Genomic DNA, 58,415 nt, shown 5'->3' on the forward strand with positions numbered 1-58,415 from the left:
GAATATCCTCCTTGGTGAAGTGTCTATTCATGTCTTCTGCCCATTTTTTAATTGGATTGTTTGTCTTTTTGTTATTGAGGTGTTGGAGTGTAGAACCATTTTTTAATGTACAATTCAGTGACATTAATTACATTCACCGTGTTGTGCAACCATCACAACTATCTATTTCCAAAAGCTTTTTATTATCCCAAATAGAAACTTGGTACCCTTTAAGCAATAACTCGCCATTCCCTATTTCCCCCACTCCCTGGTGACCACTAATAACATTTTTGTCACTGCATTTGCGTTCTAGAAAGTTTTATGTATGTGGGATCATACAATGTTTCTCTTTGTGTCTTCACTGAGCATAATGTTTTCAAGGTGTTGTAGCATGTATCATAATTTATCTTTATGGCTGAAGAATATTCCATTGTATGTACATACCACATGGTGTTTTATCTATTCATCTGTTGATGGACACTTGAGTTATTTCCACCTTTTGGCTATTGTGAATAATGCTCCTGTGAACACTGATGCACACATACATGTTTGAGTTCCAGCTTTCAGGTCTCTTGGTGTTCTGGTTACCTAGTGCCACTCTGACAAGAATATACCACAAATGGGATGGCCTTAACAAACAGGACTTTACTCTTACAATTTAGAGGCTTTAAGTGGGAGCTCTGGTAGCATAGTGGCTAAAAGCACTTGACTACTAACCAGAAGGCTGGCGGTTCAAACCCACCAGCCACTCCTCAGAAGGAAGGTTGGGCTATCCTACTTCCGTAGTGATACTGCCTCGGAAACCCAAGGAGGGGTCGCTATGAGTTGGGGCCGACTCGACGGCAAACAACAACAACAACAAGAAGTCTGAGTTCAAAGTGCCAGGTTCTAGGGGTTGGGTGAGATCCCCTCAACCTTGGCTTCAGCTCTGCCTCTTGCTCCAGGCCCACTGAAGCCAGAGGTCTTTCTACACTCAGGCAGCTGCTGGCTGCTGAGGGTGACAAGCCCAAGGTTGACAAATATTGACAAATAAAAAGGCACAGTCCCGATGTTACCAAACCACATGACAGGCCATCAATTCAAGTCCATTGAAAATCCCAAGGTCAGCAGGGCATGGCAGGCTGTTGAACAACGACACAGCTACATGCAGGGTTCAAGCATGCCATAAGCTAAAGACCATTCCCAAAGCTGTTTTTTATATCCAAGAAGCAGACCACATACCCAAAGGCAGCTACTCAGCTGCTCACAGGTTCCATCATGGAGTTGATTACCAGTCTCATCATGGGGAATAATACTACATCCAGCTACCCAGCTGTTCAACCAGGCCCTGCCAGGTTGACACACAAACTTAACCACCATACTTGGGTATACACCTAAGAGTGGAATTTCTGGGTAATGTGGTAATTCTGTGTTTCACTGTTTGAGAAACAGCTGAATTATTTTCCGCAATGGCTGCCATTTTACATTCCCACCAGCAATGCATGAGGCTTCCAATTTCTCCATGTCCTTGCCAATACATGCTGGTTTCCAATTTTCTGAATATAGCCATCCTAATGGCTGTGAGAAGGAGCTCTAGTGGTACAGTGCTTGAGGCATTTGACTGCTAACCAGAAGGCTGGCAGTTCAAATCCACTAGCCATTCCGCAGAAGAAAGATGGGGAAATCTATTTCTGTAAAGATTTATTGCCTCAGAAACCCAGTGGGGGTTGCTATGAGAGAATCAACTCAATGGCAGTGAGTGGGTAGGAAGGAACTCTGGTGGTTAAGGCATTTGACTGCTAACCAAAAGGCTGGTTCAAACCCACCAGCTGCTCCACAGAAGAAAGATGGGGCAGTCTGCTTCTGTAAATATTTATAGCCTTGGAAACCCAGTGGGGATCACTGTGTATGAGTCGAAATTGACTTGATGACAGTGTTTTTTTTTTTTTTTGTTAGCAAGTGTGAAAGGAGTCCTGGTGGTACAGTGGTTAAGGGCTCAGCTGCTAACCAAAAGGTTGATTTGAACCTACCATCTCCTCCACAGAAGAAAGATGTGACAGTCTGCTTCCATAAAGCTTTACAGCCTTGGAACCCTATGGGGCTGTTCTTCTCTGTCCTATAGGGTCACAGTGGCAATGAGTTTATTTATTTATTTTTGTTTAGTGGGTGTGAAAGATCCCTGGTGGTACAACAGGTAGGTGCTCTGCTGTTAACAGAAAGACTGGAATTTCATAATCTATTCCCAGAAAGATTACAGCCAAAAACCCAATGGGGCAGTTCTGCCACATTACACGAGGTCATTGAGTCAAAATTAACTCAGCAGTACCTGTCAATGACTAATGACACTGAGCATCAATTTATGTGCTTATTGGCCACTTGTATATCTTCTTTGGAGAAATGTCCATTCACGTCCTTTGCTCATTTTTTAATTGGGTTGTCTTTTTTGTTGAGTTGTATATTTTTAAATTTTTATTTTGTAATGTTTAAGATACATACAGATACACGTATTTAACAATTTTTAGGATGCAAACTTTATAAGAGCAGAAATGTTTTCTGCTCTCTAATGTATCTCCAGTGTCTAGAGCAGCACATTGTACATAGTAGGCATTCAGTATTTCCTATTTTTTTTTTTAATTTTTAATTTTATTTTATTTTGATTTGGGTGAAGATTTACAGAGCAAATTCACTTTCCATACAGCAGTTCACATATACTTTGTCTCATGTCATTGACCAAAATTTACAATGCAGCAGCTCCCCTCCCACTTCCTCCCCATAGTTACCTCTTCCGTGTCCATCCCTCCATACTCTCCTGCCACCTGAGCTGTCTCCCTGTGCATAAGCAGCCCTTCCTTCTCCCATGATTGTTCTCTCCAGGGCGTGTGTCTACTTGAGGTAAATGTTTAACTCACATGCCTGTACTTTGTTTGGCTGGAAACCACAGGTGTGGGTTCAATTCCAGACCTGAAGGGCAGCTAGGGGCCATAGTCTCAGTGGTTCCACCAGGCTCTATTGGACCAGCAAACCTGGTCCCCACCTTCTTTTTTTTTTTTTTCCCCCCTCCAAATGATTTTGAGTTTTGTTCCACATTGTTCTCCCTCTCTATCCAGAATCTCCTACATCCCTTCCAAGTGGATGACAGTGGTAGCTGGGCACCATCTAGTTCTTCTGGTCTCATAGTTGTATAGGCTGCAGATTGGATGGTGTACCAGTCGATAGGACTGATTGTTTCCATTAACTTTGGTTTTCTTCTTTCTTCTTGACGACGAGAGACCCATTGTTGCATCTAGATGGCAGCTTGCTAGCTTTTAAGATACCAGTTGCTACTCACCAAAGTAGGAGGTGGAACAATGTTTTGTATAGTATGTTATGCCAATTGAGCTTGATGTCCCCTGCGACTATGGTCCCGAGCCCACAGGTCCAACTACTCAGTCCCTCTGGGTAGCTGGCTGTGACCAAGCAGTGTCAATATTTCCTATTTCTTATATGAATTAATAAATACATGGACACCCACCACATTTAAGAAAAAACTCACTAATGCAGTTGAAGGCACCTGCACACACTACATATTGCAAAATTTCCCTTTCCCAAACAGGTGGTGAGCATCTGGAATGTGGTGTTTAGTGTTCCTGAGTATTTCTATCTCTACTAGGCATGTGTATCCTCAAGCAACACGTTTTCCAAGCTTTTAAACATGTCATTAGTATCATACTGCATATGTCCTTCAACTTCTTTTTCCACTTAGCCCTGGTTGTAAATTTCATCCATATTGATAAACATACTTTTATCAAGTTATTTTCACTTCTGTATGGTATTTGATAGCATAAAAATACACAATTCACTTTCCCAGTGGCTTGCTGTTACAAACAATAACTGTGAACATTCTTGCGTATGATTCCTTGTGTATACATCTTTGTCTAGTACATATACTTAGGAATAGAATTGCTGGTTCCTAGGACTGCTGCATTTTTCAAACTAAAACAAGTTTTAATAGATACCAATAGCTTTTGATTTACATGCTTTTACTATGTTTCCACTTTTTCATGCTCATTTTATTTATTAATTATAGAGATCTTTATAACTTTGATCCTCAGTCCATTATTGTCCAATAAAACCTTTCTGTGACCATATGGAACAGTTGGAACCCAAATACCCTGCTAATGGGTGTATAAATAGGGACAAGTACTCTGGAAATAACTTGGCAATATTTAGTTCAAAAATTAGAATTAACTTGCAGAGTTATAGCAGAAACCCTACCAAGATTTCAATTGGGATTTAAAGATTAATTATATCTCTTTTTTAGACTTATTCCTACTACTGTAGTTCATATTTTCTATGCTGTGTAATTCTTTTTCCTTTTTGTAAGATTTGTTTTTGTGTTAAATGGTACTTTTTTAAAATTGCATTTCTAGCCATTTGTTGGTAGGGACTATTTATTACTGGTATTTCTCCCAATAGCTCTTTTTTTTAATAAACTTTGTTACATTCATATGGTTAATATTTAAGACACATAACGACACAGTGAAAAGTACTCCTACCGTCCCTAATCCTAGCCATTCAGTTTTCTTTTCCAAAGGCAACCAATGTAATCAATTCCTTATATATCCTCCCAGAACTCTTATATAGATACAAGTATATTGTGTGCATACATTTATACACATACAGGTATGTATCACTTAGCATCCATAATACATTCTGAGAAATAGGAATGTTATGTGATTTGGATGTTGTACAAACATTTCCACAGGGTGCAGGGCTCCCAGGGCTCACTAGGACTACTGTGCAGTCATGCCCTGGAGCCCAGGAAGCTCTTGCTGCAAATGCCTCGGTGTGTTCCCCCAAGTCCCACCTGGCTATTGCTGCTTTCTCTAAGCCAGCAACAGGGAAAGCTAGCTTGCCTGTGAGAACCTGCCTGGTGTGGGGATAATGTGGGACAAGTGGACAACGGCATCAGAGCCAGGCCTGGGGAACCGGGGGCTTATACTTTTACTTCAGTGCCCTTTAGGCAAAATGTGGGGACTAGACCTGCCGAGTCACAGGAGCTGAGGGGGACTGGCATTGGGAACTTGGGCATGGGCCTCCATCTCTTCAGTCAAGGAGGCTTTTGGGCCAGGTGCAGCAGCCAGGCAGAAGTGGGGCTCTAAACTCAAGACATTTAGGGGCTCTGGCTCATGCATGTACATGCAGGTAGACATTGCCCAAATGGACATTAGATGACAAATATCTGCACAGAGTATGTTGCTACTATATCAGTGGCTGGGCTAGTTAACAGAGAATAACCATCAGAGGGAGGGCCACTGTGGGAAGGGCAGTGGTGGTTCAGTGATAGAGTTCTCACTTTCCATGTGGGAGACCTACGTTCGATTCTAGTCCAATGCACCCCATGTGCAGCCACAATGTGTCTGTTAGTGGAGGTGTTCATGTTGCAATGATGTTGAACAGGTTTCAGCAGAGCTTCTAGACTAAGACTAGGAAGAAATGCCTGGTGATCTTATTCTGAAAATCAGCCAATGAAAATCCTACAAATCACAATGATCTGAGCCATAACAGATGATGTGGATGGTTCAGGACTGGGCAGCACTTCATTCCACTGTGCGTGTTGTCACCACGAGTCGAGGGCTAACTTGACAGCTAGCAATAATGACTGTAAGCTTCCCACACACTCTGAAGAAAGCAATTTAATGGCAATTTCAAAATAGATACCACCGCCATTCCCACTCAGTATACTTTGCTACAATTCCGTGTGCTTAGAAAAAGAAGAAAATCAGTCTTTAAAAAGCAGCAGGCCACAGTCCTTCCTCGTCGAAGCCTTCACTCCTTCAGTGCATACAGCACGTCATCCCGGCTGACGTTGAGGCGCACACGGAGAAGCAGGTCGTTCCTGCTGGGCTCCACAAGGAGGAGGCGACAGGAGCCCAGGCGAGAGCACACGGCCATGGTCTCGGACATGGTGGGGTAGGGCAGTCCCTCCATTCTGCACAGAAGCAGGTGCTGACTGTATATCTGCACAAGAGAAACAGAGCCAAGGTAAGATGCCTGAAGGGTTCAGAGGAGAGACGAGACTGGTTCTGAGTCTGATCATTTCTTTCCTTCTTTTGGGAAAATGAGACCTTTGGTGCCTATGAAATGCTCCAGAAGTCATCAGTGGGTACCCCGATGGTGCACAAATGCAGGGCAGAATGCAATATTGGCCTTGGAACTAAACATAGGTCTGAATCCTGGTTCCACCAGTTACCTAGGTGTGCAACTTTGGGCAGTGACTTCGCTTTCTAAGCTTCAGTTTTATTTATAAAATGTACTTCCATATCTCTCATGAATTAATGAATATAAAATATACAGCAATTGTTACTGTTACATGAATAGTCCTGGTCTCCAGAGGCTGAGAGTGCCACAACTGAGACTATCATAATTCCACTCAAGTTTTACTACAAGGGCATTTTCCCTAGCAGATACAGTGAGCAGGGGCCAAAGCATGACCCTTTGAAAAGCAAAAAGGCCCAGAGAGAATAAGTAAGAGGAGGCACGAGGACAGCCAGCAAACCATCACAAAGCACCTCCCGCTCCTCCCCAGGTCAGGTGAGTCTGTGACACTTCCTGGTCACCCTGTACTTGTTGTGACTGGGAGCTTATTAGGAGCAGAGACATTCACTGCTTCAGCGCAGGGCCCCCGGCATCCGTCAATTAGTGACACGCTATAGATAGATGTTCAGGAAATGTTTACAAGTTAGATTGAGTCACTCTCTGCAGAAGAGCTGTCTTGGGTTCTAAGAAGAGGAACAACGGTGGTCAAACATGACCAGCAACTAAATTTTTAATAAACAATGTACCACCAACCCATTAAAAAATGAAAATGTCTTCCTGACCTCTCTAGGTTAATTAAATAAAGATGTCTAAACCATAGAACAGGGATATACACTCTCAAGCACACAACTCAAACACATCTTAGCAATTCATCTTCGAAGGCAGCTCGTTACCTACCGAAAAGTCTTACAATGCACCCATAAGGTGTGCAATCTAATGATTCCTTTTATGTGACCTCAAATAATATTCAGGTTTTGATCTTTGTGATTTGTTTCTAAACATGGTATCATTCTGGAAACCTTGTCCTCACTACACATTAAGTTATATGAGTTTATAAGGGCAGTAACTTTGGTTTTATTCATCTTTGAATCTCACATTCCTAGGACAGCATCTGGCACAGAGCAGGCCTTCAATCTTCAAACCAGCTCCTTAAAGTCTCTATCACGTAAAAATAGGTGCTGGCCCAATATTCTTTAGCACAATCACAATGACACAAATTAGACAAACTGAGATACACTGATTGAAATTTCCATATATTTTAAAGGAACAAGATCAAAACCCAGAAGGAGATAGATCACCTGTTGTAACGTTGCTTCCTCCAGACCTGACCGATGGAATTCTGCAAGGATGGCTCTCAGGAAACCCTGCTCCAGGACAGAGGAATTTCTTAAAGGAAATGAGGAGATGTGAGTTCTCCCTAGTGACTGTACCACCAGCCCACAGGAAAAGTCAAATAGTGTCTCTGTGTCTTTAGAAAAGATAAAGAACTGAGAAGTATGTTCCCCTGTATTATTCAGCAAGGTTAGCTTTTCTGCCTAAAGTCTCGAACTATTATGGAAAATGTTCCTTGGGAAGCAGGGAACACAGTAAAGTACATTTCATGCGCTGGGTGTATCATCATGCACTTTTACCTTTTTCTTGTTCCCACAGCACTTGCACTCCAGTAATACCACCAATACTCATAGGACAGCCACACTACAGTATAGCTCAAATGGTGGTTATCTTCTGAAGGTTACCTTTCTGTCTTCCTGACTAGACTATGCCCCTTCAGAAAAAGATGCCTTCAGTTAATTCAGATTGAATGACTAAAAGCTCACAAAGGAAAACATATTTCCATGGCCTTCTCAGACTCGGACCTCTCTGGAAAGGTCCAGGTTAAAGAAGCAGAAACATCTTACTTGATGGCAGTGATGTATGACGATGAAAACATCTCATCCACAGCTTCCATTAAGTGGCCCACAGTGACCGGGCCTGGAGAGCCAGGCTTCTGCTGGGAAAATTCGCAGATCTCAGTGGCACGCCTGCAAATGTCCAGGCAGCGTCGTGCATCTCCAGAGAGGGCTGCTACCTGCAAGGGGGACATGTTTTATCACTTGAGGTCCTCTTGCCATCTCAGCCCAGGAGACCTATGCAATACTGGTCTTGGAATCAGAGCATGAAGTCTGAATCCTGGTTCTACCATTTACCCAGATGTTCAACTCTGGGCAAGTGACTTCACTGTCTGAACCTGTTTTATCTATAAACATCAAGTCTGTATTTGGCTAAAAAGGAAAGGTGGTGCTGGAAAGTTAAGTCCTTAGTCCTGGCTGGGAGCCATGTGCACACATAGGCATTATTCTTCTCTGCCTATGGGACTCTACTCTCTGAGTCCAAACCTCTGTCTTGGTTTTACAGGTAACTCCACAATGGAAAGGGCAAACATTCTCAGCTTTAATTTTAAGGAAAATAAAGTCCAGAAGAGACCCATAGCCCAATATCATTACTGACTGATTCATCTGAAAATAAGAGGGTTCTTGATCCTTCCAGGAAGACAGCAATGTGACTATATAAGCAGTCAAGACCAAGAGGCCAAGGAGAGCCTATCTGCAGATAAAGCCAAAGCCTGAGCCCCTCTCACAGCACGTGGTGAATTTGGGACTGTCGGGTCCATGGCTAAGACAGTCAGAAATGGGAATAGGGAAAAGAAAGAAAGTCATAAAGTCCGAGGCCCCAGAGAAACCAGGTCAACGCACAACAGCTTAGCTGCTGCCATTTTCCTTTCCGTGTGCACAGAGGTTGCGGAGATCCTGGGCTCCCTCCACCGGGACTCTTTCGCTCCTTCCCAAGCTGACTTAGAATGCTACTTGTATTTTAAGTTTCACTGAGGGAATTCTTCTCTTCTTAATTATTGTTGTTGAGAGTACACAGCAATTTAAAAATTTCTTCATGTACAATCCAGTGACATAACGTTCTTCAAGTTGTACAACCATTCTCACCCACCTTTCCTCCATTGTTCCCCCCTCATTAACATAAACTCACTGCCCCTGAGGTTCCTATCTAATCTTTCAAGTTGCTATTGCCCACTTCATCCCATACAGATAGATCTTGAGCACAGCGGTAGACATTCTTTACTAGTTCAGCTAAATTGTTGTTTGATTTTACAAGGCAGTAGTTTTAGGGGTTCATCTAGCTTCCAAGGCATCCAACCTCTGTAGTTCCAGAAAGTTTAGAGTCCATGGGAGTTTGAAATTTTTTTCTACATTTCCCCCTTTTGATCATGATTGTTCTGTAGAATCTTTGATCAAAATGTTTAGTAATGCTGGCTGGGAACTATCCAGTTTTTCTGGTTTCATGGCAAAGGAGGCATCAATGAGGGAATTCTTAAGACTCATTGCAGCCTGCAAAGACCTATCAGTTTCTGTATTCCCAGTACTTGCCAGCAGTCTCCACCATTCACCTGAGGCCCAGGTGTAAATCTTGCCTGGATACATCCCCAAAATGATGATTTCATTCTCATGTTCATGATATAGTAAGTTTTAAAAAGGAAACTGAGAGCAGTATGAAGAAGTGATGACAATGACGCCTGGATTGATCAAAACCTGCACACTGCTCCATGCTTGTGTCTAGCTCCTGCATCCTGCTGTCATCACCTCCAAGAAGGCTTAAGGGGATGTTAAGGGAGATAAATAAAGCCAAGGTGAAGGATAAGCCACAGCAAGGTTTATTTGCTAAACCTGCTCCTCCAAAGCCAGGGCCTAAGCAAAAAAAAAAAAAAAAGAAAAAAAAAAAAAAAAAAAAAAAAAAAGGTCCCTACAAAGAAGTGCTCGGAAGGAAGATGGGGCAATCTACTTCTGTAGTGATACTGCCTGGGAAACCCAAGGAGGGATCGCTATGTGAGTCGGGTCCGACTCCACGGCACATAACAACAACAACAACAACAAAGAAGTGAGAGAAGGTACTCAAAGGGGAAAGTTGACGTAGGCAAGGATGGAAAGAACCCTGCAGAAAAACGAAGATGCCAAAATAAACCAGGCACAGAAAGCTGAAGGTGCTGGAGATGCCAAGTGAAGTGTGTGCATTTTTTATAACTGTGGTACTTCTGGTTACTATACAGTTTGAAATAATATTTTTCATTAAGTTTTATAAAAACGCAGAATCTTACTTTTTTTTTTTAAAAAAAAAGCTGTATTGTTAGCCCACAGACCACTTCAGCGTTGTTTTTTTAAGGAAGGGGCAAATGTCACCAACAGAATGTCTGAGAAACCAGATTAAGGTGGAAGAAAATATCTTTCCCTTTTAGTTTTGAGAGACTTCCTCTTGGTTCCCAGAAGGGACTCCCTGACACTACGCACATCAGCCACGCTGGCACAAACGCTTTGAGGTGTGAAAAAGCTAAAATTTGTTTTCACACCTAAACTCAGAGCCCTATTGGGATCTAAACCACCCCCCAAAATTGGCTGCTAGTATGTCAAGCAATCTGGACTTTCCAGTAATACCCTCTCAGTGGCATCCCTCAAAACAGCAGTGGTTCCGTTTTTTATAATGTGGATCTTTAGATTGATAATTCTGCCATTTTCCAACAGTCAGAGCCGACACTTGTAGAAAGTTGTCTAACAACAATGCTAAAGGTGACAATGTCTATCCTCATTCTAAACTTTCCCTGTTCAGAGCATCCCATGAAGACTTTATTGGGCTTTACAGCAGCTTTCTGATTTTGATAGTCCATTGAAGAAGGGAATTTGAGAGTTTTATACTGTTAATGATTATTTGTCCATGTCCTGATGAAATATCATGATTACTTAAGAAAAGTATCTTTAATAAAGGTTGGTTTTATCTTTAATAAAGTCTAGTTTGGAAAAAAAAATGAAAATCAAACTGAATACACACATACCCCTCCTTACTCATCTACATGGTTAAGTTCCGAAGACCAGGTCATGTAAAAATCAGAGTTATGTGAAAATTACATGTCATCCTTACCTGCTGCCTTCTGCAGCCTCCTTGCAGACATGGCTTCAATAATGCCCAGATGAAGGTGGCATAAGAGGATCCTTCAGGCCACAGTCTGCCATTGGGCAGTGGCTTCCAACTCTCCCTGGTTCACAGTGCTCTTCTGCTCCTCCTCTGCCCCCAGGCTGCGCTTCCCTCACCCTAACATTACTGTCTCCTATGCCCTTGACTCTGGGTCCTGTGCCCGAGGGTGGCTTTCTCTTTCCTGGGGTCCCTTCCCCTCTAGGTAGTATGTTTCCTGGACAACCTGAACCACCTGTTCCTCTTGTATCCCAAGAATTCACTTACTGTACACTTAGGAGCCCCTCTCCATGTGGCCTCTAGGCGCAAGGGCCAGGCCCTCCCTACCAGCTCCAGTCTCTCCTAGCATTTAGGGGCCACTCCCAGGAACACCAACCTTAAAGGACATAGGTTTCCAATATTCCAGATCTACAGCTGAGGTGCCAGCTACCCTCCCAATACTGCTCCATTGTCCCGGAACTTTCAGTGTCCTCCCTGTGTTCCTAAAGCCAGCCCCTAACATGGGCACCTGCTCTAGTACCCAGTATGAGTTCCTCTCTCCCCTACGTCCCCTTGCACCCAGAGGTAGGGCTCCCACTGTGAGACTGCCTCTTTCCTTCTCCTGTGCTGCTGGTAGGGCCCCAGACCCTCCTTCTGCACACCCAGCCCCACCTCGCCCTCCTCTTGCACAGCTGGATTCATTCTGCTCTACTTCTCCACTCCAAGCTTCAGCCCACGGAGCTGCTACAGGTCCCAGCTAAGAACCCTAACCGGCTGTGGGTGTTGCTCCAGCAGCACAGAGCTGAGCCTGTCATATAACTCTCGCATGCCTCCACCCACTCAGGTGGAGCTGTTCTGTGTACCCACTCACCCCTCCCCTGATGTTGCCTGTCACACTTGCCACTGGGCATCGATATCAGCCCACCTGACAGTAGTCACTACTGTTGTAAATGCAAATGAAATACAGGACAAGGCAATCATGAGGCAGAGGTACACACAAAACACTTCCCGGAGATAACTACCGTTCATGTCTTGGTATCCTGTGTGTGTGTGTGTATATATGTGTATTTATTTACGTATTTATTTTTCACATTAACAGTGCTCATCTGGCATTCATGAATGTTAAGGTGCAAGGTGAGAGTAGTGCTGGCTATGATAATTAAGGTTATGTGTTAGCTTGGCTGGGCCATGAATCTCAGTTATTCAGTTATATAATGATGTGGTCTTTGGAACTTAACCATGTCAATAAGTGAGAAGAGGGTGTATATAGAATGATAAAAAAAAAAAAAAAAAGACTATTCAGAGAAAAAGAACTCTGAGACACTGCTAATAGCAACACAGCAGAAGTGAAAAACTGGTGAATAGACTGGTTAGGTGGTCATTTTGAGGATCTCTCTTAGGAACTGTTTCCTAGAAAGCAGTCTGGAGACAGGTACCATTTCTGTCTGGCTCACCTCCAACCACCAAATCTAATACAACATCAACTCTGAGCAGGTGTTACATGTGTGCTGCTGTTATAGGTATTCAGAGATCAGATCATATGGAGTAAAAAGAAACCAGAAATAAGTTTAGTTCTTTCAGTGCTGAAATACTTGTGAATTTGTGGTTTTTTTCTTTTTTTTAGCTTTAAACAATCGTTTAATCCATTTTGTTCCTCCATTGGTTTGTAGTAGAATCTCATTCTACTAATGACCTTAAAGGACATAGGTTTCCAATATTCCAGATCTACAACAGAATGTGAACCTTGCTAGGCATGTTATAGACAAGATCTCAATTAACTCTCACAAGGACATTATAAGGTAGCTATTATTAGTGCCCCCCCCCCTTTTTTCAGAGAAGAAAACTGAGGCTCAGGGAACATTTAAACGATTCTCTTATAACCTCCCACCTGCTTAGTGCTAGAGCCAGAATTCATATCAGGTCGGTCTACCTGACTCTAACTATGCTGCCTTCTTCATAATATAAAACTGTTTGCTCCCTGAATTATTTGTTAATTTGTATATAAGCCCACCATTCTCATGGCCTTCTTATTAGTTAGTGGAAAGGTTAAGAAATTTTTCAGTTATGTTTCTATTATTTTTTGGAATTTGTTTTTATAGGACTTCCTAAACTCCAGCCTCAAAGCACCCAGCATAGGGCCTCACACCTAGCAAATGCTCAAGACTTATAGCTAGCTGCCTTGTAGGTGCAGCTATGAGCTCCCTGAAGACGACTTACCTTCCTGGCTACCAACTGGATGGCATCATCCTCAAAGGCCTTTACATGTTTGAGTCGGGACCTTAGGATCTGCTGTAGTTGGCTGTGAGTATAGGGCTGAAAAGACATCCTGGTAAGACCCTGCAGAGTTAAGATGAAAGAGAAACAAGGTCACTGAATTTCCACACCAATTGCCCCTGGGGAAAGCAAACCTGCAGGTCCCAAACCCAATTTCCAAGTGCCATGTAACAATTCACACATTTCATCCCAGGACTGCTTTCTGCTCCTTTTGCTGCTGACAGTGGCCAGTGGCATCCTGTAGGGCAGTACTTCTCCAGCTGTTTCTTCATTTAGTTTAAAAATCTTCTATTGCAGCAGAATTGTTAAAAGCAGATGAGCCAGAGATGTTCTACTCAGTGGGTGGGAAGATCTTAGGATCTACTATGATACACATGGCCATAGCCCCTGGCTTCAAACATTCTGCTTACAAATACATCTTTGATGTTGTACTTCCTGGACCGTGAGGGCAGAGACCACATATGCCTGTTCATTGCGATAGTCCAATCATCTAACACTACCTGCACATAAATATTTTTAAAAAAGTTAAACCTCCATGGCTCAGTGTAATACAAAAGTGCATAGGGACAAGAACACCAAGGTGTGACGTTTGCAGAAAATCATGCAATGACGCCACATTAAATTCCAACATAGAAAGGATAACATTTGGAAAATTATTTTAATTACTTTGTCCCATTCACTTTATCTTCCTATGTATTCATTTTTGCAGAACTCATTATGGAACTGTAAGAAAACCTTGAGAGCTGTCCTAGCACCTACCAGTCGGCTTGCCACCCGGTTCATCATGATCCGCTCTGGCAGGTCCATTGTGTTAGCAATGGTCAGAACCACGAGCTGGGCCTCCTTGTGAGTCGGCCAGTCAAATAGATTGTACATTACGTCTTGTTTCTGAGTCCACAGGAGGTCGAGCTGTCAGGGAAATGACAAGAGATGTGGGGTCAGTCCCAGAGATCGAGCCAGGGCCCGAGAGTGTTACCACTGTTTTGGCTACATGTGTTTCCCAGATCATACCACAGGAACAGCAAAGAGGTCAAGAGAGGTCATTCTCCAAGTTAGGACACATCCCCCTCACCCCAGAGAATGGGCTCAGATTTATGAAGGAAGGAGCCAGGACTTCCTCCCTGCCCAGTAACTGCTTTGGAGCATTGATCAAGTACCATCCCATTTCTCCTCCAGTCCCCGTGGCACCTCCACACCTCATCCACAAGCAGAACAGTGGTTTCCTGCGGGGAGCCTCGTGTGCAGAATCGCTTGGCCAGCAGTTCTACCGCATGGTTGATGGTTGCCTTTTGGCCGGTCAGCTTCTGCATTGGGGGAAAAGCACTTTAAGCTATGGTAAGCTATAAGGGTTTTACTGCCCTGGGCTTGAAGCTAAATCTGGAAGCAGAGGAAACTATTTAGCCTGAGGCCTTCAATATCCTATACTCTGCCTTCTACTTTAGTGTCAACTTTAACCTGGAAGGACAAGAGCAGGCGTCAAAGAACAAGATTAAAAAAAAAAAAGGGAAGAAAATCTGTGTTTGAAATTCAGACAAGTCACAAGCTCTTCCAAAATCATCACTACATGACCAAAAAGCCCCAAAGGCTTTGCTTACCTGCAAGATTTGCACGTAGATTTGATGGGGTTCTGTCAGCTTCATGCCATTGACCTCAATATACTGAAAGGGTGGAACATCATTTGCTTGGGCTGCCTGCTGCAGACAGCGTATGACCTCGTGCACAGTGGCAGTCTTCCCTGTCCCAGGGACCCCAGAGATGTACATGCACCTAGGACAAGAAAGGAAGACCTGTGGGCTGTGTCTGTACCCACCTCCTCACACAATAACCAGCTAGGAGTGTGGGACTATGTACTGAGGGAAGGTCTAAGACCCCTGAAATGTGGAGGTGAAAGCAGTAAGGACCATCCTTGGAAGATGGTCAGAGTAGGACCTGTTTATATAGAATGACCCATTCCACAAGCAACACTGTACACCAACTACATTCCCAAGTAATGCCAGTTTCATTCTATCTGGAAAGCAGAATTTCTGTTCCTCGGAAGGAAGGTTGGGCAATCCTACTTCCATAATGATACTGCCTCGGAAACCCAAGGAGGGGTCGCTATGAGTCGGGGCTGACTCGACGGCACATAACAACAACAACAACAACAACATAGAATTACTTTGGCAGCAGTTGACAACATAGAATTACTTTGGCAGCAGTTGTTTCATAAGCCTTAGGCTGAAACAGTGATTTTTGCCTATTTTCTTCCCAATAAGGAAAGACCATCTGACTGAACCATAACCAGCAAAGTGGAATACTCTCAAGTTCCTGTCCCTGAAACAATCCTGCCTGCCTCAGCATGACTCACCCTCCAGTACGGTCAAGGAGTTTGCTTTCCACAAAACTGTAGATGTCTTGGAATTCCTGTTCCCGACAGGGAAGAGACTCGGGCACAGCGGACACATGCAGCCTATAGTTACGATAAATGGGGAAAAAGAGGACTTTAGAAGCATATCACCATCTCCTCAAAAATAAATGCAGACTTGTCTGTACTTTCAACATCAAACCTCAACCATACCCAACAGAATGCATTCATTCTTAATTTTCTCCATTTGGCCTCATAATCCTTGGCCTCCCTTTGTTCATCTAAACCACCCAATGCAGTGGTTCTTAACCAAGAACACCTATCACCTAGTGAGCTCACCCAAATCACATGGGTGGACCTCATCCCATGAGACTGACATAGTTGATTTCTGGCAGGACCTAGGCTTATGTGTTTTAGAAAAGGTCCCACATGGTTCTCTGGGGTACTGTAACTGAGAAGCAGGGTCCTGACTGAAACTGTTTTCCATCCCTGAGAAAATGATGGCAGCAGACTGGATGGTCTCCTGTCCAGAGCTCATGAGCTCACCCAGATGCTGCCTGAAAGGTTTCTTCTTTCTAAATGCACACGTACATTTTACTCTACCTTATTAGATACATAAATGACTGCTGGTTATCCCTGCTTTATGGAAATTAAGCAGAGGCCCATCTCTCTTACCTCAGCCGGGCTTCCTCTAACACGCTGGCCGGCTCCTGGGCAGCCAGGCTTCGCCTGCGGATCTGGGGCGTGGCCTGACATGGAGTTTTACGTTCAGGCTGTATTCAAAAGAGGAACACATTTCAGAAAGGAAACAAACAAAACACCATCCAAGGCACCTCAGCAAATTTGATTCATGATTATCTGATAAAAGGAAGAGAGATGGGGAAATCCTTAGTTCTTCCTATATAAAACACGATTCTCTTTTGCCTCACAATTACATACATTTTGTTCATAGTCCAAACATGTTTTCTTTTTTCTTATTCATGTATAGCATCAGTATCTGAAAACAATGTAAAGATGAGGAAAGAATGAATCAAAGCATGCAGTAAATGGATTTAAAAGTGAAATATAATCTTCAAAGAAAGACAATAAATTAAGAAACCCCATCTGTGGTATCCAAGTACAAGTTAAGAGTAGGAGGCTTTAGTCAAGTCATTTACTCGATTTGTTTGAAAAGGTGACTCAATTCTTCCACATTCCACAATAAAGTTCTTCAGGAAGTCTCACAAGATTTTTCCATTCCAAAACCGAGGGTCAGTTCCTTAGTCTAGGATAACTATCCTGTTCTCTTCTCCTCCTTGCTATGGGGCTCCTTGTAGGTCCCTGGGTGGTCACACAAAATTTGTACTCAAGTACTACCCTAAAAATTGGCATTTCACATCCACTTAGTGGTGCCACAGATGAAAGGACTGGTGATCTGTTTCTGTAAAGATTACTGTCAATATCGTATGGAGCAGTCCTCTGTAACACACTGGGTTACTATGAGTCAAAATCACGCAACTGCAGACCAGAACTACTAAATAGTGCCTAGCGACCAATGCCAACCACCCAGTTGTTGTTGTTATGTGCCATTGAGTCGGACCTAACTCATAGCGACCCCTCCTTTGGTTTCAAGGCAGTATCACTACGGAAGTAGATTGCCCCATCTTCTTTCCGAGGAGCGGCTGGTGGGTTTGAACCGCTAGCCTTCTGGTTAGCAGTTAAATGCCTTTAGGCACTACGCTACCAGAGCTCCTCAACCACTCATAAGGGGATCAAAACTGGAGAACCTGGTTAGAGTGGGAGGAAAAATGTGGAACAAAAATAAAAAACACAAAAATGACCAAAATTACTGGTTGGACAGAGATTGGCAGAACCCAAGACTATGGCCTCAGGTTATCCTTCAGGCCTAGAAATGAACTCACTTCTGTGGATTGGCTCTCAGCCAAACAGTATAAAGATCCATATGCAGAACATCTACCCCAAGGAGATGCACCCACCTACCCTAGAGAAATGCACCTCTCAGATCAATCAACCATGAGACATCAGAGGGGTAGCATTTACATAGAGGGAAAGCTGGGCAGACAGGAATGCATACATAAAAAGGTCACAGGGAGGAGGTAGTCACAAGGAAGAGAGGGGAGGAAAGTTTTTTATGGTTGGGGATTGTAATTAGGGCTGTGAAATCAAATGTGCATGAACTGTTGGATGTAAAATAAATCTGCTTTGTAAATTTGCACCCAAAGCACAATAATAAATAAATAAAAATAAAATTAAACAAAAGATCAAAACCAGTGAAGCATATATATACACATTAAAAAAAAAAAAAAAAAAAAAATCATGCAACAACTTCCCCCCCCCCCCCGGGCTACTTAGACCAGGCCTGCTACCCCCATCTTCACCATGGTAGCTTCTGCAAAGTATTTTAACTACAGATCTTCTAGGCTATAGAGTGATGACATTCTCTCCCCCCTTTCTTCATGCAGAAATCTCTCAGACTCAATGGTCAATTAACAAAACCTGAAAATACCTGAGAAGATTTCAAGAAGCCAAGGGGACTTCTGACCTTCAGTTTTTATTGTGCTAAAGGTGTTCAAACTCACCAGCCACTTCTCGGGAGGAAGGTTGGGCAATCTACTTCCATAGTGATACCACCTCAGAAACCCAAGGAGGGGTCACTATGAGTCAGGTCTGACTCCACGGCACATAACAACAACAACAAAGGTGTTTTTGCACTTAAATCCTTCCTGGTGCCACCCAGGAGACACAATCAAACTAGAACAATAGTGAACTATTTGCAATTTGAGAAATTCCAGGTAAGCTAGCCTCTAGTACAAATATGGTGGCACAGTAAAGAGCTCAGCAGTTAACTAAAAGGTCAGTTTGAATCCACCAGTCTCTCTGTGGGAGAAAGATACGGTAGTCTGCTTCCGTAAAGATTTACAGCCTTGGAAACCCTATGAAGCAATTCCGCTCTGTCCTATAGGATTGCTATGAGTCAGAATTGACTTGACAACAGTAGGTTTGGGTTTTAGTCCAAATATGCTCTAATGGATTCCTTTCCCTGGAAGTATTTCTTTGAGCTCAACTCAAGCCCAATCCTTGGGTATTTTTTATATGGGAAAAAAGGAGAAAATAGTGAAGTTCTCATGGATTTCATTTTACTTGGGTCCACAATCAACACCCATCTAAGCAGCAGTCAAGAAATCAAAGGATGCATTGCATTGGGCAAATCTGCTGTAAAAAATCTCTTTAAACTGTTAAAAAGCAAAGATGGTACTTTGAGGACTAAGGTGTGCCTGATTCAAGCCATGCTATTTTCATGCATGGGTCCCTATGCATGGGAAAGCAGGACGATGAATAAGGAAGACTCAAGAAAAATTATGCCTTTAAATAATGGTGTTGGTGAAGAATATTGAATATACTATGGACTGTCAGAAGAATAAAGAAGTCTGTCTTGGAAGAAGTACAGCCAGAATGCTCCTTAGAAGCAAGGATGGTGAGACTTCATCTCATGTAATTTGGACACATTATCAGGAGGGAAGGAGCTCTAGCAGGTAGTGGTTAAAGCATTCAGCTGCTAACCAAAAGGTCAGCAGTTTAAACCCACCAGCTGCTCCATGGGAGAAAGATGAAGCAGTTTGCTTCCGTAAAGATTTATAGCCTTGGAAATCTGATAGGGCAGTTCTACTCTGTCCTAAAGTGTCATTATTAATTAGAATTGACTTGACGGCAGTGGTTTTTTTTTTCTTTTCTTTTCTTTTCAGGAGGGATCAATTTTTGGAGAAGAACATTATAAAGTAGGGGATCAGTGCTAAAAAGGAAGGCCCTCAACAAAATGGATTGACAATGTGGCTGCATCAATGGATTCAAACATAGCATTGATTGTGAGGATGGGCAGTGTTTCATTCTGTTGCATATACACTATGAATTGGAACGAATTTTAGGGCACCCAACAACAACAAGCATTTTCCCAAGGAGTTCCTGGGTGGTGCAAAGGGTAAGAACTGGGTTAGAATGCCTAGAGACACTCTCAAGAGAGGCCTGGCTATCTGCTTCCAAAAGGTCACAGCCTTGAAAACCTTATGGAGGGCAGTTCTACTCTGACACACATCTGGATGGCAATTAAGAATAACAACAACAAAGTATTTCCCAACTGTGTTCTACAGGACAAGATGTGCCATGAATAGAGTCAAAGATTGGGAAATTAATACAATGATGCTCTCTTGGAAGGTCACAATGAAGATTAAAAAATTAATGGCCCTGAGAAGTCATATGATAAAGAAACCTTTTTAACTGTGTTCAATCCAGGTATTTCTCAAACATCTTTGAACCGGAGAAGACTCTTTCCTCTTAATACTTTTTAACATTCTGCTAAAGTTCCACAGGAAGCAGAACCGATGTCATCGATCTCTGCATCTCCCCCACCATTACTTGATGCATTCCAATAACTAAGCTGTTGTTGTTGTTATGTGTCGTCGAGTCAGCCCCGACTCACAGCGACCTCTCCTTGGGTTTCCAAGGCAGTATCACTACAGAAGTAGGATTGCCCAGTGCTCCCACTTCTCACGTGTATCAGGAGATACCAAACCAACAACAGGGCTCAGTAGCCATGATGCGATACGAAGTGAGCACCAGTTATGCACCAAGTACTTGGTTAGGTTTTGTGGGAAATGTAAAGATGAGGAAACAGTTCTTATCCTTCCTTCAGGAGTTTCAGCTCTTGTCCATTTTATTCTTAAATGGAACTTCAACTCAAAAATAACTATCTACCCCATTTATTTCCAGTCCTAGGGTTCACTCAGCTCCTTTCCTCCATGAATATTCCAAGTGTCTCTGGGTTTTGAAATAGGACAGCCTGTGCTCAGAATCCAGTTGTGTGTGATCTTGGCCATCATAGCTTTTAGATTAAGAAAGGGATGCATCACTAAAAATCCTTACGGTTTTCTTTGGTGTCTTGGCAGGAGTCTGGAAGGATGACTTCACAGCAGATCGCAGGTTCCTGGATACCCTGCTGGGTGTTCTTGGTAGGGGTGGTGTGGAAGCCTCTTCCTCCTCACTGCTAGAGTCTGAAATCTCTGCTGCTGGTAGAAACTCTTCTTCTTCTTGGTCATTTTCACTATTACCTAAAACTCTGGATATTGGGAATATTATTTTCTCATATTCAGTGTCCAAGCCTAAACAAGAGAAGCTTCATAACAGGTCAGTGTAGGGGAGAGATATTGCCAAGTATGCCATGCAATCAGGTAATGTAGGATTTGCTCTATTTCCTGGGCACTTACTACTGAGACACTTCACCAACTGCATTGTTTATATTATCTCATTGAACCCCTCAAGAATTTTATGAGTTGTAAATTATTACTCTCACTTTATAGGTGGGGAAATTGAGACTTAGGTTAAGTAGCCTTCTCAACATTATACAGACAGTGACAAACCCCAAGTTCAAACCCATGTCTATCAGAACCAAAGCTCATGATCTTAGGCTCCCCCTCGCCCCACAACACTGCTTCCCACCTAAGTCCAGGGCAGTGTTTCTTTTCACTTCCTAGCTATGACAATTATGTGAACTTTGTACTCAGATGTATTAGGTGGAATGTAAATTTTAGTGGATTAGAAAATAACAAACAATATAAGAGGCTTTACGGGCTAAGATTATACATATCATGTTGTTGTTGTTGTTATATGCCGTTGAGTCAGACCCGACTCATAGCAGCCTCTCCTTGGGTTTCTGCGGCAGTATCACTATGGAAGTAGATTGCCCCCTCTTCCTTCCGAGGAGTGGCTGGTTGGTTTGAACCGCCAGCCTTCATATATAGCGGCTATAAATGTTTTTTCTGCCTGTCAAGAAGCAGCCTTACCGAAGCTGCTGCCTAATCCGATTCAAAGTCAAGAGAGAACTCTTTCTGCGGGTACGATGGGGAGTAGGTGTAGCTTCATTCTGAGCTTCTGGTTCTCTTGCCTCCCTGCAAGATATGACAACGACATATAAGAAGCAGTTCAAGGCACGTAAGGATCAGCACAGGCATCAGAAGACAGCTAGCCTGCCTGACTGGCTCTCATTCTTTTCACAGCTACTTTGGCAGGAACTAATCAAACTTTGCTAAAAAAAGTTCATACTTGATGCTTGAATCAAACCAGAGATCAAAGTTGGCATATAGCTTATCATTTAAATCAGACTTCCCACCCCAACCCCCCAAAGAGACAAGAATATATTAATTCCAGGCAGTTCCATGTCCTGTTTTGTTCTGGCACATTTATAATTTACTATCTACCCAGGTTAGCAGAAATGGAGCTATAATTCAATATAAAACATTTATTAAGCAACGGATTAAATTAGTATTAGAGTTTCTGGGCAGGAAACGCTTAAATATATCATTTCTTACTTGTCACATTTTATCTGTATAGTTCATCTACAAATATTGTGGTATTCACGTTTGTGTGTCAACTTGGCTGGGCCTGGTTGAGTGGCTGGGCAGCTGAATGTAGTTATTCCCCATGGTGAGACTGGTAATTAACTCCATGGTGGAATCTATTGGAGTAGCTGAGTAGCTGCTTTGGGTATGTGGTCTGCTTCCTGTATATAAGCAGCAGCTTTGAGAACGGTCTCCGGCTTATGCCACAGTTGGACCCTGCATGTAGCCATGTCGTTGTTCAGCAGCTTGCCATGTTCTGCCATCCTTGGGACTTACAATGGACTTTAATTAATGGCCTGCCGTGTGGTTTGATAACATCGGGACTGTGCCATTTTATTTGTCAACCTTGGGCTTATTAGCCTCAGCAGCCAGTAGTTGCCTGAGTGATGCCTCTAGCCAGTAGATGCATCTAGCTTCGGTGGGCCAAGAGCAAGAGGCAGAGCTGAAGCCCAAGGTCGAGGGACTTTCACCCAGCCCCTAGAGCCTGGCACTTTGAACTCGGACTTCTAGCCACCCGAACTGTAAGAAAATAAACTCCTATCTGTTAAGGCCATCCCATTTGTGGTATAATTCTTGTCAGAGTGGCACTAGCTAACCAGAACCATTATCTAATGTCAAACCGCAAAGTTTATTCTAGAAGCATTATCTTCTTATTCTAGATGTATTTGAAAACGGTTTTTAGTTAAAGAAAACAGAAACTAAGAAAATGACCATTAAAATGAAATCTAGGGCTATGAAGCAATTTAGGTTTGGGAAACTATCTTCTAGAGCTGTGATGCCCAAAAGATAAGCAGGTGTATCAGAATCATCTAAAGAGCTTTTCAGAAATGCAGATTCCTGGACCCCATGCCTGAAGATTGATTCACCAGGTCTGGGAAGAGGCTTAGAAATCCGTATTTTGGACATTTCCCTGTGATTCTGTGATATAATCAGGCTTGTAACCTACAGCTCTAATTTTTGATGGTGGCCCACACATTTCACGTCATGTACAGGATCTCAATTTGCTCTGTAGAAAGAAGGATGATGTCCACGTTACCTCTTTTTGATGCTTTCTGGTTTCAAGACCACATCAGGCACCACCACCAAGGATTTCCATCCTCCCCTGATAGGGGAAATTTTTGTCTCCTCACTAATCCCTGTGGCTTTCAAAGCTGGGACTCGGATTCTGAGGGTCATGTGACATTCAGGTGAAGACTTCTTGTCACCCTTGGTAAGAGGGGCTGTCACAGCTGGAGATGAGGCCTGTGGTTCAGAAGGCTGAGGCCTCTTACAAGGTGAGGTGATCTCAGACAAGGCTACTTTCCGCTTAATTTTTTCTGGAGAGCCCAAAGAGGCACATGTATTCTGCTTGGAAGTCCCAGAGTTATGTGTCCTAGGGAGACCTAAGCCAAAGAGAAATCACCACAGACATTGTATGAATTTTATGACTAGCATTATATATAGTTCCAATCTCATTATAGCTAAATTTATTCACTGATGTTGTACGAAGACATGATTTCTCCATATTTTGAATTATTCCAAGCTTTCTTTTCCCATGTCTCACTGCTGTCAAGTTGATTCAACTCATAGCAATCCCTCCTTGGGTTTCCGAGGCAATATCTCTATGGAAGTAGATTGCCAATCTTCCTTCCAAGAAGTGGCTGGTGGGTTTGAACCACAGCCTTCTGGCTAGCAGTCAAATGCCTTAGGCACTATGCCACCAGGTAGATTTAATCATTTTTGGTCTCTCTCCTAAATTTCACAAGTGATTTTCCTAGCTAGAACCACAAGCCAACTGTTAAACAACCTTTTATAGAGAAATGTTCAGCAATCAGGTTTCCCATAAATAATCTAAAACAATGGTTCTCAGTTGAGGAGGTCCCTGGGTTCCATGGATGAAAGGCCTGGCAATCTGCTTCCATAAAGATTACAATCTAGAAAACCCTATGAAGCTCAGTTCTACCCTAACACATGGGGTTGGCATGAGTTAGAATAGACTCAATGGCAATGGGGTGGGTTTGGTCTCAGCAGAGAGCCATGGGGGTATGGGGAAGAGGGGGTAGCGCACCCTCTCATTCCACTCCAAAGCATTGGAAAATATTTATACCAACCAAAAATGCAACAGTGACCCTTCTGAGTAACACTAAAGCCTGAATTTTTCTTAATCCAGATTTTATTTACCATTAGAGAAAAGGTAGATTCCTATAGGCAATCAGCTGGGGATAGGAATAAGCACTAATATATAAAACTACAGAAAGCAGTATGGCGATTCCTCAAAAAGTTGGAATTAGAAATATCATATGACAGAGCAATCCCATTACTAGGTATATATCCTAGAGGAGTAGAGCCAGGACATAAACAGATATATGCACACCCATGTTCATTCCAGCACTATTTACAATAGCAAAAAGATGGAAACAACCTAAGTGTCATCAACAGAAGAATGGATAAACAAACTATTTTACATACACACTATGGAATACTATGCAACCCTAAAGAATAATGTTGTTGTTGTTTGTTGTTATGTGCCGTGGAGTCGGACCCAACTCATAGCGACCCTTCCTTGGGTTTCTGAGTTGGTATCACTACAGAAGTAGATTGCCCAATCTTCCTTCCAATAAATGGCTGGTAGATTTGAACCACCAGCCTTCTGGTTAGCAGTCAAGTGCCTTAGGCACTACGCTACCATAGCTCCCAAAGAATAATGTAGAATCTATGAAACACCACATAATGTGGATGAACTTGGAGGACATTATGCTCACTGAAATAAGTCAATCATAGAAGGACAAAATTGTATTAGTTCACTATTATAAAAAATCAAGGAAAGGTTTATATATGGAAGGAAATTTTCTTTCCCAGAGATGGGAGGGAAAGGGAGGAAACACTGCTAGGTAGGTAGAGACAAGTACTGATTTGGGTAAAGGGAAGGGCAGTGTACCAAAAGTAAGTGATCAACATAGTGGCATTGAGGAAGACATAGAAAGGTACATGGGAGGTACAGACAACAAAGATGAACACCTTTGCATGTACAGTAGTGCATTGTCAATGATGGCAAACATTGATCTATGGGTGGATAGATGGGTGGACAGGCTGAATGTTCAAGTTTGTCTAGGCAGTAGGGAGTGTGCCCACGACCATGTATAGGGTTGGCAGCTAATGCTTCTACAAGTGTATTTGTATGTGCTGTAAGAATGGCCAGGTATACAGTAGAGTCGACAAGGGACAAGGTTGTGGTAACTTTTGGGCCACAGCCAACTACCCTGAGGGAGCAAGTAGTTGGACCTGTGGGCTCAGGACCATGGTCACAGGCTCAAATGGCATAACATACTACACAAAAACATTGTTCCACATCCTACTTTGCTGAGTAGCGACTAGGATCTTAAAATCTTGCAATCGGCCACTTAGATGCAACAATGTTGTTTGCCATCCAGTCGGACCCAACTGATAGCGACCCCTCCTTGGGTATGCAACAATAGGTCTCTCTTTATCCAAAGCAAAGAAGAATGAAGAAAACCAAAGACAAGTGGAAACAAGGGACTGTTAGACCATGTAATCCTTAGTCTATATGACCATGAGACCAGAAGAACTAGATAGTGCCTGGCTACTACTGTCAACCATTCAGAAGGAGATCCGTGTAGGAGACCCTGGATACAATGGGAGAACAATGTGGAACCAAAACTCAAAATCATAAAAAAAAAAAGGGACCAGGTTTGTTGGTCTGATAGACCCTGGTGAAACCCCTGAAACTATGGCTCTAGCTGCCCTTCCAGTCTGGAATTGAACTCACTCTTGTGGCTATTTGACTGTTATTTCCAGTCAAATAACAGACAGGCATATGGGCTGAACATTTACAAGGTAGATACACTCCTTGGAGAGATCAATCATGAGAGAACAGAAGGGCTGGGTGTGCACAGGGAGAGAGCTCAGGTGACAGGAGTACACGGGAGGGAAGGACATAGGGAAGAGGTAACTATGGGGAGGAAGTGGGAGGGGAGCTGTTGCATAGTGGGAAATTGCAGTCAATGTCATGAGACAAAATGTATATGAACTGCTGTATGGAAAATATATTTGCTCTGTAAACTTTCACCCAAATCACAATAAAAATTAAAAAACAAAAACCAAAAAAACACTACATGGGGCTGCTCCTCCTTTACCACAACCACAGGCACCAAGATTCTCCATAGATATCGATTGAGCTGTTAAGATGCAAACTATGTGCCAGGTGCTAGGAGGAAACAAAAGTTGAATGAGACTCAATTCTGGTCCCCATGCAAGAGACTCAAGTCCAATAAGGAAGATGATGTAGATGAATGTCTATAAGGTAAAATAAGTGTCCTACAACACCTAAACACTTAAAGATGGCTTTCTGAGATAGGCCTTGGAAGGAAGATAACATTTCAACAGAAATGAAAGGGGAAGGAGAAAGGATGTATTAGGAAAGTACAAGATATATCGATGTGGGCTAAGGAAACAAGGAAGGAAAAGTACTGAGCTCAGAATTTACTTTAGTCACACCTGTCAACTGTGGGCGCATAATTGCAGGAAAGGCTAGAAGAGTTAGGTACTATTTGTCTGTGAATGCTTGTTGTTATTGCTGTTAGGTGCCGTCGAGTCGTCTCTAACTCATAGCGACCCTATGCACAGCAGATCAAAATAGCGCTCGCTCCTGAGCCAGCTCCATGATTCTTGCTATACTGGAGCCCATTGCTGCTGCCACCGTATCAATCCATCTTGTTGACCCTTCACCTTAACAAGCATGACCTCCTTCTCCAGGGAATGGCCTCTTCTGACAACATGACCAAAGTATGTGAGACGAAGTCTAGCCATTCTTGCCTCCAAGGAGCATTCTGGGTTCACTTTCTCCAGGACAGACCTGTTAGTTCTTTTAGCAGTCCACAGTACTTTCAACATTCTTCATCAACACCACAGCTCAAAAGCATCAACTCTTCTTTGGTCCTTCTTATTCATTGTCCAGCTCTCACATGCACATGAGGCGATTGAAAATACCATGGCTTGTGTCAGGTGCACATTGGTCCTCAACGAGACATCTTTGCTCTTCAGAACTTGAAAGAGGTCCTTTGCAGCCAATTTGCCCAGTGCTATACGTCATCTAATGTCCTGACAGTTGTTTCCGTTGGCGTTGATTGTAGAACCAAGCAATGTGAATTCTTTGACAAGTTCATATTTTCTCCATTTATCCTAATGCTGCTTATAGATCTGGGTGTGAGGATTTTTGTTCTTTATATTGAGATATAATCTATACTGCAGACTGTATTCTTCAATCTTCATCAGTAAGTGCTTCAAGTCATCCTCATTTTCAGTAAGCAAAGTTGTATAATCAGCGTACCACAGGTTGTTAATGATTCTTCCTCCAATCCTGATGCCACCTTCTTCTTCATATAGTCCAGTTTCTTGGATTATTTGCTCAGTATACAGATTGAATAAGTATGGTGAAAGGATACAACCCTGATGCACCCCCTTCTTGATTTTAAACCATGCAGTGTTCCCTTTTTCTGTTTGAAAGACAGCCTCCTGGTCTATGTACAGGTTCCTTATGAGTACAATTAAGTATTCTGGAATTCCCATTCTTCTCAATGTTATCCACAATGCAGCTTTATTCAGTCATCAAAAACTAGAAACAACCCAAATGTCTTTAAGTTGGGAATGGATAAACAAACTGTGCTACACCTATGCAATGGTATATTACTCAGCAATGAAATAGAAGACGTGGATGAGTGCAACATGAATGAATCTCAAACACAACAGGCTAAGTTAAAGGAGCCAGACTCAAAAGGCTACGTACTGTATGATTCCATTTATATGACATTCTGGATCAGGCAAAACCAGAGATGGAAATCAGAAGGAAGTGAAAGGAAGGGTTAACTACAAAGGGGCACAAGAGAATTTTGGGGTGATGGAACTATTCTGTATCTTGGTTATAAGGGTGGTTATACAACTATATGTGTTAGTCAAAACTTATAAAACTGTATACTTAACTGTAAACCTTTACATAAATTGCAGTAAAAAGTTTAAAATAACTCTAAAAAACTAAAAAGAAAAATCTTACTGTACATAAACTACACTTCACTTCAATAAACCTGATTTTGTGAGTAAGTAATTTGGCTGCTTACCAGAAGGTCAGGAGCTCTGGTAACACAGTGTCTAAGGCATTTGACTGCTAACCAGAAGGCTGGTGGTTCAAACCCACCAGCCACTCCTCGAAAGGAAGACCGGGCAATCTACTTCCGTAGTGATACCACCTTGGAAACCCAAGGAGGGGTTGCTATGAGTCAGATCCAACTTGACGGCAGTGAGTTTGGTTTTTTTGAACCAGAAGGTCAGCAGTTCAAACCCACCAGCTGCTTCCTGGGAGGAAGATGAGGCACTCTACATCCATAAAGATTTTAAAGGCTTGGAAACCGTGTGGGTCACTGAGTCTGAACTGACTTGATAGCAGTGGGTTAAGCCTGATTTTTAAAAAAGTTATCTAGAGCCAAAATGTTAAAGGTCTATAAATATGAAGCTAAAAGCTAAAATTATTTAATTGGTAGATGTGAAAGTGATTCACGTGAAGACTAATATAAAAACGTCCCAAAGTCCTGAACGCCCTGCATACCTCTATTAGTTTCACAACTTTCTGTCAAACAATTAATCCAAAATATTTTCACCATATCCTTCCTCCTCTAATTATGTAACAGTGTCAAGTTTAAATTCTCTGACCTAACTTTCAAGTTCTTAGATAATCAACAGTCAAAAAATACTGTAATAATTTCTAAATGATAGTATTACAGATTATTCTTTAGTAGTTTTTTTCATTTTCCAAATGTTTTACATTATTTATATCAAGTCCATAAAACCAGACTATACTAAAGAAATATCAAGAATAGTAATCACTTAAACCAAACCCATTGCCATTGAGTGGATTCTGACTCATAGTGACCTTACAGGACAGAGTAGAACTGCCCTATAGGGTTTCTAAGGCTATAATCTTTACAGAAGCAGACTGACTCATCTTTCTCTGTAGAGCGGCTCCTGGGTTTGAAGCATCGACCTTTTGGTTAGCAGTCAAGTGCTCAACCAGAGAGCTTCTCACAAGTAACTTACATGCAAAGAATTTGGCTCGTACACAAAACAGTCAAAAGGCCTAGTTACTTATATATAAAAGGAAGAGGAGGATATTTTACAACTGCCATGGAGCGACTTCCTAAGGCACAGAGCAAGGTAGAAAAGAATATATCCAGTAGCTAACACAGTGGGTAAGAGAGAACCATTAATAACAATACATATGTGTATATCTGCTGATTTTCACAAAACAGAATACAGGAAAGATAAACTAGTAACTGTTTTAGACAGTTTGGTTCTTTTATGTTACTGTTTCACATGTAAATTGGAATGAGAACTATTTAAGAGATCAGAGGTTGGCAAGCTTTTTCTGTAAAAGGGATGTTGTTGTTGTTGTGTCCCGTCAAGTCAGACCCGACTCATAGCAACCCCTCCTTAGGTTTCCGAGGCAGTATCACTATGGAAGTAGATTGCCCAACCTTCCTTCTGAAGGAGTGGCTGGTGGATTTGAACCACTAGCCTTCTGGTTAGCAGTCAAGTACCTTAGGCACTACACTACCAGAGTTCTTTTAGGCTACTTCCAAGTCTTTTTGGCACATTGTTTTTGTTTTCAGTTTTTAAAAATGTAAAAAAAAACATTCTTAGATGAAAGCTGTACAAAAACAAGTAGGCTAAATTTGGCCATAGGGCTGGAGTTTATCAACCCCTGTATTAGATAGTAATGTTGTATCAATGTTAAATATTTTATGTAAGAAATTTATAATTTCTTATAAATAATTGTATTGTGGTTATAAAAGAGAATGCCATTGTTCTGAAGGAGACATACTTAAAAGTGCATGTGTATATCATATATGTGTGCCTATGTATGTGTATACACACATATGTACATAACTACATATAGACACAAATGTATACATATCTATGTAAACAGAGAGAGAAGAGAGGTGAGAGGAAGAGAGAAGGCAAATGAGGCAGAATGTTAATAATAGGTGAATCTAGGTGAAGAATATGAATGTTCATTTGATTCTTGCAATTTCTTTGTAGATTTTAAGTTTTTCAAAACAGGTGTGCGTGTGTGTGTCGGGGTGGGGGGTGGGAATAAAGTGACCTCTGTAGGCTAAGGATAGTAGCGTTCACGGTGGAAGTGGAAAGTAGGTGGCAGAGGGAAGGAGCAGTAAAAACAGTTCCAGGCAGGGACGTGTTGAGAACAAAGGTTTAGAGGCAAATGGTAGAGTTGAGACCAGCCCCACCAAGTTCATGAAGAAAACGGTAGAAGGAAGAAAAATAGTTGTGGCCAGATTTCCAAGGGTCTTGCCCAAGATCTTCTAATGTCAGACACTGTAACCTTCCCATTTTAATAGTCTGCCAAGAAATAGTCTAATATTTCTTATTTATTATCAAAGAAGGACCCTGGGAAGTTTTCTGGGCAAGGAAGGAACGTTTCAGGAAGATTAAGATGAAGCTCATCCTAATTCTCTAAACTTATTTCCCACAGCTTCTCAAAGCATCCTCATTTTAGCCAAGTCACACACACATACCAGTAATTTGTGCTTAAATTTTGTATGTTCAAGCTACTTGCGTCCCACTATATTAAATCCTAACCATTTCTCAAGGTTCCACTTAAACGGCACATACTAGAGGTAAAAAGCCTTACTGTAGTATCATTTTAGCATCTAATTGCTCTGAAATTGTTTGATATTGTATCTTCTTACCTGGTAAGCCCCTCAAGCTCAGAAACCCGGGGGCTCATCTTAGATGATTTCTTTCATTCATTCCCCTGGGCCTGGACCTTGCTACTAGTTAGATGCTCCCCTTGCTTCCAAAGAACACTGAATATTCCCATATAAGAAGACATATGAGACCACTGTGATAGCTGATTTTTATGACTCCATCAATGAAATTGTAGTTAGGTCCTTGTGCCCCAAGGCCTAGCACATAAGAGAGTCCTTAAAGTTTATTGATAACAACAACAACAAAAAAAGGTGGTGGTGGTGGTTTGTACGTTCACCTTTGTATTTTGCAAGATGCTAGACAAAAAGAATAAATCTCAGGGAAAGGAGGAAACACAAGGGTCACCTACTCAGCCACCCAGTTAATGGAATGAAATTTCAACATATGTCTAATCAGTATCTGGCCCAGTGATGCACTAACTCAACACTGTCACTTGAATTAACACTTCTTTAGCCTCAATATTGCCCACTGTGACTCATTCATACTTACTGCTGAGTTCCAGCTTCTTCCTTGCCCTTGGAGTGACAGAATGGGTAGGAGTTTGGCAAGATTTAGAGGCACAGTGCCTTGATTCAATCCTTTTCACTGCAGGCTCTGTTGTTGTCCAAGGAGGGCTTTCTATGCTTTTAGTTTTGGTTTCCATAGGTTTCTGGCATCTGGGGCTGATTTCTTGCAGTTTATTCAACTCTGCAAATAGTTCTGGGGGCAGTGGTGTGAACTTTTTTTCATTCCACGATAGTTTCACAAAGAGCGTCTTTTCATTTTTCAAATCCACAGGTATCATTTCATCTGGAGCTAAAGCCACTACCTGAATTTAGGAATAGCAGAGTACAAGAGATCAGGACCAAAAGAGCCAAGGAATGCTCCATCAGAGCTATAATTGAGAGGCGTCTATGTCTACATCTATCTGTGCCTATAACATTACTTTTTAGTCTAAAGAGGTATAGACGTGGCATAGCATACAGACAGAGAAAAACACGAGTATAATTAAATATTTACTAACCATTTATCACTTAATCATAAATAGCTTTAAAGACACCAATAAAATATCTAGAGTAAAATTTCTTTTGTTTCGTTTTTGTTTATTGGCTTTACCTCTTAATTCCTACTACTCTCACCCTGGTTCAAGTATACATCACCTCACTCCCACTTTATTCCCACCAACTCCTCCCTAGCTGATATCCATTCTCAACAATGCTTTCTTTTCCAGTCTATTCTATTCACCCAAACAAGTTTTCCCACAAAAACTTTCCTAAGCATGCTCTCCTGTCTCAGTAGTCTATAATAGCTATCAATTATACCAAGATCAGACTAATTGATTCTGATTCATGGTGACCCCAAGTGACAGAGTAGAACTGTTCCACAGGGTTTTCAAGGCTATGAAACAAGTACTAGGCCTGACTTCTGAGGCAACTCTGAGTGTGTTTGAATGGAAAAACCGAAACCATTTGGGTCACCTAGGGGGCTAAGATCAGATTACTCAATTTGTTTACAATGCCTTCTAAAAAAAAATCCAGACGCATCTTATCTACTGAGTGCTCAATACTCCTCAATATGGCTCTTCATCACGAGGTGAGCTAAGCTTGTCAGGGCCTATTCTATCCCACCATCATACTGTTGCTCAAGCACTGTTGCCTTCCCCTGTGCCTTTCCAACTGTACAAAATCTGCTGTTTTAACTTCTACATCTGCCTTTCACTACTTCAACTTTCTATCTCTCATTGATTTTCCTCAGAGATAACACTATTTTATAGCACATATTATGCTGGGTCCACAATCTAGAAAAATGTGAACAGAACCCTGCCAGGCCAAAGCCTCTTTGATCTACCATTAAACAAATCACCTGAGTCACCATACAACCACAGTTCACATAATGATCTAAGCCCACCTCTGAGGCCTAGGAATTATCCCTATCTTTAGCTTCAACACCAGTGTCTCAATTGAGCTTATAAACCAACAGCTCAGTAGCACCTGATTTGCTATGAAATCCCATAACATAAACATGCTGGCAGCAACTAGCACTCAAGATGAAATCCTCACTTAAACAATCACATTTAGCCTCACAATGCTCGATGCCTGCCACAATCATAGTTAAATATAATTTCCCACTGAAACATATTTGCTAATTTCTACTCATCCCTTAGGTCACAACTTAAATGTTATTTCCTCTAGGAGGCTCCTAACACATGGTAAGTGCTCTCCAGGCAAACAGACATGACAGCAGAGAATGCATTTCCTTTGGGGTGAATCAGAGTGAGTATTATTTTTGAGATCATGCAATTTAGGAGGCAGACAGAAATAAGTTTCACAATAGAACTGAGAGAACCAAGGCACCACCTACCCGCACAGGGCCAATGATGGTCTCTGCATTAATGTTGCCATCACAGGCAGGGTAGTCATACCAGAATATCTCCTGTGCAGCAGGCTTCCGGCCCAACAAATGCCGTTTACACTCAGGGACTTCACAGAATCGGATACACCACTGTACTTGAGCACATTTCTTGGAATGAGGTTTGGAATCTAGGAGGGATTAGGAGGAAAGAAGAAGGATAAGAATATCTGCAAACATATCTACTAAAATAAATTATTAACTACTTCTTATGTGCCAGATCCTGTGCTAAATACTAGATATATATTATCCTTATAATAACCCTATAAGGTAGGTGCTACAGCTATCCCCTCTTTACAGGTAATACCAAGTTGTGGTTATTGTTGTTGTTATGTGCCATGGAGTCGCACCCGACTCATAGAGATCCCTCCTTGGGTTTCTGAGGCTGTATCACTATGGAAGTAGATTGTCCAACCTTCCTTCCGAGAAGTGGCTGGTGGGTTTGAACCGCCAGCCTTCTGGTTAGCAGTCAAGTTCCTTAGGCACTATGCTACCAGAGCTCCTAAGTTGTGGTTACAAGACCTTAAATAATTTGTCAAAGATCCCAGGATCAACCAGCAGTGATCTGACTCTATCCAGTACCTCTGCTCTTCCCACTTTGCTCCACTTCTTAATGGTGCTATCAGCCAACAAAAAAATTATAAAAGGCATTTGAGAGGAGCTGCTCTAATCATATCCTGGTAATTGTAAAACAGTTAATCACTCAGCTGTTAAACAAAGAGGCTAGAACCTACCAGCCACTGTGGGGGCAGGGGGCAGAACGGGGGACAGATGGGACCTGGCAATCTGTTCATGTAAAGATTGTTGTGTTCTGTTGAGTTGATTCTGACTCATAGTGACCCTATAAGACAGAGTAGTACTGCCCATAGGGATTCTAAGGCTGTAATATTTACAGAGCAGACCACCACGTCTTTTCTCTCACAGAGTGGCAGACCTTTCAGTTAGCAGCCGAGCTCTTAACCAGGCCTCAACAGTAATTATAAAGAAGCCATCAAACAGGAACGAAGTAAAAACGTGAGCAAGAACTAGAGGGATGGCCACTGAAACTGAGATCACATCTGGCAAATGTATGCTTACATCTTCAGCTGTAATATTATAATATACTTCTATTATCACTCCACACCAGGAGCTCTGGTAGCGTAGTGCCTAAAGCACTTGACTGCTGACCAGAAGGCTGGCGGTTCAAACCTACCAGCCACTCCTTGGAAGGAAGACTGGGCAATCTACTTCCATAGTGATAATGCCTCAGAAACCCAAGGAGGGGGCACTATGAGTCGGGTCCAACTCGACAGCACATAACAACAACAAAAACAACATCACTCCACCCAAGCATCAGCTCCCAGTCAAAGGACATACACTCCAGTACCATCACCATTTCCCTTCTTTTCTTTAGCTCTCTTCAAAGATTAAAGCCATTCTACGGAGCATCTCAGTGATTCTAATATCTGCACAAAAGACCAAACTTCTGCTGATGTGCTCCCTCTAGTGGATGACGGTTTGATGAAGATGCTCTCCACACCTTTCAAATACTCCTCTGATCTGTGTAATGTAAAACATCTTTATCTACTCATGCTACCAGTTCCTTCTTTTAGGCATACAAACCACCACCAGAGTATCTAACTGCCACAGTCTTTGCTCTCCCAGCTTTGGGAAGGTACAGTTTTGTACAGTTTCAAACTACCATCTTACTTTTTAACCCTCCTTTTGGAGCCCCACCCCATCCCACCATTCAGTGCTCTCCTGTTTTGCAGAGGGATAGAAGCTTGGACTGAGGCTGTAAGTGTGGGCTGGTAGGCTCTGGTTATCACTATCTTCCCTCTTGCTCCTCCAGCAGTAGTGGCTTCCTGCACTTACTGATCCCAGGGCGATATCATCTTCTTCCTTTTGTTCCCCCAGCCTTTTTAACAACTGTAATCAAATCCCTGAGTAAAACACTTGTTTTCATTTTCCTGCCAGAACACCAAATGATAACACATCCCCAATCTGATTTACCTCTTTCCTTGTAAAGAGGTTGCGATTACAAAATGCCAAAGTTACAGGACACACCTCTGTCATAGTGCAAGGCATCTATTTTATCCCTGAATTCATCCCTTTTCTCCATTCCAAAAATACTGCCTTGATGGCCATTCTTACTCATTCCTAACATTAATGGCAAAACGAAATCCTTGATATCTCCAATCTTATTTTACCCAATGCCGTTCTGGTAAGTGTACAGGTTCACTAGATCTAAGAAGGTAAAACTAGTTTCAATAACTCCAGCTTACACTCAAAGGTGCCCTATATGCTACTATGAACAGAAGAATCAGGAACTTCCACTCTTCCCCACCAATTAGTGCTTTCCAATGGTGCATGACAAGAACGTTTTCACTCCGGTCTCAAACTCACCATCTTCAAACAACTCAATCAATTTAGCAACATACGGGTTTTCATCATCATCGCCTTCAATCAGCACGAACTGTCCAACTTGAATGTGAATCTGAGTCGAACAACCTTCTGCTTTCACACATATTTCACTGCAAAGTAACAGAGAAGCATGTCAGAAAATCATTTAAGGCAGGCTAAGCTCTAAAGACCCTCTAAACCAAACTCATTGCTGTCGAGTCGGATCTGACTCATAGTGACCCTTCCTTGAATTTCCGAGGCAGTATCACTACGGAAGTAGGTTGTCCAACCTTCCTTCCGAGGAATGGCTGGTGGGTTTGAACCACCAGCCTTCTGGTTAGCAGGCAAATGCCTTAGACACTATGCCATTAGAGCTCCTAAAGACTCTCTGGGCAGAGGAATGTGCTGTCCAACTGGAAAATCCCCTAAATAGTTTCTCTCTGCTGACTGTTCTCCCACTAGAACACCAATTTACCTAGTTACATTCAAGACTAGAGGAAATGGATTGAATAAATTGTTTTGGAACAAGTGAATACAGAGGCTTTAATGTGAACTCCGACTCCTCTGAGTTATTGCCACAGAACGACAAAGGCTTCCTAAGGCTGAAAAGCCATCCAATGATGATATTAAATTGTTCAGAGAGCTCTAGGGCTAGGGAGGACATAGTACTAACATCTAATTCTACCCTGTTTTCTGACAGAATTATACAGAATCCATCTTAAATTTAGATGACATTATCATACATAACAAATTTCATTAACCTGCTATAACAATACCTTCTCTTAACACAAACTACTACCTTTATACCATCAAACAGAACCCTTCTTTATAATCAATTATATCTACTATCCCTCAGTCTTTAATCTATAGTTACTAGAACAGGCTTGATCTGTTATTAACAGTTTAGCTTGGAAAAACTACATTACCAGGACAATCCCATCACTCACTTGTAGGTTTGGTGGTGTAGTTTTTGATCCAACAATGGCCTGCCAACCCATGAGTAAGTTTGTCTGGTCTTCAGTCTTGTGCTGTAGTATGCCATGGCTCCTGCGTAAAAGTCACTAACTGTGAGTTACATGACAATATTCTGATGGATTCTAGGGTATAGTCCTCACATTTAATGAGTTCAATCTTCTTTTCTGCCCTACTGGAAGCCCATGAATGGAAGAAATGATGAAGTAAAAAGAGTTGAACAGAGATTTGAAAGGGTAACTCGTGAAGACAAAGTAGTATAACGAAATGTGCAAAGACCTGGAGTTAGAAAACCAAAAGGGAAGATCATGCTCAGCATTTCTCAAACTGAAAGAACTGAAGAAAAAAATTCAAGCCTCAAGTTGCAATACTGAAGGATTCTCTGGGCAAAATACAGAACAATGCAGGAATCATCAAGAGAAAATGGAAGGAATATAGGTGAAGAAAAAGAATCAGTTGATATTCCACCATTTCAGGAGGTAGCATTTGATCAAGATCTAATGGTACTGAAGGAAGATGTCCAAGCTGCACTGAAGGCACTGGTAAAAAATAAGCCTCCAGGAATTGACAGATACCAATTAAAGCACTTACTGATGGAGATCAAATACTATAAACCTTCAGTACGGATTACACCTCAATGTTAAAAAACCAAAACTCTTCACAACTGGACCAATAAGCAACATTATGATAAAAAAGAGACAAGATTGCAATTGTCAAGGATATCTGTGACCATCAGTAAGTGCTTCAAGTCACTTTCACTTTCAGCAAGCAAGGTTGTGCCATCAAAGGTTGTTAATAAATCTTCCTCCTATCCTGATGCCCCATTCTTTAAATCCAATCCAGCTTGCTGCACTACTTGCTCACCATACAAACTGAATACGTATGGTGAAAGGATACAACTTTGATGCAAAATTCTCCTGATTTTAAACCACACAGTATATTTTTTTATTTGAACGACTGCCTCTTGGTCTATGTACAGGTTCTACACAAGCATAATAAAGTGCTCTGGAATTGCCATTCTTCGAAACATTATCCTTTATTTGCTGTGATCTGGTTAGTCCTGAAGAAGTGCAGCTGGAATGCTCCTTGGAGATGAGAATGACCAGACTTTGTCTCACTTACTTTGGTCATATTGTCAGAAGGGAACATTCCCTTGAGAAGATATCATGCTTGGTAAAGTAGAGGGTCAACGAAGAAGGGAAGACCCTCAGCGAAATGGACTGACACAGTGGCTGCAATGATGGGCTCAAATACAGTAAGGATTTTGAGGATGGCATAGGACTGGGCAGTGTTTCCTTCTGTTACAGTACATAGGGTCACTATGAGTTGGAGCTGACTCAACGGCACCTAACAACAACACAATCGAATGCCTTTGTATAGTTCATAAAACACAAATAAATATCTTTCTGGTATTCTTGGCTTTCAACTAAGTTCTATTTTACAATAGCAATGATATCCCTCGCTCTGTGTCCTCTTCTGAACGTGGCTTGAATTTCTGACAGTTCCCTGTCAATGTACTGCTGCAATAATTTTTTTAATTACCTTCATCAAAATTTTATTTATGAGTGATATTAATGATACTGTTCTATAATTCCCACATTCTGTTGGATCACCTTTCTTTGGAACGGGCACAAATATCTTCCAATCAGTTGGCTAGGTCACTGTCTTCCAAATTTCTTGGCACAGATGAGGAAGTGCTTCCAATGTTCCATTTGTAGAAACATCTCAATTGGTATTCAGTCAATTCCTGGAGCTTTGTTGTCTGCCAATGCTTTCAGTGCAGCTTGGATTTCTTCTTTCAATACCATGGGTTCTTGATCATATGCTACCTCTTGATAAGCTAGATGTAGATAAAATATAACGCCCTAAAGCAACGTTTCCTTGTTCTGTTATACATGGCAACTAAAACAACAACTAAGGACAATTAGCAGTAAGAACTGAAAGAGGGTAAAGTATTAGTGGAAGTTAGAGGTCAGGTCTTGTGCGTGTGGAGGGAGGAAGTGCTTTCCAGGGAGGCTTATTGAGCTGAACACTGAATAATGAGTAGGTGGAATGAAATGAAGGACTCTAAGGAATGGAGACAAAAACAGGCAAGTTGCATTTGGGGGAATGGCAATAAATTTTATCAAGTGTACCCTCCTCCCAATTATATTAAAAAAAAAAAGTTCCGAGTCACTAACCTATACTGCTCTGGCAGTTGGAAAGTATTTTCCTTTGCAGCTGACAGGTGCTGGATTTGAGTTCTGTGAATAGCTGAAATGAGATGCTTGCATTTAAGTGTTGGCGGAAAAAGACACTTAGAAATGTTAAAAACAGAAATGTGAATGAAAATCTTATCGATAATCATCTTTATTATTTGGAAAATGGACTATACTAAAACTAAAAAACCAAACTCACTGCCATCTAGTTGAACCTGACTCATAATGACCCCTCCTTGGGTTTCCAAGGCGATATCACTATGAAAGTAGATTGCCCAACCTTCCTTCCGAGGAGTGCGTGGTGGGTTTGAACCGCCAGCCTTCTGGTTAGCAGTCAAATACCTTAGGCACCTAATAATAACTTTGATCCATTATCTTAAGCTTCAGTAATTTTAAAAAAAAACAACAAAAAAACACCTTTCCCTGAATTAAATGTTTTTCTTATGGAGATAAAATTTGGCAAAGCTAGGCTTAAAAATAAATAAATAGCCAATCCCACAGAATTACTCTGAATTCCTATAGAGAGTTCAGTAATACCAGTCTATGCTGAAAACAGGGAGCTCTGGTAGCGTAGTGCCTACGGCACTTGACTGCTAACCAGAAGGCTGGCGGTTCAACCCACCAGCCACTCCTTGGAAGGAAGATGGGGCAATCTACTTCCGTAGTGATACTGCCTCGGATCCGACTTGATGGCACATAACAACAACATGCTGAAAACAACAGGTTAGAACAGTGGTATCAACATCCTAATTGAACAAGCTGGTTTCCTAAAGTTCAGTGACATTATGTCCCACATTACATTTAGGAACATTTTGACTCATAAGATTTTCTGCTTCTAAAGGTGTCTTTTAGTATGTTTTGAGGGAACTAACAGCAAAATTTAAAAAAGAAGATATTAGGGCATTGTTAGCATATAGCTTAGTAAAGATGGATGAATGACTGCTACTAAGTATATTCTGTACAGCATAATTCACAATGTATTATTATTAAAATCAATGTAATTTTAATGTACATTGTAGAAATGAACAAGGAGCAAAGAACTGAGTGATGAGTTAAAAACAAACAAGACTTGTGGTCAAGTGAAAAATGAATTTAGATGCATAATATCTAAAAATCTTTTGGTAAAAATCAGTGAAAATTCTTGAATCTGAATAAGTATTCAAAGACTATATAATGCTAGGAGCTCTGGTGGCATAGTAACTAAAGCATTTGACTGCTAACCAGGAGGCTGTTGGTTCAAACCCATCAGTCACTCCTCAGAAGGAAGGTTAGGCAATCTACTTCTGTAGAAACCCCATGAGGGGTTGCTAGGAGTTGGATCCGACACAGCGGCAGTGAGTTTGGTTTTTTTATATAATGCTAACTTACCTTCAATATACGTTCCTTTTAATGGATGATATAACATGGAATAGTAAGAAGTAAGCTGGAACTTTTCACCTTTTCTACAGTAAAATCAAGCAAAATATGCTACTGAGACACAAGTTTCAAGTAAATCATAATACCTACTAAGCTCTCTCATTAGAAGAATGGGAAAATCAGACTGTTTCGTAGCAAATTAGTATTTCTCGGCAAACTTTCTATAATTCTTGCATAATCTAATTGCAGGACAGTCTAATTTGATATTTTGATTATGATATTTGATTTCACTGGGACAGTGCTCTCAACTGTTCTAAATCCAGTTCATATTCCATTTGACTACAGAAGGTAACCTCCTCCAAAAACCGTGCTGAGATACAATTAAACATTTGTTTTCAAGTAGACCTGGGCTGTGTTCAGTAAGACTAGTCAGTACATGGGCATATGTGTGCAAGAGTGGGTGACTATCCCTAGACCAAGCAGGGAGGGATATAGGAAAGCTACTTGGACTGCAGAAACTGCCTCCACCTCTGCCTGTCACTTTGCTCCAGGCCTGCATTCCAAAACTCAAACCCACCAAACTTGTTAGTACTTTCATATTTTTCCGTTGCTATCATCTCCTCCTACACATCTTTGCAGGGATGACGCCAGTCTCAGTGCCAATGTCACTTCCTCAGGTAGGTTTTCAGTGACACTCAATCAAAAGTTATCCACTGCCTTTGAAGTCAAGTGGAATTAAAGTTCAGCCTGCATCCTCGGTTGAAGGCAGATAAGTAAATATGATAACTCAATTCCTTAAGAATGGAATAGAATGAAAGCTCAACTCTCACCCCCACCTCGTTAAGACAGATAGGCAACATGATACCCCATGAATCAAAGCTTAATCGGGCATCCTGTCTGTAACCTTGGTTGGAGGCAAGTAAGTAAACATGGTAACTCAGTTCCTTAAGAACTGATTATAATGAAAGGTCAATTCACACATCCTCTCCATGTTATCCCGATAGAAAAAGTATGTTAATGTGTGCTCAGGAGACAACTTGAAAATTAACCTTGGCCTGCAGACATGCGCAGTGAGACCAATGGGAACAAAGGTGCTGGGAACTAACATTCTCCCCAAGCCCCGATCAGCTGATGGCAAGAAGCCGATGTGACTCATCCAGTGTGCAGCGCACTGCATTAAAAATCAACTGTCCCTTTAAACCAAGGCGAAGGAAGCCTTAGCCAATCCTCAGTAAATTCACGCCCAAATCCCTGAAGTTTTTAGAATATGTATTATCCCCCTCTCCTGAAGCTTACAAAACTCTATCCCGACCTCCATTCGGGAAGTCAGATTTGCGTACTGGCCCGTCTCCTTACATTGCCGCTTTGTAATAAATAATTTTCTCTCCTCTTAATCACTTGGTGTGTAAACTATTTTGACCTGATTGCACACCAGGCAGGGGCCCACGTTTGGCCCAATTTCACCTTCCTTTACAATATCCCCTCCAGGATCATATTCCATTATACCATCCTATTTTACTTTTTTATCAAAGCAATAACCATTATGCTATTTTCTTATTTCCTGTGCTTCCCACATCAGAATGTAACTTCGAAAAAGCACAGACCTTATCTATCTTAATTCATAACTATAACCCCAGAGCCTAGGTCAGGACTTGGCACATAGTAGGTGAAAGACTGAATGGATAAAAGGAACTGGCTTTTAAAATCATCAGGAGGGCAGGATGTAGAGTGACCAGAACTCTCATACACTTCTAGTGGACGTGTATATTGGTACAATTACTTGAGAAAATTGGATGTATCTACTATAGCCATGCCTCCATTCAGTTATCTAGGCTATCCTCTCTTCTGACTTCTAACACCACAGATTGCTTTTGCCTGCTTTTGAATTTTATATAAATGGAACCTATATATGTATATATCTTTTGATGTCTTATTTCTTTAGCTCAACTATTTGTAAGCTTTCCCTGACATTGTTGCATGCAGTTGTTGGTTCGATTTCATTGCTGTATAGTGCTGCTAGGAACATTCTTGTTCATGCCTTCCCCTCTTAATGCATACCCTATGAGTCCACTATTCCATCCCAAGGAATACAGGCAATAGAAATACACATATATCATCAGAAGGCATGAACAAGAATGTTCCTAGCAGCACTATACAGCAATGAAATCGAACCAACAACTGCATGCAACAATGTCAGGGAAAGCTTACAAATAGTTGAGCTAAAGAAATAAAACATCAAAAGATATATACATATATAGGTTCCATTTATATAAAATTCAAAAGCAGGCAAAAGCAATCTGTGGTGTTAGAAGTCAGAAGAGAGGATAGCCTAGATAACTGAACGGAGGCATGGCAGGGTAGTTTCTGTGGTGCTGATACTGTTTTGTTTCTTGATCAGGATGTTGGTTCCATGGATATATTCTCTTTGAGAAAAATTATACTGTACATTTATGATTTGTGCACTTTTCTGCATATATGTTCTTTTCAATGAAAAACTCAAAAAAGTCATTAGGAGTTCTTCCAAAGAGGCAGCATAAGGAAATCAGAGCCTCTTGTACCCCACTCTTTCTTTTACCATCCCAGCATTTCATTTCATCTACCATCAGCAGAGAAATTCCCCAAGAGGGGTGGTGGATAGCGTGGGAAGGCAGGCTTGACTCAGCCATGGCTTTGGCTTCTAGAAGATACCCACTATAGGCTCTGGATGTCACAGATACTGGAAATCTGGAAGATACACACCACCAAGTCCAGAGGCCACACCCCAGGAAAACAGAAGTTGAGTTGTAGCAAGAACAACGACAGCAGATATTTATTGAGCCAATAAGACAGAAGGCTGGGCCAAAACTCTTGGCACATTTATCTCATTCATTCCTCACAATAATCCTAGAACAATGCTGGTATATAAGTAAGTGTACAATAAGTGCTCAATAATATTTGCTGAATGAAAGGTACAGGTAGATGTTGTTACCACTTCCAACACAATAACTCGTTCAATGTTATACAGAATGGCACAGCCTGAACTGAAACTCTGAACAGCCAGATTTCAGTTACTGGGCTTCTTAGCCATTTCACCTTACTTTGAAACTGGATGCTAACACATGGTAGAGAGCACTCACTTCTGGTTTGGTTTGTTTATTATAATGAGGTAGGTTTCCTAAGACACCAAAAGGTCAACTGAATCTCAATTTCTTAACCCACAAATGGGAATAAGTTTTTAAACACCCACTGTGTCCTACGAACTATTTTAGCAGTGTTGAGCATTAAGTGAGAAAAGCACACAATGATGCATAATGGTAAATTCACTCCCCCACTCCCTTAATCCCTTACATTTATTTATAAGGGGCAATTTTTTTTTTTTAATAATTTCATGAATATTATGGAACTCACATACAATTCAGGCAAAATTTTGCATTTGATTTCAGAGGATTCATAAACCTTTGAATCCTCTATGCTCTTTATTACTGTTAAAACTGTTGCTGAGGGGCTTGGTTAACTATGCTCTCACATCTGAAACCTCCAGTGGCATTCAAAACAGAGAAAAGGGTACCGTTACTCATTTTTTTCAGATAAGACAAAATTAACATATCACTGCAGTTTCACAGTAGCCCAGGATAAAAATCAGTGCTTTTCCCAAATGCCAAAGTTTCGGCCTCTATTTTGGGGTCAGAGCAGAGTAAGTAGAAAAATTGCCATTAGAAGTCTCTCCCGGGAAGAAAAAAAAAAAAAAAACAACGTGGATGGGAGCTTAACATCTTAGTTCCTCATCTAGAGAAAGATCTGGGTAGGAGCCCACACCGCTTAGCCACAAAAAGCGACTTTGAAATGTTTCTTCTGTGCAATCGTTACATCTGAAAAATGGGTTGATAACTTTTGATGTTCTACCTTCCCTGTAGTACAACCAAAAAAAACCCCAAACTCACTGCCGTCGAGTCAACCCGACTCATAGCGACCCCTCTTTGGGTTTCCGAGATGGTATCGCTACTCAAGTAGATTGCCCAACCTTCCTTCTGAGGAGTGGCTGGTGGGCTTGAACGGCCAGCCTTCTGGTTGGCAGTCAAATGCCTTAGGCACTATGCTACCAGAGCTCCTTGTAGTACAACATTAAGGTTCAAAGGAGGAAAGAGATGTGAGTGCTTTACAAGGGGCACCAGAGATGGAAGGAATAGTTAAGATCATTACTGAGAGCCTCAGAGTACTGAGGGCAGAAAGGCTCACGCTGCTTTAGGCTTCCGGCTTTCCCATTGCAAATTCTCAGTCTCTGGCGGAGCAAGAAGCATTTTAGCAATTGGGATGGGGAAAAAGGAGCCCTTTGGCCGGGCTTAGAAAGTCATCTGGCACTTGACAGGCGCTTAGTAAATGTCTGCTAAGTGAATCAGTGAATATGTGAGTTTACAGAGAACAATATCACTTCCACTGGCTCACGTCAGAATCCAGCCCGCAGACTCACCGGGCGACCAAAGCTTCCTCAGGCTGGGCGCAAGCCCTCCGCTTCCCACCGCCTCAGCTTCAGGGGTTTCTGGTGCTTCAGCAATTCTAACCTGCCCCAGCTGGCCGCCTCCTCTTACAGCCACGAGGCTCACAGCCGAGCCGCACGTTAGAAGCAAAGCCGATGCCTCACTAGGAAAAGGTAAGATGGGGTGGAGAAAAGAAAATTTCGCGCCTAACGATGTAGCCCCGCCCCTAGGCTGTCGCCACGTTACGCCACCAACCAGCTGCCAGCCCCGCCCACCTAGGGGGCGGACGCATGACGCATGTCGGCTGACTTTCAGTAGCCATTATTGATTCGGGAGGTGTTGCCGTTCGCAAAAGGAAGTTCCTTCCGGTGTAGAGTTTCCTACTTCAAAATGGTCGTTTCCGTGATTTACTGATAGTTCCTCCACCCTTTTCCGTCCTTGTCAGGGTGTTTTTTTAACCTGGATATGACGCATTAAGGGACCCGACGGAAATAGAGCTGAAGGCCTTCTAAGATGGCGAACCGTACGGTAAAGGATGCGCACAGCATCCACGGAACCAACCCTCAATATCTAGTGGAGAAGATCATTCGAACGCGAATCTATGAGTCCAAGTACTGGAAAGAGGAATGCTTTGGACTTACAGGTGAGCAGGAGCGCATGGACCTCCTTGGCTGGTTGTGGCCCACCTCTCCTGACTGGGCCCTTAATGAGATTGGCCCCTGGGGGACTAGCTCAGTATCGGTGGGTAGGATTGGAGGGGAGTGTGTCAGTCATGAAGAAGAGCCCAGGTGGTGCAGTGGTTAAGCGCTGGGCTGATAATTGAAAGGTTAGTGGTTCGAATCCATCAACCATTCTGGGGGAGAAAAGACCTGGCGAGCTGCTCCGGTAGATTTCAGTCTAGGAAACCCTATAGGGCCGTTCTATACGGTCCTATAGTGTCGCTGTGAGTAGAGAATAAACTCAAGGGCCGCAACAGCCTGTCGGTCATGAGGGCAGTGGTGGTTCAGTGGTAGAATAAATGTTAGGTGTCACTATCATATAGAGTCGCTGTGAGTAGGAATCGACTGGATGGCAGCGAGGTTTACATATATATATGTGTGTGTGTGTGTGTGTGTGTAAACCTCTCTGCCATCCAGTCGGACCCGACTTATAGCGACCCCTCCTTGGGTTTCCGAGGCAGTATCACTACGAAAGTAGATTGCCCAACCTTTCTTCCTAGGATAGATATATTGATATAGATATAGATACATAGCATTAATGAGACATTGCTTGAAAAATCAGACTGAGTTCCTTTAGGATAAATTCTATAGTAATTCATTCATATTATACCTAACAATTTATATAGATAGGCATTTTCCTAAGTACCAGAGGTACAGGTATAGGAATAAACAAGACACAATCACTACTTTTAATGAGTTTATAGCTTCGCAAATCAGAAAGCACGAAAAAAGAAAGTATGCTAAGTAGTGGAAAACAGCAGCAGAATACACTAAAAATGCAAACAAAGGAACCTAACCTAGTATTGGGAAAAGGAATGGTTATGCTTCTCAGAAAAACCCAACCTTCTGCAAGGAGCTGAGCTGTGTCAGGTAAGTACTTAATATTTTATGTTTATTATCTCATTGGATCCTAACTACAGCACAGTTGAGCTGACAGGCTCAAAGAGAGAGAAAATGACTTGCCTAAGTTCATGCAGCTAGTGTTTGAGTTCTAACAATGTTGGGAGGTTATTATCTCCATTCTGTAGATGAGTTTTGCTCTGAGATATGTAGCTATTGAGGAGTTGTTTGTTGTTGCTGTTTGTTTTTTACCTTCTAATCCAGCATTTTTTTCCATAGCATAATGGTAATGAGCATACACTCTGAAGTTAGACTCCTTAGGTTTAAATCCAGGCTCTGCCACTTTTTGGCTATAGACCTGGAGCAAGTCACTTAATCTTTCCTAGGCTTCAGTTTCCTTATCTAAAAACAGAACAATGCTGGCACTTACCTCATGGCTTATTGTGACGATTACGTGAGATAATATGAAATGCTTAGCACTGTATTTGCATATACCAAAACCAAACCCCTGCGATCAAGTCCATTAGACTTCTAGTGACCCTATAGGACAGAGTAGAACTGCCTCATCTTTCTCTTGTGGGGCTGGTGGGTTTGAACTGCTGACCTTTTGGTTAGCAGCCAAATGTTTTAAAAAACACTGCACCACCAGGGCTCCTTACCTGGCATATAAAAACCAAACTCACTGCTGTTGAGTTGGTTCCGACTCATAGCAACCCATCCTTGGGTTTCCAGTCTACAGAAGTAGATTGCCCAGGCCTCCTTCTGAGGAGTGGCTGATGAGTTTGAACCGCTAACCTTTATATAGAAGCCCTCAATTATATTAGATGCTATTATTAATACTGTTATTACTGTGATCAATACCCACTTGCTCTCCTAATATAACTATTGGTGAGTGTTCTAGAGTACCAAACCATGAACTAACTTCTTTCCACTTCAGACCAGGAAAAGCTTAACCCTAAAATGTCTTGGGGGGGAGCTCTGGTAGCATAGTGGCTAAAGCACTTGACTGCTAATCAGAAGGCTGGCGGTTCAAACCCACCAGCCACTCCCCGGAAGGAAGATGGGGCAATCTACTTCCGTAGTGATACTGCCTCGGAAACCCAAGGAGGGGTCGCTATGAGTCAGGTCTGACTCCACGGCACATAACAACAACAACAACAACAAAATGTCTTGAGTTGTCACTTTATTTGTTTTTCTTTTTCTTTTTCTAGCTGAACTTGTAGTTGATAAAGCTATGGAGTTAAGGTTTGTGGGTGGCGTTTATGGCGGCAACATAAAGCCAACTCCCTTTCTATGTTTGACCTTGAAGATGCTGCAAATTCAACCTGAGAAGGATATCATTGTAGAATTTATCAAAAATGAAGACTTCAAGTGAGTGCAATGTTGAGTAGCTAATATAAAGCTTCTCTTTTGGACAGCCCAGAATTGGACTTTGGATAAGAGGAATGAGCATAGTGTCTCATTCCCACAGAGAGATCCACTCAAGGGTTTTGCTCTTGAGCCCTTGAGTTTGTTATTTTGCCTGTTCTGATTGTATCGGTATTTCCTTTACTTTCTTAGTTTTGGTAACTTCTCCCCAAAGAAAGAGAATTTCTTTACTAATTCCCTGAACATATATTAAGCAGAAGTGAATGCCTAATGTGTTGGTAGGCAGTGGGCACTCAAGGGTGAAGAAACTAGTATAATGTGATAGATAATGATCTGAGTTCATATCTACATTCTGTCACTTATTAACCATGACCTCGGAGAATTTACTTAGCTTTATTTTCTTTACCTGCAAAATTGGGTAATAATACCTACTCCTAAGATTGATGTTAAAGTTACACATATAAACCACTCAGCACAGTGCTTACAAGTTTATCTTGTAAACACTCAAAACATGCAATTGCTCTAATTATTTTATTATTTCTTCTCAAGGACCTTACAGACTACAATAGGAAATAGCTTATTATGTGCCATGCTCTAAGGACTTTAACCCTCACAGCATATAATAATAATTCATTTACACCTCACAACAACACTGTAAATTTATTATCTCCATTTTACAGGTGAGGAAACTGAGGCACAAAGAGTTTAGGTAATGTACCCAAGGTCACACAGCTAGTAACTGCCAAAGAGTTGGCTTCAGAGTTTGTGTTCTTTGCTATATTATTGTGCTTCTCATTTAAGAAACAGATGTTCATATACAGTATGTTCAAGTGTTTTTATAAGTGTATACAGTATCCTATGAAAGAAAGGATTGGGAAAAGGGAGTATCAGCCTGGGTTTGAGATTTTCAGAGAAAATCTTTAAACTCACTTTTGGAGGAGGAATGTAGAGGAAAAAGGATGGAGGCACAGAGGAATGAAGAAGAGTACCAGGAGCCAATTTACTTAATTTATTTTTCAAATAAATTTACTTAATTTATTTTTTATTGTGATTTGGGTGAAAGTTTACAAAGCAGATTGGTTTTTCATTCAGCAATTCATACACATCTTGTCCTGTGGCCTTCATTGTAAACCCCACAATTTAACAGCACTGTTCCCAGTTCATCCCAAAACCAAACCCACTGCCATCAAGTCGATTCCAACTTAGAGTGACCACCATTGGGTTCCTGAAGTGGTAAATCTTTACAGAAGTAGATTGCCCTGTCTTCCTTCCGCAGAATAGCTGGTGGGTTTGAACCACCAACCTTCTGGTTAGCAGTTAAATGCCTTAGGCACTGCATCACCAGAACTACACTTCATTCCTGTTTTTACCATTTCCCTCTGTCCTTTCCTATCCATTCCTGCCTTCTTAGCTTTTTCTCTGGGCAAATGCTGCACTTTTGATCTAGTATGGTTGATTGTTCTAATGAGTGAATACCTTCCTGGTGCTACTGTTCACCTTAAAAGGCTTGGCTGTCATTTGGCGAAGAGTTGAGCCATGGGGGTTCAGTTCAGATCCAGGCTTGAAGGATATCTAAAGGCCATAGTTTTGGGAGTATGGGTGACTTTTTATATGCAGCTAATTGTTTGGCCTTTGTGGTGCAGCGAATTACTTGGTGTGATGATTAAGTTTGTGTTTCAACTTGGCTGGGCCTGGTTGAGTGGCTGGGCAGCTGAATGTAGTTATTCCCTATGGTGAGATTGGTAATTAACTCCATGGTGGAATCTGTTGGAGCAGCTGAGAGCTGCTTTGGCTATGTGGTCTGTTTCCCTTCCCATATATAAGAAACAGCTTTGGGGATGGTCTCTAGCTTATGGCATGATTGAACTTGGCATGTGGCTGAGTTGTTATTCAGCAGCCTGCCATGCTCCGCTGATCCTGGAACTTTCAATGGACTTGAATGAATGGCCTACTGTGTTGTTTGGTTACATTGCGACTGTCCCATTTTATTTGTTGACCTTGGGCTTGTTAGCCTCAGCAGCCAGTAGCTGCCTGAGTGAAGAGATGCCTCTAGCTTCAGTGGGCCAGGAGCAAGAGGCAGAGCTGAAGCCCAAGGTTGAGAGGCTTTCACACAGCCCCTAGAGCCTGGCACTTTGAACTTCTAGCCTCCCAGACTGTAAGAGAATAAACTCCTGTGTGTTAAGGTCATCCCATTTGTGGTATATTTTCTGTCAGAGCAGCACAGAGGTAACCAGAACACTTGGTATGGCTTTCTAGCCATGGTCTTTGTAACTCCCACCAGATTACTGCTGGAACCATGCAAATAAGGTGTATAGAATTCTAATGCAAGGATTGGTTGGTTTTGTCACGCTATTGGGCCTAAAGTGAGCCCTTCTAGAAGCAGAGGAAGGGATCTCACTGCCATCAAGAGAGAAGACCTGGAGTGGGAGTGGAGCACATCTTTGGACTCGAGATCTCTGAGTTGGACCTCCTTGGCAGACACTCCCCAGCAGAGATGCCCAGCTGAGAGATGGTATCAGTGGAACTGAGGCACAAGACAGAGCAGTGGGCTTTAAGGCCCATGGAATAAGAAAGCTGAGTGCTTTTAGGCAGGAGACTTCCTGGCAGAGTGGGGTGCACCTAGGTATACCTATATTCAGAGCTAAAAGAGTTTTGTGACACTTGCCTGAACAGGGCAGAGGCCAGGCCAAGAGGCCACTGGCCAGAGAGGCATGCCTGAGGGTATATTAGAGGGGACACTGTCTTGATTGAAGAATTGTATCCTTAGCATGTTCCTGAACCTGAGTTGTAGCTTGTTACTTCCCTAATAAACCCCATAATGGTGAGTTCTGTGTAGCCATTGTAACAAACTATCAAACCCAGCAGAGATGTAGGATCTTTAGTGGCATAGTGCCTAAGGCATTTGACTGCTAACCAGAAGGCTGGTGGTTCAAACCCACCAGCCATTCCTCAAGAAGACTGGGCAATCTATTTCCATAGAGATACTGCCTAGGAAACCCAAGGAGGGGTCACTATGAGTCAGATCTGACTGATGACAATGAGGTTTTTTTTTTTTTTTTTGGCAGAGGAGTGGTGAGTGCCCTGGAAGGGATGTTGGTATCAGAATTGGTAAAAAGGCTGGAGGGTGGCAGAATATCTGGCCTGATAGGAATAAGCATTGGGCTGTTGATAGTGATTCTCTCTCCCCCTCCTGAGGTTGGAGGAATCAGAAGACAATGCCTCAGTGCCCTTTTTGCAGCCTTTATCAAGAACTATGGCAAGTTACAAAATGATTTTAAATAGAAGGAGTTACTGTTGTGTTTTCAAATAGTTGCTTCTGGCAGCAGTGTGAATAGAGAATGGCCAGACAGGAACACCAGAGAGGAGACTAGTGTAGTCAGCTAGCTATAGCTGATAAAGGCCTGGATCAAGGCGGTGACAGGAGACATGAAGAGGTGACAATTTCAAGTGTCTCACTTGAATGAGAGGATGGATGATTGTGGTATCCACCAAAGACACAAAGCAGAAAAGAAGGGCAGAATGTTAAGTGATTATCCTCAAGGATGTGAACTAAACTTATTCTGAATGATAGAACTGGGGTGGGGTGGGGGGGAGTGTTCCTGTAGTGTTCCTCTAGCCATGTTCCTCCTCTTAGTAATGGACAATATCCTCTGGTAAGCCAGAAGCCTAGGAATCATGCTTCATTCCTTTGTATACCGTCACTAATTTCTGTAAATTCCATCCCCTAATTATATCTTTTTTACTGATTATAAAATAGATATACACTGTTGAAAATTTACAAAGTATAGAAAAGTATTATAAAATAGGGAGGAAAAAATTCATGATCATAGTAGCCTCGTAGAAACAGCCACTTCCAGTACTTTGGCATGTTTGTTTTCAATGTTTTTTTTTTTTTTTTTTTAATTTAAGAATTTGTCCTTTCCCCTCCTTCCACGTCTCAGTTCAGGCTTCATCGTTCCTCACCTCAAAGCTACTTAGTGGTCTCTCTGATTCTAGTTTGACTGGAAGAGATCCATATTTGTACCCATTCCAAAGAAAGGTGATCCCACAGAATGTGGAAATTATCAAACAATATCATTAATATCGCATGCAAGTAAAATCTTACTGAAGATAATTCAGAAATTATCTTGAAGAATACAAAAATGGTTGCAGTGGTATATTGACAGAGAATTTCCAGAATTACAGGCTGGATTCAGAAGAGGATGTGGAATGAAGGATATCATTGCTGATGTCAGATGGATCTTGGCTCAATGTAAAGAATATCAGAAAGATGTTTACTTGTGTTTTATTGATGATACAAAAGCATTTAATTGTGTAGATCATAGCAAGTTGTGGATAACATTGAGAAGAATGGAAATTCCAGAACACTTGATTGTACTCATGAGGAACCCGTACGTAGACCAGGAGGCTATTGTTCATACAGAAAAAGAGAACAGTGCATGGTTTAAAATCAAGAAGGGAGTGTGTCAGGGTTGTATCCTTTCACCATACTTATTCAATCTGTATGCTGAACAAGTAATCTGAGAGGCTGGACTATATGAAGAAGAACGTGGCATCAGGATTGGAGGAAGAATCATTAACAACCTGTGGTACACTGATGACACAACTTTGCTTGCTGAAAATGAGTATGACTTGAAGTACTTACTGATGAAGACTGAAGAATACAGTCTGCAGCTTAGATTATATCTCAATATAAAGAAAACAAAAATCCTCACAACTGGACCTGTAAGCAGCATTACAATAAATGGAGAAAAGATTGAAATTGTCAAAGACTTCACATTGCTTGGTTCCACAATTGACACAAATGGAAGCAGCAGTCAGGATATCAGACGATGTATGTTGTTATGTGCTGTCGAGTCGGCCCCGACTCATAGCGACCCCTCCTTGGGTTTTCGAGGCAGTATCACTACGGAAGTAGGATTGCCCAACCTTCCTTCCGAGGAGTGGCACTGGGCAAATCGGCTGCAAAGGACCTCTTTCAAGTGCTGAAGGCAAAGATATCTCCTTGAGGACTAAGATGCGCCTGACACAAGCCATGCATGGTATTTTCATTTGCCTCATATGCATGTGAGAACTGGCAGTTGATAGGAAGACTGAAAAAGAGTTGATGGTTTTGAGCTGTTATGTTGGTGAAGAACGCTGAAAGTACCATGGACTGCTAAAAGAACTAACAGGTCTGCCCTGGAGGAAGTGCACCCAGAATGTTCCCTGGAAGTGAGAATGGCCAGACTTTGTCTCACATACAGGTCAGAAGGGACCATTCCCTGGAGAAGGATGTCAATGCTTGGTAATGTGGAGGGTCCACGAAAGAGGGGAAGGCCCTCAACGAGGTGGATTGACACAGTGGTAGCGGCGATGGGCTCAAGTGTAGCAAGAATCGTGGAGCTGCCTCAGGACCGAGCGGTGTTTTGTTCTGCTGTGCATAGGGTCGCTGCGCAAGGAGGTGACTTGATGGCACCTAACAACAACAACAATAACTGATTCTGGTCTCATTCCTCTCAAAGCTAGAATTATATTTCTAAAATAAAAATTTGATCTTGCCTGACACATGAAGGAAAGAACTTGAGAAGAGGAGCAAGTCTAGCCTGGGGAAATTAACTGTTTCAGATGTGTTCAGTTGGAGCAGCTAATACAACATTCAACTAGAAATTTTTAGGAAAAGATGGGTATGGATTTGGAAATGATTAGAATATAGGTAGCAGTTAAAACCTCAAGGAGCTCTGGTGGTGCAGTACCTAAGACATTTGACTGCTAACCAGAAGGTTGGTGGTTCAAACCCACCAGCCACTCTGCAGAAGGAAGATGGGCAGGCTACTATGAAGATTTACTGCCTCAGAAACCCAATGAGGATCGCTATATTGGAGTTGACTCGATGGCAGTGAGTTTGGTTTGATTTTCTGGAGTTAAAACCTCAAGAAGGTAGATAAAATTTCTTAGTAACAAAAACTTAATTTAGTCTTTGAATACATAATATGTTTTTTGTTTAGGATTCAAAGGTGTAAAAATTATGTTCCTTGAAATGTCTCCTTTCCATCACTGTCCTCAGTCTATCTGATTTTCTTTTGTGGAGGAATCCAGAATTATCCATTTTGTATGTTTCCTTCTAGAATATGCAAGCAGAAATACCTATATTTTTCCATTTTTTTATACTAATTATAGTATGCTATATACTCTACCCCTTGCTTTTGTTATTTACTCGTAGATCTTGGAGATTCTTCCATATTGGTACTCATAGTGTTTCTGATTCTTTTTGATGTATCTATAATATTCCATCTCGGGGACATCGTATTAAGAGCTAATACTTATGTTTTAAGGCAGTTTTAGGAATTTTACGTATGACAGATTATTTAATCCTGATAATAATTATATGAGGTATGTACGTTTATCATTTCCTGTGTTAAAGATTTGCAAAAAGGACATACTCCTCTGACCTCCAGCTTCACATGGAGGAAACAGAATCACCGTCAGCAGCCAAGGCTGATTACTGAGAGGCAGAAGTCAGACATACCACCACCCTTTTTCACCAACTTTTAACACCAATGGTCCCTCCCACAGCACCTCTGTACTTCCCTGTAGGTTCTGTAATTCATTGAAATGGCCACACAGAACTCAAAGACAAGATTTATAATTACGGGATTTATTAGGAAGGTAACTGTTCTGGCTCAGGAATGCTCAGGATACAATTCTTTGATCAGAACAGCCTCCCCTCACCTATGCCCTCAGGCATGCCTCTCTTTGGCCCTTGGCCTCTTGGCCTGGCCTCTGCCCTGCTCAGGCAAGTGTTACAAAGCTCTTTTAACTCTGCTGATAGGTGCATGTCAGTGTACTCCACTCTGCCAGCAAGCCTCCTGCCCAAGGGCACTCATCTTTCTCATTCTCCTTGGGCCTGCAAGCCCACTGCTCAGTCTTGCACCAGTCTCTTGGTTCTCCTGCCGCTGTCTCTCTGCCTGTTGTCTCTGCTGGTCTCTCTGCAAAGGAGGTCCAGCGCAGGGGCCTTAGGTCCAAGGATGTGCCGTGCTCTACCACCTCCAGCTTTTCCCTCTTGATGGCAGTTAGATCCCCCTTCGCCTTCTGGGTGGCCTCATTTTAAGCCTAGCAGCATGACAAAGCTAACCAGTCCCCACATTAGAGGTCCATATACCTTATTTCCATGGTCCTACCCCCACAAGGGTGCCATGTACCGTATTTACATGACTAACAAGCTATCCAGTCCCATGGTGGGCCACAAGCACTTTATATTTCCATAGTTCCACCCAGTAATCTCATGGGAGTCACAAAGACCATAGCTAGAAGAGCCATACCAAGTAATTCACTGTACTACAAGATTAAAACAGTAGTACTGAGGCACAGAGCCTTTAAGTAACTTCCCCAGGGTCACTAGCTGGTAAATTCCAGAGCTAGGATGTGAATCTGGACATTCTGGCTCTAGAGTCCATACTCTTAACATTATGCTAAACTGACTCTCATAATGCTACAATTGTCCCAGTTTTACAGAAGAGGAGACTAGGTCTGAGGTGGGACCTGAGTCCATGCAGTCAGACTCCAGAGTCAGTATTTTTAGCAACCATACTATACTGCCTCACAATTACAGACGTACCATAATGAGTATTTATTTTGCTATAATGAAAAACCATGTACTTGCAATCTTTTGCTATAATGAAAAACCATGTACTTGGTCATTTTGGGTTTGATTATTTGCAACCTGATCAGAAAATGACTTTTGAGCAAAAACCTAAATGTGAGGGAGCCAATCATTCTAGATCTGGGGGAAGAGTATCTGAAGCAGAAGGAAAAACAGGTACAAAGGCCACTAATAGTGATGAGTTTAGCATATTGGGGAACAGCCAGGCTAGTGTGAGTGGAATGCAAGGAGCTTGAGACTGGGGGGCAAGGCAACATCATGCAGGACCTTGAGGCTGTGGTAAAGTCTTTGGATTTATTCTAAGTGTATTCGGAAGCCGCTGGAGTGGTGATATTAGGGAAAGGAGGTGATCTGACTTAAATTTTAAAACGATCTTTCTGGTTGTTGTGTGGAAAATATACTGGGTGGGGTTACAGAAGGGTGGCAAGAATGAAAGCAGGAAGATCAATTAGGAGGCCATTGTATTCCTGACAAGAGTTGATGGGAGCTGGCATGAGTATGGTAGCAGTGAAGGTGATGACAAGTAGCCAGATTGTGATACACATTTTTAAGTTAGGGCTAGCAAGGCTTGCTGATAGATTGCATGTAGCATATGAAAGGAAGAAAGGACTAAAGAATGACTATGATTTTAATCAGCTTGAACGTGAATGATGTTGCAATATACTGTAGTAAGGACCAGGCTTTAGGGGGAAATGAAGAGTTCGGTTTTGGAACTATTGAATTACAGATGCCTACTAGTTATCCCAGTAGAGATTTGAATAGGTTGTTGGATATAAAATAAATGGAAAAAGAAGGAATCTTAGAAACCATTAACAGCTACAAAATAGCTAACTTTTATTAGGCGCTATGTGTTATGTGCTATGCTAGACATTTTACACACATTTAATACTTACACCAAGCCAGTTAGTTGTTGTTGTTGTTAGGTGCCATCGAGTCGTCTCCAACTCATAGCAACCCTATGCACAGCAGAATGAAACACTGCCCAGTCTTGTGCCAGCCTCATGATCCTTGCTATAGCTGAGCCCATTGTTGCAGCCACTGTGTGTGTCTATCTCGTTGAGAGGTTTCCCCTTCTTCCTTGACACTCCATTTTACCAAGCATGATATCCTTCTCCAGGGAATGGTTTCTTCTGACAACGTGACTAAAGTAGGTGAGATGAAGTCTGGCCATTCTCTCTTTCAAGGAGTGTTCCGGCTGCACTTCTTCTAAGACAGATTTGTTAGTCCTTTTAGCAGTCCACAGTACTCTTAGCATTCTTCACCAGCACCACAACTTAAAAGCATCTACTCTTCTTCTGTCTTCATTATTCATTGTCCAGCTCTCACATGCGTAAGAGGCAATTGAAAATACCATGACTTGGTTTAGGTGCACCTTAGTCTTCAAGGAGACATCTTTGCTCTTCATCACTCAAAAGAAGGCTTTTGCAGAAGATTTGCCCACTGCAATACATTGTCTGAGGTCTTGACTGCTGCTTCCATTGGTGTTTGTAGAACCAAGTAATGTGAAATCCTAGACAGTTTCAATGTTTTTTCCATCCACCATAATGCTATAGCCAATAAATTAGGTGTCATCATCTCTATGTTACAAGGACTGAGAGAGCAAATAACTTGTCAGGTGTTACAGAGTCATAATTAGAATTTGAACCCAGGTGACTCTGACGTTTCTTTCAGATCCAGCGTTCTGCTTTCTTGCAACAATTTGCATATTCATGTCTATGTGTACTATGTGCAGATCTTACGTTATTTAATCTTACACCTTCTATTATTAAAATCTCACTTGAAGCTTATCATAATCCTGTGAGGTAAATATATTTTATACCAGTTTTATAGGTATTTGTTGTTGTTAAGTGCCGTCGAGTCGTTTCCGACTCGTAGCGACCCCATGCACAGCAGAACGAAACACTGCCCGATCCCATGCCAGCCCCACAATCCCTGCTATACTTGAGCCCATCATCGCAGGTGTATATAACAAACTGAAATTTTTGCAAGTTCCCACAGCTGGTAAGTGGTAAAGTAGGAACTTGAACCTTGGTCTCCATATTTTAGCTATATTTCTGCCACCCTGTGCTGCCTTCAGAATGGCAGCTTTCTTATCTACCAAAGAGAAGGAAGAACTTGTTACTCCACTACTGTCCTAAGAAAATGAGCCCACAGTGGTTGAAGCACTTGGCTGCTTACCAAAAGGTTGGCAGTTTGATCCAACTGGTCACTCCATGGGAGAAAGATGTAGCAGTCTACTTCATAAAGGTTATAGTCTTGGAAGCCCTATGGGGCACTTTTACTCTGTCCAATAAAGTTGCTGTGAGTTGGAATCAACTCAGTGGCAGTGGGTTTGGTGTGTGTTTTGTTTGTTTTGGTTGTAAGAAAACCAGTGATAAAACTTAGGAACTTCTCAGGATGGTCTGTTGTTTTACTGTCATGTATCTTTCAGGTATGTTCGTATGTTGGGGGCACTTTACATGAGGCTGACAGGCACTGCAATTGATTGCTACAAATACTTGGAGCCTCTGTATAACGACTATCGGAAAATCAAGAGCCAAAACCGAAATGGGGGTAAGTATGTTGTCAAGTCTATGGCCTTTCATCCCTGAACCAATTTTTATTCCAGTAATATCTCTACCCTCACATGGTCATGTGCACTTTGAATGCTCCTCTTCATTCACAGTGTTCCTCTCTTCCAGTCCTCCAGCTCTCTCAAGGGGAGTACTGCAGGGGACTACTTCTGTTGGCCTTACCCATCTGACTACCTTTCTCAGTGAATCTCTTGTTATTTGCTGCTTTGCATTACATGCTCCTTCTACACTAATCTCATTCTTTTTTTTTTTTTAAACTTTTAATTGTGATTTGGGTTCAATTTTACAAAGCAGATTCATTTTAAATTCAGTACTTCATATACATTGTTTCACAATACTGATTGCAGTCCCCATAATGTAACAGCTCTCCTTCCATCTCTTACCTGTGGTTATCTCTTTCCTGCATTGTGTCCTTCTTACCTATGCATTCCTGCCTGCCTTATTTCTCCCTGTGCAAATGCTGCCCTTCTGATTGCCTGTGGTTGATTGTTCTAAAGAGTGCATCTCCCTAGTGCAATTGTTCAGTTTGTAATTCTGTCTGTTGTTTGGCTGAGAGTTGAGCCATGGGAGTGAGTCCACTTTCAGGCCTGAATTGACTCGTGGCCATAGTCTTGGGGATTTCACCAGTCTCTGTCTGATCAGTAATACTGGTCTTTTTTTTTTTTTAGGATTTGGGTGAAGATTTACAGAGTAAATTCACTTTTCATACAGCAGTTCACATA

General features: G+C 41.9%; 2 protein-coding genes across 2 annotated transcripts in view; one reads left to right on the forward strand and one right to left on the reverse strand.

The window, feature by feature from the left end:
• Positions 1–5,766: 5,766 nt before the first annotated feature.
• Positions 5,767–36,613, reverse strand: ORC1 (origin recognition complex subunit 1). Its single transcript, XM_042781658.1, has 16 exons — positions 36,519–36,613; positions 35,575–35,702; positions 33,142–33,320; positions 31,291–31,609; positions 23,066–23,411; positions 21,475–21,579; positions 20,558–20,750; positions 16,316–16,413; positions 15,644–15,745; positions 14,892–15,063; positions 14,493–14,600; positions 14,056–14,205; positions 13,240–13,359; positions 7,935–8,104; positions 7,335–7,422; positions 5,767–5,958 (listed from the first exon to the last, which is right to left on the reverse strand). Exons 1-16 carry the CDS (start codon positions 36,611–36,613, stop codon positions 5,767–5,769), a joined length of 2,565 nt encoding a protein of 854 aa, XP_042637592.1.
• An 8,451-nt stretch (positions 36,614–45,064) lies between these two features.
• Positions 45,065–58,415, forward strand: part of PRPF38A (pre-mRNA processing factor 38A) — a 41,164-nt gene continuing 27,813 nt past the window's right edge. The window contains exons 1-3 of the mRNA XM_007945901.2: positions 45,065–45,194; positions 47,322–47,481; positions 57,552–57,673. Of these exons, the coding sequence (XP_007944092.1) occupies positions 45,065–45,194; positions 47,322–47,481; positions 57,552–57,673 (412 nt within the window). The remainder of the gene's footprint in view (positions 45,195–47,321; positions 47,482–57,551; positions 57,674–58,415) is intronic.

This window comes from Orycteropus afer, unplaced genomic scaffold (genome assembly GCF_000298275.1).
Source record: "Orycteropus afer afer isolate SDZICR_OR568_19922 unplaced genomic scaffold, OryAfe1.0 scaffold00145, whole genome shotgun sequence".
In the NCBI taxonomy this organism is placed as follows: Eukaryota; Metazoa; Chordata; class Mammalia; order Tubulidentata; family Orycteropodidae; genus Orycteropus; species Orycteropus afer.

Bases quoted from the DNA above. Each gene is read 5' to 3' on its own strand.
- ORC1 (XM_042781658.1), bottom strand. From the start codon at position 36,613: ATGGCATACTACAGCACAAGACTGAAGACCAGACAAACTTACTCATGG. The intron at 16,414-20,557 runs GTAAGGATTTTT...TTTTGAATACAG, and splicing joins CCAAGACACCAAAGAAAACC to CCTGAACGTAAAACTCCATG. The intron at 14,206-14,492 runs GTGTGGAGGTGC...TTTCCCTGACAG, and splicing joins CTGTTCTGCTTGTGGATGAG to CTCGACCTCCTGTGGACTCA.